The sequence below is a fragment of the Carcharodon carcharias genome (assembly GCF_017639515.1).
Source record: "Carcharodon carcharias isolate sCarCar2 chromosome 36 unlocalized genomic scaffold, sCarCar2.pri SUPER_36_unloc_14, whole genome shotgun sequence".
In the NCBI taxonomy this organism is placed as follows: Eukaryota; Metazoa; Chordata; class Chondrichthyes; order Lamniformes; family Lamnidae; genus Carcharodon; species Carcharodon carcharias.
The window spans coordinates 84,446-155,362 of record NW_024470731.1 but is presented as its reverse complement, the minus strand read 5'-3'; the positions used below and the strand labels follow the sequence as shown (position 1 = coordinate 155,362).

At 49.3% G+C, this 70,917-nt stretch overlaps 2 protein-coding genes across 3 annotated transcripts; one reads left to right on the top strand and one right to left on the bottom strand.

Annotated features, from left to right (window-relative positions):
• Positions 1-20,260: 20,260 nt before the first annotated feature.
• rbm8a (RNA binding motif protein 8A) lies at positions 20,261-57,178 on the top strand. 2 transcript variants are annotated; one of them, XM_041181703.1, is made up of 6 exons: positions 20,261-20,389; positions 44,927-44,986; positions 48,689-48,766; positions 55,473-55,609; positions 56,300-56,436; positions 56,938-57,178. In XM_041181703.1, the coding sequence occupies exons 1-6, from the start codon at positions 20,323-20,325 to the stop codon at positions 56,981-56,983; spliced, it is 525 nt and encodes a 174-aa protein (XP_041037637.1). In that variant the 5' UTR covers positions 20,261-20,322; the 3' UTR covers positions 56,984-57,178. The 2 variants fall into 2 exon arrangements, with proteins under 2 accessions (XP_041037637.1, XP_041037638.1); XM_041181704.1 differs by having other exon boundaries at positions 20,293-20,389; positions 48,692-48,766.
• A 9,830-nt stretch (positions 57,179-67,008) lies between these two features.
• Positions 67,009-68,172, bottom strand: LOC121274403 (actin-3-like). Its single transcript, XM_041181702.1, has one exon. It carries the CDS (start codon positions 68,170-68,172, stop codon positions 67,009-67,011), a length of 1,164 nt encoding a protein of 387 aa, XP_041037636.1.
• Positions 68,173-70,917: the final 2,745 nt, after the last annotated feature.

Here is a 70,917-nt window from a genome sequence, read left to right as displayed (position 1 = left end):
GTTTTATTCTGTCAGTTTGAGTTTTATTCTGTCAGTCTGAGTTTTATTCTCTGTCAGTTTGTATTTTATTCTGTCAGTTTGAGTTTTATTCTCTGTCAGTTTGAGTTTTATTCTGTCAGTTTGAGTTTTATTCTTTGTCAGTTTGAGTTTTATTCTGTCAGTTTGAGTTTTATTCTCTGTCAGTTTGAGTTTTATTCTCTGTCAGTTTGAGTTTTATTCTTGTCAGTTTGAGTTTTATTCTCTGTCAGTTTGAGTTTTATTCTGTCAGTCTGAGTTTTATTCTCTGTCAGTTTGAGTTTTATTCTCTGTCAGTTTGAGTTTTATTCTCTGTCAGTTTGAGTTTTATTCTGTCAGTTTGAGTTTTATTCTGTCAGTTTGAGTTTTATTCTCTGTCAGTTTGAGTTTTATTCTCTGTCAGTTTGAGTTTTATTCTCTGTCAGTTTGAGTTTTATTCTTGTCAGTTTGAGTTTTATTCTCTGTCAGTTTGAGTTTTATTCTGTCAGTTTGAGTTTTATTCTCTGTCAGTTTGAGTTTTATTCTCTGTCAGTTTGAGTTTTTCTCTTGTCAGTTTGAGTTTTATTCTCTGTCAGTTTGAGTTTTATTCTTGTCAGTTTGAGTTTTATTCTTCTGTCAGTTTGAGTTTTATTCTCTGTCAGTTGAGTTTTATTCTTTGTCAGTTTTGAGTTTTATCTCTGTCAGTTTGAGTTTTATTCTCTGTCAGTTTGAGTTTTATTCTATGACAGTTGAGTTTTATTCTCTGTCAGTTTGAGTTTTATTCTGTCAGTTTGAGTTTTATTCTGTCAGTTTGAGTTTTATTCTGTCAGTTTGGTTTTATTCTTTGTCAGTTTGAGTTTTATTCTGTCAGTTTGAGTATTATTCTCTGTCAGTTTGAGTTTTATTCTCCTGACAGTTGCGTTTATTTCTTTGTCAGTTTGAGTTTTATCTCTGTCAGTTTGAGTTTTATTCTGTCAGTTGAGTTTTATTCTCTGTCAGTTTGAGTTTTATTCTCTTGTCAGTTTGAGTTTTATTCTCTGTCAGTTTGAGTTTTATTCTGTCAGTTTGAGTTTTATTCTCTTGTCAGTTTGAGTTTTATTCTCTGTCAGTTTGAGTTTTATTCTCTGTCAGTTTGAGTTTTATTCTCTGACAGTTTGAGTTTTATTCTCTGTCAGTTTGAGTTTTATTCTCTGTCAGTTTGTAGTTTTATTCTGTCAGTTTGAGTTTTATTCTCTGTCAGTTTGAGTTTTATTCTCTGTCAGTTTGAGTTTTATTCTTGTCAGGTTGAGTTTTATTCTTTTGTCAGTTTGAGTTTATCTCTGTCAGTTTGGTTTTATTCTCTGACAGTCTTGAGTTTTATTCCTTTGTCAGTTTGAGTTTTATTCTGTCAGTTTGAGTTTTATTCTCTGTCAGTTTGAGTTTTATTCTCTGTCAGTTTGAGTTTTATTCTGTCAGTTTGAGTTTTATTCTTTGTCAGTTTGAGTTTTATTCTCTGACAGTTTGAGTTTTATTCTTTGTCAGTTTGAGTTTTATTCTCTGTCAGTTTGAGTTTTATTCTGTCAGTTTGAGTTTTATTCTCTGTCAGTTTGAGTTTTATTCTCTGTCAGATTGAGTTTTATTCTTTGTCAGTTTGAGTTTTATTCTCTGTCAGTTTGAGTTTTATTCTCTGTCAGTTTGAGTTTTATTCTTTGTCAGTTTGAGTTTTATTCTCTGTCAGTTTGAGTTTTATTCTGTCAGTTTGAGTTTTATTCTGTCAGTCTGAGTTTTATTCTCTGTCAGTTTGTATTTTATTCTGTCAGTTTGAGTTTTATTCTCTGTCAGTTTGAGTTTTATTCTGTCAGTTTGAGTTTTATTCTTTGTCAGTTTGAGTTTTATTCTGTCAGTTTGAGTTTTATTCTCTGTCAGTTTGAGTTTTATTCTCTGACAGTTTGAGTTTTATTCTTTGTCAGTTTGAGTTTTATTCTGTCAGTTTGAGTTTTATTCTGTCAGTTTGAGTTTTATTCTGTCAGTTTGCGTTTTATTCCTGTCAGTTTGAGTTTTATTCTCTGTCAGTTTGAGTTTTATTCTGTCAGTTTGAGTTTTATTCTCTGTCAGTTTGAGTTTTATTCTCTGACAGTTTGAGTTTTATTCTTTGTCAGTTTGAGTTTTATTCTTTGTCAGTTTGTATTTTATTCTGTCAGTTTTGAGTTTTATTCTCTGTCAGTTTGTATTTTATTCTGTCAGTTTGAGTTTTATCTCTGTCAGTTTGAGTTTTATTCTCTGTCAGTTTGAGTTTATTCTGTCAGTTTGAGTTTTATTCTTTGTCAGTTTGAGTTTTATTCTCTGACAGTTTGAGTTTTATTCTTTGTCAGTTGAGTTTTATTCTCTGTCAGTTTGAGTTTTATCTCTGTCAGTTTGAGTTTTATTCTGTCAGTTTGAGTTTATTCTCTGTCAGTTTGAGTTTTATTCTCTGTCAGTTTGAGTTTTATTCTGTCAGTTTGAGTTTTATTCTGTCAGTTTGAGTTTTATTCTCTGTCAGTTTGAGTTTTATTCTGTCAGTTTGAGTTTTATTCTCTGTCAGTTTGAGTTTTATTCTCTGTCAGTTTGAGTTTTATTCTTGTCAGTTTGAGTTTTATCTCTGTCAGTTTGAGTTTTATTCTCTGTCAGTTTGAGTTTTATTCTTGTCAGTTTGAGTTTTATTCTCTGTCAGTTTGAGTTTTATTCTCTGTCAGTTTGAGTTTTATTCTCTGTCAGTTTGAGTTTTATTCTCTGTCAGTTTGAGTTTTATTCTTGTCAGTTTGAGTTTTATTCTCTGTCAGTTTGAGTTTTATTCTGTCAGTTTGAGTTTTATTCTCTGTCAGTTTGAGTTTTATTCTCTGTCAGTTTGAGTTTTATTCTTGTCAGTTTGAGTTTTATTCTCTGTCAGTTTGAGTTTTATTCTCTGTCAGTTTGAGTTTTATTCTTGTCAGTTTGAGTTTTATTCTCTGTCAGTTTGAGTTTTATTCTGTCAGTTTGAGTTTTATTCTGTCAGTCTGAGTTTTATTCTCTGTCAGTTTGTATTTTATTCTGTCAGTTTGAGTTTTATTCTCTGTCAGTTTGAGTTTTATTCTGTCAGTCTGAGTTTTATTCTTTGTCAGTTTGAGTTTTATTCTGTCAGTTTGAGTTTTATTCTGTCAGTTTGAGTTTTATTCTCTGTCAGTTTGAGTTTTATTCTCTGACAGTTTGAGTTTTATTCTCTGTCAGTTTGAGTTTTATTCTTGTCAGTTTGAGTTTTATTCTCTGTCAGTTTGAGTTTTATTCTGTCAGTTGAGTTTTATTCTGTCAGTCTGAGTTTTTATTCTCTGTCAGTTTGAGTTTTATTCTGTCAGTTTGAGTTTTGTTCTCTGTCAGTTTGAGTTTTATCTCTGACAGTTTGAGTTTTATTCTTTGTCAGTTGAGTTTTATTCTGTCAGTTTGAGTTTATTCTCTGTCAGTTTGAGTTTTTTCTCTGTCAGTTTGAGTTTTATTCTCTGTCAGTTTGAGTTTTATTCTGTCAGTTTGAGTTTTATTCTGTCAGTTTGAGTTTTATTCTCTGTCAGTTTGAGTTTTATTCTGTCAGTTTGAGTTTTATTCTCTGTCAGTTTGAGTTTTATTCTGTCAGTTTGAGTTTTATTCTTTGTCAGTTTGAGTTTTATTCTGTCAGTTTGAGTTTTATTCTGTCAGTTTGAGTTTTATTCTCTGTCAGTTTGTAGTTTTATCTCTGTCAGTTTGAGTTTTATTCTGTCAGTTTGAGTTTTATTCTCTGTCAGTTTGAGTTTTATTCTCTGTCAGTTTGAGTTTTATTCTCTGTCAGTTTGAGTTTTATTCTCTGTCAGTTTGAGTTTTATCTCTGTCAGTTTGAGTTTTATTCTTTGTCAGTTTGAGTTTTATTCTCTGTCAGTTTGAGTTTTATCTCTGTCAGTTTGAGTTTTATTCTGTCAGTTTGAGTTTTATTCTCTGTCAGTTTGAGTTTTATTCTCTGTCAGTTTGAGTTTATTCCTGTCAGTTTGAGTTTTATTCTGTCAGTTTGAGTTTTATTCTCTGTCAGTTTGAGTTTTATTCTGTCAGTTTGAGTTTTATTCTCTGTCAGTTTGAGTTTTATTATCTGACAGTTTGAGTTTTATTCTTTGTCAGTTTGAGTTTTATTCTCTGTCAGTTTGAGTTTTATTCTGTCAGTTTGAGTATTATCTCTTTGTCAGTTTGAGTTTTTTCTCTGACAGTTTGAGTTTTATTCTTGTCAGTCTTGAGTTTTATTCTCTGTCAGTTTGAGTTTTATTCTGTCAGTTTGAGTTTTATTCTTTGTCAGTTTGAGTTTTATTTCTGTCAGTTTGAGTTTTATTCTCTGTCAGTTTGAGTTTTATTCTTGTCAGTTTGAGTTTTATTCTTTGTCAGTTTGAGTTTTATTCTCTGTCAGTTTGAGTTTTATTCTCTGTCCAGTTTGAGTTTTATTCTCTGTCAGTTTGAGTTTTATTCTCTGTCAGTTTGAGTTTTATTCTGTCAGTTTGAGTTTTATTCTGTCAGTCTTGAGTTTTATTCTCTGTCAGTTTGTAGTTTTATTCTGTCAGTTTGAGTTTTATTCTCTGTCAGTTTGAGTTTTATTCTGTCAGTTTGAGTTTTATTCTTTGTCAGTTTGAGTTTTATTCTGTCAGTTTGAGTTTTATTCTCTGTCAGTTTGAGTTTTATTCTCTGTCAGTTTGAGTTTTATTCTTCTGTCAGTTTGAGTTTTATTCTCTGTCAGTTTGAGTTTTATTCTCTGTCAGTTTGAGTTTTATCTCTGTCAGTTTGAGTTTTATTCTGTCAGTTTGAGTTTTATTCTGTCAGTCTGAGTTTTATTCTCTGTCAGTTTGTAGTTTTATTCTGTCAGTTTGAGTTTTATTCTCTGTCAGTTTGAGTTTTATTCTGTCAGTTTGAGTTTTATTCTTTGTCAGTTTGAGTTTTATTCTGTCAGTTTGAGTTTTATTCTGTCATGTGAGTTTTTTTCCTCTGCAGTTGTATTTTTTTCTGATCAGTTTGAGTTTTATCTCTGTCAGTTTTGAGTTTTATTCTGTCAGTCTGAGTTATATTCTCTGTCAGTTTGAGTTTTATTCTCTGACAGTTTGAGTTATATTCTCTGTCAGTTTGAGTTTTATTCTCTTGTCAGTTTGAGTTTTATTCTCTGTCAGTTTGAGTTTTATCTCTGTCAGTTTGAGTTTTATTCTCGTCAGTCTGAGTTTTATTCTCTGTCAGTTTGAGTTTTATTCTCTGTCAGTTTGAGTTTTATTCTGTCAGTTTGAGTTTTATTCTCTGTCATGTCTGTTTTAATCTCTGTCAGTTTGTATTTTTATTTCTGTCAGTTTGAGTTTTATTCCTGTCAGTTTGAGTTTTATTCTTCTGTCAGTTTGTATTATTATCTGTCAGTTTGAGTTTTATCTCTGTCAGTTTGAGTTTTATTGTCTGTCAGTTTGAGTTTTTATTCTGTCAGTTTGAGTTTTATTCTTTGTCAGTTTGAGTTATATTCTCTGACAGTTTGAGTTTTATTCTTTGTCAGTTTGAGTTTTATTCTCTGTCAGTTTGAGTTTTATTCTGTCAGTTTGAGTTTTATTCTCTGTCAGTTTGAGTTTTATTCTCTGTCAGTTTGAGTTTTATTCTCTGTCAGTTTGAGTTTTATTCTCTGTCAGTTTGAGTTTTATTCTGTCAGTTTGAGTTTTATTCTTTGTCAGTTTGAGTTTTATTCTCTGACAGTTTGAGTTTTATTCTTTGTCAGTTTGAATTTTATTCTCTGTCAGTTTGCGTTTTATTCTGTCAGTTTGAGTTTTATTCTCTGTCAGTTTGAGTTTTATTCTCTGTCAGTTTGAGTTTTATTCTTTGTCAGTTTGAGTTTTATTCTCTGTCAGTTTGAGTTTTATTCTCTGTCAGTTTGAGTTTTATTCTTTGTCAGTTTGAGTTTTATTCTCTGTCAGTTTGAGTTTTATTCTGTCAGTTTGAGTTTTATTCTGTCAGTCTGAGTTTTATTCTCTGTCAGTTTGTATTTTATTCTGTCAGTTTGAGTTTTTTTCTCTGTCAGTTTGAGTTTTATTCTGTCAGTTTGAGTTTTATTCTTTGTCAGTTTGAGTTTTATTCTGTCAGTTTGAGTTTTATTCTCTGTCAGTTTGAGTTTTATTCTCTGACAGTTTGAGTTTTATTCTTTGTCAGTTTGAGTTTTATTCTCTGTCAGTTTGAGTTTTATTCTGTCAGTTTGAGTTTTATTCTGTCAGTTTGCGTTTTATTCCCTGTCAGTTTGAGTTTTATTCTCTGTCAGTTTGAGTTTTATTCTGTCAGTTTGAGTTTTATTCTCTGTCAGTTTGAGTTTTATTCTCTGACAGTTTGAGTTTTATTCTTTGTCAGTTTGAGTTTTATTCTTTGTCAGTTTGTATTTTATTCTGTCAGTTTTGAGTTTTATTCTCTGTCAGTTTGTATTTTATTCTGTCAGTTTGAGTTTTATTCTCTGTCAGTTTGAGTTTTATTCTCTGTCAGTTTGAGTTTTATTCTGTCAGTTTGAGTTTTATTCTTTGTCAGTTTGAGTTTTATTCTCTGACAGTTTGAGTTTTATTCTTTGTCAGTTTGAGTTTTATTCTCTGTCAGTTTGAGTTTTATTCTGTCAGTTTGAGTTTTATTCTCTGTCAGTTTGAGTTTTATTCTCTGTCAGTTTGAGTTTTATTCTTTGTCAGTTTGAGTTTTATTCTCTGTCAGTTTGAGTTTTATTCTGTCAGTTTGAGTTTTATTCTCTGTCAGTTTGAGTTTTATTCTCTGACAGTTTGAGTTTTATTCTTTGTCAGTTTGAGTTTTATTCTGTCAGTTTGAGTTTTATTCTCTGACAGTTTGAGTTTTATTCTCTGTCAGTTTGAGTTTTATTCTCTGTCAGTTTGAGTTTTATTCTCTGTCAGTTTGAGTTTTATTCTCTGTCAGTTTGAGTTTTATTCTCGGTCAGTTTGAGTTTTATTCTCTGTCAGTTTGAGTTTTATTCTCTGTCAGTTTGAGTTTTATTCTTTGTCAGTTTGAGTTTTATTCTGTCAGTTTGAGTTTTATTCTCTGTCAGTTTGAGTTTTATTCTCTGTCAGTTTGAGTTTTATTCTCTGTCAGTTTGAGTTTTATTCTCTGTCAGTTTGAGTTTTATTCTTTGTCAGTTTGAGTTTTATTCTCTGTCAGTTTGAGTTTTATTCTGTCAGTTTGAGTTTTATTCTGTCAGTTTGAGTTTTATTCTCTGTCAGTCTGAGTTTTATTCTGTCTGTTTGAGTTTTATTCTCTGTCAGTTTGAGTTTTATTCTGTCAGTTTGAGTTTTATTCTGTCAGTTTGAGTTTTATTCTTTGTCAGTTTGAGTTTTATTCTGTCAGTTTGAGTTTTATTCTGTCAGTCTGAGTTTTATTCTCTGTCAGTTTGTATTTTATTCTGTCAGTTTGAGTTTTATTCTCTGTCAGTTTGAGTTTTATTCTGTCAGTCTGAGTTTTATTCTTTGTCAGTTTGAGTTTTATTCTGTCAGTTTGAGTTTTATTCTCTGTCAGTTTGAGTTTTATTCTCTGACAGTTTGAGTTTTATTCTGTCAGTTTGAGTTTTATTCTGTCAGTTTGAGTTTTATTCTCTGTCAGTTTGAGTTTTATTCTGTCAGTTTGAGTTTTATTCTTTGTCAGTTTGAGTTTTATTATTTGTCAGTTTGAGTTTTATTCTGTCAGTTTGAGTTTTGTTCTCTGTCAGTTTGAGTTTTATTCTCTGACAGTTTGAGTTTTATTCTTTGTCAGTTTGAGTTTTATTCTGTCAGTTTGAGTTTTATTCTGTCAGTTTGCGTTTTATTCTCTGTCAGTTTGAGTTTTATTCTCTGTCAGTTTGAGTTTTATTCTGTCAGTTTGAGTTTTATTCTCTGTCAGTTTGAGTTTTATTCTCTGACAGTTTGAGTTTTATTCTTTGTCAGTTTGAGTTTTATTCTTTGTCAGTTTGAGTTTTATTCTGTCAGTTTGAGTTTTATTCTCTGTCAGTTTGAGTTTTATGCTCTGACAGTTTGAGTTTTATTCTTTGTCAGTTTGAGTTTTATTCTTTGTCAGTTTGTATTTTATTCTGTCAGTTTTGAGTTTTATTCTCTGTCAGTTTGTATTTTATTCTGTCAGTTTGAGTTTTATTCTCTGTCAGTTTGAGTTTTATTCTCTGTCAGTTTGAGTTTTATTCTGTCAGTTTGAGTTTTATTCTTTGTCAGTTTGAGTTTTATTCTCTGACAGTTTGAGTTTTATTCTTTGTCAGTTTGAGTTTTATTCTCTGTCAGTTTGAGTTTTATTCTGTCAGTTTGAGTTTTATTCTTTGTCAGCTTGAGTTTTATTCTCTGACAGTTTGAGTTTTATTCTTTGTCAGTTTGAGTTTTATTCTCTGTCAGTTTGAGTTTTATTCTCTGTCAGTTTGAGTTTTATTCTTTGTCAGTTTGAGTTTTATTCTCTGTCAGTTTGAGTTTTATTCTCTGTCAGTTTGAGTTTTATTCTCTGTCAGTTTGAGTTTTATTCTCTGTCAGTTTGAGTTTTATTCTCTGTCAGTTTGAGTTTTATTCTTTGTCAGTTTGAGTTTTATTCTCTGTCAGTTTGAGTTTTATTCTGTCAGTTTGAGTTTTATTCTGTCAGTTTGAGCTTTATTCTGTCAGTCTGAGTTTTATTCTCTGTCAGTTTGTATTTTATTCTGTCAGTTTGAGTTTTATTCTCTGTCAGTTTGAGTTTTATTCTGTCAGTTTGAGTTTTATTCTTTGTCAGTTTGAGTTTTATTCTGTCAGTTTGAGTTTTATTCTCTGTCAGTTTGAGTTTTATTCTCTGTCAGTTTGAGTTTTATTCTGTCAGTTTGAGTTTTATTCTCTGTCAGTTTGAGTTTTATTCTCTGTCAGTTTGAGTTTTATTCTTTGTCAGTTTGAGTTTTATTCTCTGTCAGTTTGAGTTTTATTCTCTGTCAGTTTGAGTTTTATTCTTTGTCAGTTTGAGTTTTATTCTCTGTCAGTTTGAGTTTTATTCTGTCAGTTTGAGTTTTATTCTGTCAGTCTGAGTTTTATTCTCTGTCAGTTTGTATTTTATTCTGTCAGTTTGAGTTTTATTCTCTGTCAGTTTGAGTTTTATTCTGTCAGTTTGAGTTTTATTCTTTGTCAGTTTGAGTTTTATTCTGTCAGTTTGAGTATTATTCTCTGTCAGTTTGAGTTTTATTCTCTGACAGTTTGAGTTTTATTCTTTGTCAGTTTGAGTTTTATTCTGTCAGTTTGAGTTTTATTCTGTCAGTCTGAGTTTTATTCTCTGTCAGTTTGTATTTTATTCTGTCAGTTTGAGTTTTATTCTCTGTCAGTTTGAGTTTTATTCTGTCAGTTTGAGTTTTATTCTTTGTCAGTTTGAGTTTTATTCTGTCAGTTTGAGTTTTATTCTCTGTCAGTTTGAGTTTTATTCTCTGACAGTTTGAGTTTTATTCTTTGTCAGTTTGAGTTTTATTCTGTCAGTTTGAGTTTTATTCTGTCAGTTTGCGTTTTATTCTCTGTCAGTTTGAGTTTTATTCTGTCAGTTTGAGTTTTATTCTTTGTCAGTTTGAGTTTTATTCTCTGTCAGTTTGAGTTTTATTCTGTCAGTTTGAGTTTTATTCTCTGTCAGTTTGAGTTTTATTCTCTGTCAGTTTGAGTTTTATTCTTTGTCAGTTTGAGTTTTATTCTCTGTCAGTTTGAATTTTATTCTCTGTCAGTTTGAGTTTTATTCTTTGTCAGTTTGAGTTTTATTCTCTGTCAGTTTGAGTTTTATTCTGTCAGTTTGAGTTTTATTCTGTCAGTCTGAGTTTTATTCTCTGTCAGTTTGTATTTTATTCTGTCAGTTTGAGTTTTATTCTCTGTCAGTTTGAGTTTTATTCTGTCAGTTTGAGTTTTATTCTTTGTCAGTTTGAGTTTTATTCTGTCAGTTTGAGTTTTATTCTCTGTCAGTTTGAGTTTTATTCTCTGTCAGTTTGAGTTTTATTCTCTGACAGTTTGAGTTTTATTCTCTGTCAGTTTGAGTTTTATTCTTTGTCAGTTTGAGTTTTATTCTCTGTCAGTTTGAGTTTTATTCTGTCAGTTTGAGTTTTATTCTGTCAGTCTGAGTTTTATTCTCTGTCAGTTTGAGTTTTATTCTCTGTCAGTTTGAGTTTTATTCTGTCAGTTTGAGTTTTATTCTCTGTCAGTCTGAGTTTTATTCTCTGTCAGTTTGTATTTTATTCTGTCAGTTTGAGTTTTATTCTCTGTCAGTTTGAGTTTTATTCTCTGTCAGTTTGTATTTTATTCTGTCAGTTTGAGTTTTATTCTCTGTCAGTTTGAGTTTTATTGTCTGTCAGTTTGAGTTTTATTCTGTCAGTTTGAGTTTTATTCTTTGTCAGTTTGAGTTTTATTCTCTGACAGTTTGAGTTTTATTCTTTGTCAGTTTGAGTTTTATTCTCTGTCAGTTTGAGTTTTATTCTGTCAGTTTGAGTTTTATTCTCTGTCAGTTTGAGTTTATTCTCTGTCAGTTTGAGTTTATTCTCTGTCAGTTTGAGTTTTATTCTCTGTCAGTTTGAGTTTTATTCTGTCAGTTTGAGTTTTATTCTTTGTCAGTTTGAGTTTTATTCTCTGACAGTTTGAGTTTTATTCTTGTCAGTTTGAATTTTATTCTCTGTCAGTTTGCGTTTTATTCTGTCAGTTTGAGTTTTATTCTCTGTCAGTTTGAGTTTTATTCTCTGTCAGTTTGAGTTTTATTCTTTGTCAGTTTGAGTTTTATTCTCTGTCAGTTTTAGTTTTATTCTCTGTCAGTTTGAGTTTTATTCTTTGTCAGTTTGAGTTTTATTCTCTGTCAGTTTGAGTTTTATTCTGTCAGTTTGAGTTTTATTCTGTCAGTCTGAGTTTTATTCTCTGTCAGTTTGTATTTTATTCTGTCAGTTTGAGTTTTTTTCTCTGTCAGTTTGAGTTTTTATTCTGTCAGTTTGAGTTTTATTCTTTGTCAGTTGAGTTTTATTCTGTCAGTTTGAGTTTTATTCTCTGTCAGTTTGAGTTTTATTCTCTGACAGTTTGAGTTTTATTCTTTGTCAGTTTGAGTTTTATTCTCTGTCAGTTTGAGTTTTATTCTGTCAGTTTGAGTTTTATTCTGTCAGTTTGCGTTTTATTCCCTGTCAGTTTGAGTTTTATTCTCTGTCAGTTTGAGTTTTATTCTGTCAGTTTGAGTTTTATTCTCTGTCAGTTTGAGTTTTATTCTCTGACAGTTTGAGTTTTATTCTTTGTCAGTTTGAGTTTTATTCTTTGTCAGTTGTATTTTATTCTGTCAGTTTTGAGTTTTATTCTCTGTCAGTTTGTATTTTATTCTGTCAGTTTGAGTTTTATTCTCTGTCAGTTTGAGTTTTATTCTCTGTCAGTTTGAGTTTTATTCTGTCAGTTTGAGTTTTATTCTTTGTCAGTTTGAGTTTTATTCTCTGACAGTTTGAGTTTTATTCTTTGTCAGTTTGAGTTTTATTCTCTGTCAGTTTGAGTTTTATTCTGTCAGTTTGAGTTTTATTCTCTGTCAGTTTGAGTTTTATTCTCTGTCAGTTTGAGTTTTATTCTTTGTCAGTTTGAGTTTTATTCTCTGTCAGTTTGAGTTTTATTCTGTCAGTTTGAGTTTTATTCTCTGTCAGTTTGAGTTTTATTCTCTGACAGTTTGAGTTTTATTCTTTGTCAGTTTGAGTTTTATTCTGTCAGTTTGAGTTTTATTCTCTGACAGTTTGAGTTTTATTCTCTGTCAGTTTGAGTTTTATTCTCTGTCAGTTTGAGTTTTATTCTCTGTCAGTTTGAGTTTTATTCTCTGTCAGTTTGAGTTTTATTCTGTCAGTTTGAGTTTTATTCTCTGTCAGTTTGAGTTTTATTCTCTGTCAGTTTGAGTTTTATTCTTTGTCAGTTTGAGTTTTATTCTGTCAGTTTGAGTTTTATTCTCTGTCAGTTTGAGTTTTATTCTCTGTCAGTTTGAGTTTTATTCTCTGTCAGTTTGAGTTTTATTCTCTGTCAGTTTGAGTTTTATTCTTTGTCAGTTTGAGTTTTATTCTCTGTCAGTTTGAGTTTTATTCTGTCAGTTTGAGTTTTATTCTGTCAGTTTGAGTTTTATTCTCTGTCAGTCTGAGTTTTATTCTGTCTGTTTGAGTTTTATTCTCTGTCAGTTTGAGTTTTATTCTGTCAGTTTGAGTTTTATTCTGTCAGTTTGAGTTTTATTCTTTGTCAGTTTGAGTTTTATTCTGTCAGTTTGAGTTTTATTCTGTCAGTCTGAGTTTTATTCTCTGTCAGTTTGTATTTTATTCTGTCAGTTTGAGTTTTATTCTCTGTCAGTTTGAGTTTTATTCTGTCAGTCTGAGTTTTATTCTTTGTCAGTTTGAGTTTTATTCTGTCAGTTTGAGTTTAATTCTCTGTCAGTTTGAGTTTTATTCTCTGACAGTTTGAGTTTTATTCTGTCAGTTTGAGTTTTATTCTGTCAGTTTGAGTTTTATTCTCTGTCAGTTTGAGTTTTATTCTGTCAGTTTGAGTTTTATTCTTTGTCAGTTTGAGTTTTATTCTTTGTCAGTTTGAGTTTTATTCTGTCAGTTTGAGTTTTGTTCTCTGTCAGTTTGAGTTTTATTCTCTGACAGTTTGAGTTTTATTCTTTGTCAGTTTGAGTTTTATTCTGTCAGTTTGAGTTTTATTCTGTCAGTTTGCGTTTTATTCTCTGTCAGTTTGAGTTTTATTCTCTGTCAGTTTGAGTTTTATTCTGTCAGTTTGAGTTTTATTCTCTGTCAGTTTGAGTTTTATTCTCTGACAGTTTGAGTTTTATTCTTTGTCAGTTTGAGTTTTATTCTTTGTCAGTTTGAGTTTTATTCTGTCAGTTTGAGTTTTATTCTCTGTCAGTTTGAGTTTATGCTCTGACAGTTTGAGTTTTATTCTTTGTCAGTTTGAGTTTTATTCTTTGTCAGTTTGTATTTATTCTGTCAGTTTTGAGTTTTATTCTCTGTCAGTTTGTATTTTATTCTGTCAGTTTGAGTTTTATTCTCTGTCAGTTTGAGTTTTATTCTCTGTCAGTTTGAGTTTTATTCTGTCAGTTTGAGTTTTATTCTTTGTCAGTTTGAGTTTTATTCTCTGACAGTTTGAGTTTTATTCTTTGTCAGTTTGAGTTTTATTCTCTGTCAGTTTGAGTTTTATTCTGTCAGTTGAGTTTTATTCTTTGTCAGCTTGAGTTTTATTCTCTGACAGTTTGAGTTTTATTCTTTGTCAGTTTGAGTTTTATTCTCTGTCAGTTTGAGTTTTATTCTCTGTCAGTTTGAGTTTTATTCTTTGTCAGTTTGAGTTTTATTCTCTGTCAGTTTGAGTTTTATTCTCTGTCAGTTTGAGTTTTATTCTCTGTCAGTTTGAGTTTTATTCTCTGTCAGTTTGAGTTTTATTCTCTGTCAGTTTGAGTTTTATTCTTTGTCAGTTTGAGTTTTATTCTCTGTCAGTTTGAGTTTTATTCTGTCAGTTTGAGTTTTATTCTGTCAGTTTGAGTTTTATTCTGTCAGTCTGAGTTTTATTCTCTGTCAGTTTGTATTTTATTCTGTCAGTTTGAGTTTTATTCTCTGTCAGTTTGAGTTTTATTCTGTCAGTTTGAGTTTTATTCTTTGTCAGTTTGAGTTTTATTCTGTCAGTTTGAGTTTATTCTCTGTCAGTTTGAGTTTTATTCTCTGTCAGTTTGAGTTTTATTCTGTCAGTTGAGTTTTATTCTCTGTCAGTTTGAGTTTTATTCTCTGTCAGTTTGAGTTTTATTCTTTGTCAGTTTGAGTTTTATTCTCTGTCAGTTTGAGTTTTATTCTCTGTCAGTTTGAGTTTTATTCTTTGTCAGTTTGAGTTTTATTCTCTGTCAGTTTGAGTTTTATTCTGTCAGTTTGAGTTTTATTCTGTCAGTCTGAGTTTTATTCTCTGTCAGTTTGTATTTTATTCTGTCAGTTTGAGTTTTATTCTCTGTCAGTTTGAGTTTTATTCTGTCAGTTTGAGTTTTATTCTTTGTCAGTTTGAGTTTTATTCTGTCAGTTTGAGTATTATTCTCTGTCAGTTTGAGTTTTATTCTCTGACAGTTTGAGTTTTATTCTTTGTCAGTTTGAGTTTTATTCTGTCAGTTTGAGTTTTATTCTGTCAGTCTGAGTTTTATTCTCTGTCAGTTTGTATTTTATTCTGTCAGTTTGAGTTTTATTCTCTGTCAGTTTGAGTTTTATTCTGTCAGTTTGAGTTTTATTCTTTGTCAGTTTGAGTTTTATTCTGTCAGTTTGAGTTTTATTCTCTGTCAGTTTGAGTTTTATTCTCTGACAGTTTGAGTTTTATTCTTTGTCAGTTTGAGTTTTATTCTGTCAGTTTGAGTTTTATTCTGTCAGTTTGCGTTTTATTCTCTGTCAGTTTGAGTTTTATTCTGTCAGTTTGAGTTTTATTCTTTGTCAGTTTGAGTTTTATTCTCTGTCAGTTTGAGTTTTATTCTGTCAGTTTGAGTTTTATTCTCTGTCAGTTTGAGTTTTATTCTCTGTCAGTTTGAGTTTTATTCTTTGTCAGTTTGAGTTTTATTCTCTGTCAGTTTGAGTTTTATTCTCTGTCAGTTTGAGTTTTATTCTTTGTCAGTTTGAGTTTTATTCTCTGTCAGTTTGAGTTTTATTCTGTCAGTTTGAGTTTATTCTGTCAGTCTGAGTTTTATTCTCTGTCAGTTTGTATTTTATTCTGTCAGTTTGAGTTTTATTCTCTGTCAGTTTGAGTTTTATTCTGTCAGTTTGAGTTTTATTCTTTGTCAGTTTGAGTTTTATTCTGTCAGTTTGAGTTTTATTCTCTGTCAGTTTGAGTTTTATTGTCTGTCAGTTTGAGTTTTATTCTCTGACAGTTTGAGTTTTATTCTCTGTCAGTTTGAGTTTTATTCTTTGTCAGTTTGAGTTTTATTCTCTGTCAGTTTGAGTTTTATTCTGTCAGTTTGAGTTTTATTCTGTCAGTCTGAGTTTTATTCTCTGTCAGTTTGTATTTTATTCTGTCAGTTTGAGTTTTATTCTCTGTCAGTTTGAGTTTTATTCTGTCAGTTTGAGTTTTATTCTTTGTCAGTTTGAGTTTTATTCTGTCAGTTTGCGTTTTATTCTCTGTCAGTTTGAGTTTTATTCTCTGTCAGTTTGAGTTTTATTCTGTCAGTTTGAGTTTTATTCTCTGTCAGTTTGAGTTTTATTCTGTCAGTCTGAGTTTTATTCTCTGTCAGTTTGAGTTTTATTCTCTGTCAGTTTGAGTTTTATTCTCTGTCAGTTTGAGTTTTATTCTGTCAGTTTGAGTTTTATTCTTTGTCAGTTTGAGTTTTATTCTCTGACAGTTTGAGTTTTATTCTTTGTCAGTTTGAGTTTTATTCTCTGTCAGTTTGAGTTTTATTCTCTGTCAGTTTGAGTTTTATTCTCTGTCAGTTTGAGTTTTATTCTCTGTCAGTTTGAGTTTTATTCTTTGTCAGTTTGAGTTTTATTCTCTGTCAGTTTGAGTTTTATTCTCTGTCAGTTTGAGTTTTATTCTTTGTCAGTTTGAGTTTTATTCTCTGTCAGTTTGAGTTTTATTCTGTCAGTTTGAGTTTTATTCTGTCAGTCTGAGTTTTATTCTCTGTCAGTTTGTATTTTATTCTGTCAGTTTGAGTTTTATTCTCTGTCAGTTTGAGTTTTATTCTGTCAGTTTGAGTTTTATTCTTTGTCAGTTTGAGTTTTATTCTGTCAGTTTGAGTTTTATTCTCTGTCAGTTTGAGTTTTATTCTCTGACAGTTTGAGTTTTATTCTTTGTAAGTTTGAGTTTTATTCTGTCAGTTTGAGTTTTATTCTGTCAGTCTGAGTTTTATTCTCTGTCAGTTTGTATTTTATTCTGTCAGTTTGAGTTTTGTACTCTGTCAGTTTGAGTTTTATTCTTTGTCAGTTTGAGTTTTATTCTGTCAGTTTGAGTTTTATTCTCTGTCAGTTTGAGTTTTATTCTCTGACAGTTTGAGTTTTATTCTTTGTCAGTTTGAGTTTTATTCTGTCAGTTTGAGTTTTATTCTGTCAGTTTGCGTTTTATTCTCTGTCAGTTTGAGTTTTATTCTGTCAGTTTGAGTTTTATTCTTTGTCAGTTTGAGTTTTATTCTCTGACAGTTTGAGTTTTATTCTTTGTCAGTTTGAGTTTTATTCTCTGTCAGTTTGAGTTTTATTCTGTCAGTTTGAGTTTTATTCTCTGTCAGTTTGAGTTTTATTCTCTGTCAGTTTGAGTTTTATTCTTTGTCAGTTTGAGTTTTATTCTCTGTCAGTTTGAGTTTTATTCTCTGTCAGTTTGAGTTTTATTCTTTGTCAGTTTGAGTTTTATTCTCTGTCACTTTGAGTTTTATTCTGTCAGTTTGAGTTTTATTCTGTCAGTCTGAGTTTTATTCTCTGTCAGTTTGTATTTTATTCTGTCAGTTTGAGTTTTATTCTCTGTCAGTTTGAGTTTTATTCTGTCAGTTTGAGTTTTATTCTTTGTCAGTTTGAGTTTTATTCTGTCAGTTTGAGTTTTATTCTCTGTCAGATTGAGTTTTATTCTCTGACAGTTTGAGTTTTATTCTTTGTCAGTTTGAGTTTTATTCTGTCAGTTTGAGTTTTATTCTGTCAGTCTGAGTTTTATTCTCTGTCAGTTTGTATTTTATTCTGTCAGTTTGAGTTTTATTCTCTGTCAGTTTGAGTTTTATTCTGTCAGTTTGAGTTTTATTCTTTGTCAGTTTGAGTTTTATTCTGTCAGTTTGAGTTTTATTCTCTGTCAGTTTGAGTTTTATTCTCTGACAGTTTGAGTTTTATTCTTTGTCAGTTTGAGTTTTATTCTGTCAGTTTGAGTTTTATTCTGTCAGTTTGCGTTTTATTCTCTGTCAGTTTGAGTTTTATTCTCTGTCAGTTTGAGTTTTATTCTGTCAGTTTGAGTTTTATTCTCTGTCAGTTTGAGTTTTATTCTTTGTCAGTTTGAGTTTTATTCTTTGTCAGTTTGAGTTTTATTCTGTCAGTTTGAGTTTTATTCTGTCAGTTTGAGTTTTATTCTCTGTCAGTTTGAGTTTTATGCTCTGACAGTTTGAGTTTTATTCTTTGTCAGTTTGAGTTTTATTCTTTGTCAGTTTGTATTTTATTCTGTCAGTTTTGAGTTTTATTCTCTGTCAGTTTGTATTTTATTCTGTCAGTTTGAGTTTTATTCTCTGTCAGTTTGAGTTTTATTGTCTGTCAGTTTGAGTTTTATTCTGTCAGTTTGAGTTTTATTCTTTGTCAGTTTGAGTTTTATTCTCTGACAGTTTGAGTTTTATTCTTTGTCAGTTTGAGTTTTATTCTCTGTCAGTTTGAGTTTTATTCTGTCAGTTTGAGTTTTATTCTCTGTCAGTTTGAGTTTTATTCTCTGTCAGTTTGAGTTTTATTCTCTGTCAGTTTGAGTTTTATTCTCTGTCAGTTTGAGTTTTATTCTGTCAGTTTGAGTTTTATTCTTTGTCAGTTTGAGTTTTATTCTCTGACAGTTTGAGTTTTATTCTTTGTCAGTTTGAATTTTATTCTCTGTCAGTTTGCGTTTTATTCTGTCAGTTTGAGTTTTATTCTCTGTCAGTTTGAGTTTTATTCTCTGTCAGTTTGAGTTTTATTCTTTGTCAGTTTGAGTTTTATTCTCTGTCAGTTTGAGTTTTATTCTCTGTCAGTTTGAGTTTTATTCTTTGTCAGTTTGAGTTTTATTCTCTGTCAGTTTGAGTTTTATTCTGTCAGTTTGAGTTTTATTCTGTCAGTCTGAGTTTTATTCTCTGTCAGTTTGTATTTTATTCTGTCAGTTTGAGTTTTATTCTCTGTCAGTTTGAGTTTTATTCTGTCAGTTTGAGTTTTATTCTTTGTCAGTTTGAGTTTTATTCTTTGTCAGTTTGAGTTTTATTCTGTCAGTTTGAGTTTTATTCTCTGTCAGTTTGAGTTTTATTCTCTGACAGTTTGAGTTTTATTCTTTGTCAGTTTGAGTTTTATTCTGTCAGTTTGAGTTTTATTCTGTCAGTTTGAGTTTTATTCTGTCAGTTTGCGTTTTATTCCCTGTCAGTTTGAGTTTTATTCTCTGTCAGTTTGAGTTTTATTCTGTCAGTTTGAGTTTTATTCTCTGTCAGTTTGAGTTTTATTCTCTGTCAGTTTGAGTTTTATTCTCTGTCAGTTTGAGTTTTATTCTCTGACAGTTTGAGTTTTATTCTTTGTCTGTTTGAGTTTTATTCTGTCAGTTTGAGTTTTATTCTGTCAGTTTGAGTTTTATTCTGTCAGTTTGCGTTTTATTCCCTGTCAGTTTGAGTTTTATTCTCTGTCAGTTTGAGTTTTATTCTGTCAGTTTGAGTTTTATTCTCTGTCAGTTTGAGTTTTATTCTCTGACAGTTTGAGTTTTATTCTTTGTCAGTTTGAGTTTTATTCTTTGTCAGTTTGTATTTTATTCTGTCAGTTTGAGTTTTATTCTCTGTCAGTTTGTATTTTATTCTGTCAGTTTGAGTTTTATTCTCTGTCAGTTTGAGTTTTATTCTCTGTCAGTTTGAGTTTTATTCTGTCAGTTTGAGTTTTATTCTTTGTCAGTTTGAGTTTTATTCTCTGACAGTTTGAGTTTTATTCTTTGTCAGTTTGAGTTTTATTCTCTGTCAGTTTGAGTTTTATTCTGTCAGTTTGAGTTTTATTCTCTGTCAGTTTGAGTTTTATTCTCTGTCAGTTTGAGTTTTATTCTTTGTCAGTTTGAGTTTTATTCTCTGTCAGTTTGAGTTTTATTCTGTCAGTTTGAGTTTTATTCTCTGTCAGTTTGAGTTTTATTCTCTGACAGTTTGAGTTTTATTCTTTGTCAGTTTGAGTTTTATTCTGTCAGTTTGAGTTTTATTCTCTGACAGTTTGAGTTTTATTCTCTGTCAGTTTGAGTTTTATTCTCTGTCAGTTTGAGTTTTATTCTCTGTCAGTTTGAGTTTTATTCTCTGTCAGTTTGAGTTTTATTCTCGGTCAGTTTGAGTTTTATTCTCTGTCAGTTTGAGTTTTATTCTTTGTCAGTTTGAGTTTTATTCTGTCAGTTTGAGTTTTATTCTCTGTCAGTTTGAGTTTTATTCTCTGTCAGTTTGAGTTTTATTCTTTGTCAGTTTGAGTTTTATTCTCTGTCAGTTTGAGTTTTATTCTCTGTCAGTTTGAGTTTTATTCTTTGTCAGTTTGAGTTTTATTCTCTGTCAGTTTGAGTTTTATTCTGTCAGTTTGAGTTTTATTCTGTCAGTTTGAGTTTTATTCTCTGTCAGTCTGAGTTTTATTCTGTCTGTTTGAGTTTTATTCTCTGTCAGTTTGAGTTTTATTCTGTCAGTTTGAGTTTTATTCTTTGTCAGTTTGAGTTTTATTCTGTCAGTTTGAGTTTTATTCTGTCAGTCTGAGTTTTATTCTCTGTCAGTTTGTATTTTATTCTGTCAGTTTGAGTTTTATTCTCTGTCAGTTTGAGTTTTATTCTGTCAGTCTGAGTTTTATTCTTTGTCAGTTTGAGTTTTATTCTGTCAGTTTGAGTTTTATTCTCTGTCAGTTTGAGTTTTATTCTCTGACAGTTTGAGTTTTATTCTGTCAGTTTGAGTTTTATTCTGTCAGTTTGAGTTTTATTCTCTGTCAGTTTGAGTTTTATTCTCTGTCAGTTTGAGTTTTATTCTTTGTCAGTTTGAGTTTTATTCTTTGTCAGTTTGAGTTTTATTCTGTCAGTTTGAGTTTTATTCTTTGTCAGTTTGAGTTTTATTCTTTGTCAGTTTGAGTTTTATTCTTTGTCAGTTTGAGTTTTATTCTGTCAGTTTGAGTTTTATTCTGTCAGTCTGAGTTTTATTCTCTGTCCGTTTGTATTTTATTCTGTCAGTTTGAGTTTTATTCTCTGTCAGTTTGAGTTTTATTCTGTCAGTCTGAGTTTTATTCTTTGTCAGTTTGAGTTTTATTCTGTCAGTTTGAGTTTTATTCTCTGTCAGTTTGAGTTTTATTCTTTGTCAGTTTGAGTTTTATTCTGTCAGTCTGAGTTTTATTCTTTGTCAGTTTGAGTTTTATTCTGTCAGTTTGAGTTTTATTCTCTGTCAGTTTGAGTTTTATTCTGTCAGTTTGAGTTTTATTCTCTGACAGTTTGAGTTTTATTCTGTCAGTTTGAGTTTTATTCTCTGTCAGTTTGAGTTTTATTCTCTGTCAGTTTGAGTTTTATTCTCTGTCAGTTTGAGTTTTATTCTCTGACAGTTTGAGTTGTTGATGATGTTTCCACTGCGCAGACTCTCTGTGCCGGCCGCCGACCGTCGCCGCTACGCCTGCGTCAAATTGGGGTGTGGGGGGGGGGGGCGGTGACGTAATCAGCTGTGTCGTCACTTCCGGCCCTTCCCAGAGTTCTTCGCGGCAGCAAGATGGCAGACGTTTTGGATCTTCATGAGGCGGGAGGCGAGGATTTCGCCATGGACGATGAGGGCGACGGTAAAGTGGCGCCTGTCCCCAGTCTGCCCCCTGACGCCGGCCTCTCTGCCCCCTGACTCCAGCAACTCTCCACACCCCTCCCATGTTCAGCCTGTACATCACCGCCCCACGATCAGCCTATAGATCCCACCCCCAAGATCCAACTGTACACCCCCCCCCCGCCCCCCGGCACGATCAGCCTGTACATCCCCCACCCACAAACAGCCTGTGCACCCACCCCAGGATCAGCCTGTAAATTCCTACCCCCCCCCCCACGATCAGCCTGCACATCCCCCCCATGATCAGCCTGTACATCCTACCCCCCACGATCAGACTGTGCATCCTCCCGCCCCACACGATCAGCCTGTAAATTCCCCTCCCGGTGATCAGCCGGTATAAGACCCGGCAATCCGTCTGTACATCTCCCCTACTATCAGTCTGTACTTGCCACCCCACCACGATCAGCCTGTACATCCAACCCCAAGATTAGTCCATACATTCCCCCCCGGCATGGTCGGCCTGTACAACCCCCCTCCACCCCACAATCAGCGTGTAAATCCCACACACCGGTGATCAGAGTGTACATTCCGCGCCGCCCCCCACGATCGGTCTGGACATATCCCCCATGATCGGCCTGTAAATCCCACCCACCCGCGATCAGCTTGTACATCCCCCCCCACGATCAGTCTGTACATCCCCCCCCATGATCAGTCCGTTCATCCCCCCCCACGATCAGTCTGTACATCCGCCCCCACGATCAGTCTGTACATCCGCCCCCACGATCCGTCTGTACATCCGCCCCACACGATCAGTCTGTACATCACCCCACAATGATCAGTTTGTACATCCGCTCCACACGATCAGCCTGTAAATTCCCCTCCCGACGATCAGCCTGTATAAGACCCTGCGATCAGTCTGTACATCCCCCCTACGATCAGTGTGTACTTTCCTCCCACCACGATCAGCCTGTACATCTAACCCCAAGATTAGCCTGAACATCCCCACCCCACGATCAACCTGTACATTCCCTCCCCTCCATGATCAGTCTGTACATCCCCCCTGCCACGATCAGTCTGTATATCCTCCCCCACGATCAGTCTGTACATCTCCCCCGCACAATCAGCCTGTAAATCCCACCCACCCACAATCAGCCTGTACATCCCCCCATCATGACCTGTCTGTACATCTCCTCCACCACGATCAACCTGTACATTTCGCCCCCCAACCACGATCAGCCTGTACATGCGCAGCGCACAATCAGCCTGTACATGCACCTTTCCGACGATCAGCGTGTACATCCCTCCCCACGATCAGCTTGTACATCCCCTCCTCACGATCAGTCTGTACACACCCCCCCACGATCAGCCAGTACATCCCTCCGCCCCCACAATCAGTCTGTAAGTGTCCCCCTCACGATCAGTCTGTACATCACCCCCACGATTAGTCTGTACACCCCCCCTCCGATCAGCCTGTACATCACGCCCCCCCACAATCAGCCTGTACACACACCCCCACGATCAGTCTGTAAGTGTCCCCCTCATGATCAGTCTGTACATCCCCCCCACCACGATCAGTCTGTACATTGACCACCCCCTCCCCCATGAACAGTCTGTACACCACCCCCAATGATCAACCTGTACATAGTGCCACCCCCCACCATGATCAGCCTGAATATCCCCCCCACGATCAGACTGTACATTCCCCGCCCCCACGATCAGCCTGTACATCCCCCCTCAACCCCCATGATTTGTCTGTACATTCCACCCACCACGATCTGTCTGTACATCCCCGCCGCCCCCCCCCCCCCCCCCCCCCCCCCCACCGCCCAACCCCACAGTCAGCCTGTACATCCCCTGCCACGATCAGCCTTTACATCCCCACCCCACGATCAGTCTGTACATCCCCCCTCACCCCCCACGATCAGCCTGCACATCCCCCCCATGATCAGCCTGTAAATCCTACCCCCCATGATAAGCCCGTGCATCCTCCCGCCCCATAATCAGTCTGTACATCCCTCCCCCCCACAATCAGTCTGCACATCCCCCTACGATCAGTCTGTTCATCCCCCCCCCAATGATCAGTCTGTACAGCCGCCCCACGCGATCAGCCTGTAAATTCCCCTCCCAACGATCAGCCTGTATAAGACCCTGCGATCAGTCTGTACATCCCCCCTACGATCAGTCTGTACTTTCCCCCCCACCACTATCAGCCTGTACATCCAACCCCAAGATTAGCCTGTACATCCCTCCCGCACAATCAGACTGTACACCCCCCTCCCAGCACAATCAGCCTGTAAATCCCACCCACCCGCAATCAGCCTGTACATCTCCCCTACGATCAGCCTGCACATCCCCCCCATGATCAGCCTGTACATCCCCCACCACGATCAGTCTGTACATCACCCCCACGATCAGTCTGTACATCACCCCCACGATCAGTCTGTACACCCCCCCCCCGCCCCCCCCACCCCACGATCAGTCTGTACATCACCCCCACGATCAGTCTGCACACCGCCCCCCACGATCAGTCTGTACATCACCCCCAATGATCAACCTGTACATCATGCCATCCCCCACCAGTCTGTACATCCCTGCCGCCACGATCAGCCTGTACATGCGCCCCCCACGATCAGCCTGTACATCCCCGCCCCCCCCCACGTTCAGTCTGTACACCCCCCCCACCATGATCAGCCTCTACATCCCCCCCACGATCAGCCTGTACATCCCCCCCCCACGATCAACCTGTACACACCCCACCCGCCCACAATCAGCCTATACATCCCCCCAACCTCCACGATCAGCCTGCAAATTTGTAAATCCCAGCCCCCACGTTCAGCCTATATATCCCGCCCCCACAATCAGCCTGTAAATCCCACCCACCTGCGATCAGCCTGTACACCCACCCCACGATCAGGCTGTACTTCCCCCCTCCTGACGCTCAGCTGTATAACCCCCCACAATCAGCCTGTAATCCGCCCGCATAATCAGCCTGTACATCCCGCTCCACACGATCAGCCTACACACCCCGCCCCCCATGATCAGCCTGTACATCACCCCCCACAATCAGCCTGTGCACCCCCCCCCCACGATCAGTCAGTACACTCCCCCCCACGATCAGTCTGTACATCACCCCCACGGTCTGTCTGTACACCCCACCCCTCACGATAAGTCTGTACACCCCCCCCCCCACGATCAGTCTGTACACCCCCCCACGATCAGTCTGTACAGCAACCCCACGATCAGTCTGTACATCAACCCCACGATCAGTCTGTACACCACCCCCCCACGATCAGTCTGTACACCCCCCCACGATCAGTCTGTACATCAACCCCACGATCAGTCTGTAAACTCCCCACCCCACGATCAGTCTGTACATCCCCCCCCCACAATCAGCCTATACATGCTCCCAGCCCCCACGATCAGTCTGTACATCCCCCACCACAATCAACCTGTACATCGCCCCTCCACGATCAGCCTGTAAATCTGTAAATCCCACCCCCCGCGTTCAGCCTATACCTCCCGTCCCCATGATCAGCCTGTATATCCCCCCCCACGATCAGCCTGTAAATCCCACCCACCCGCAATCAGCCTGTACATCTCCCCCACGAACGGCCTGCACAACCCCCCCATGATCAGCCTGTGCATCATCCCGCCCCACGATCAGCCTGTACATCACCCCCCCCCACAATCAGCCTGTACACACCCTCCTACGATCAGCCTGTACATCCCCCCGCCCCCACAATCAGTCTGTAAGTGTCCCCCCCACGATCAGCCTGTACATTCCCCGCCCCCACGATCAGCCTGTACATCCCCCCTCAACCCCCATGATTTGTCAGTACATTCCACCTACCACGATCTGTCTGTACATCCCTGCCGGCACCCCCCCACCACAATCAGCCTGTATATGCGCCCCCCATGATCAGCCTGTAAATTCCCCTCCCAATGATCAGCCTGTATAAGACCCTGCGATCAGTCTGTACATCCCCCCTACGATCAGTCTGTACTTTCACCCCACCATGATCAGCCTGTACATCCAACACCAAGATTAGCCTGTACATTTCCCCCTGCACGATCAGCCTGTACACACAATCAGTGTGTAAATCCCACCCCCCCCCCCAAGATCAGCCTGTACACCCACCCCACGATCAGCCTGCACATCCCCCCACAATCAGCCCCTATACCCCCCCACGATCAGACTGTACATCCCACCCCCATGATCAGCCTGTACATCCCCCCTCCTGATGATCAGCTCTATAACCCCCCACGATCAGCCTGTAATCCGCCCGCATAATCAGCCTGTACATCCCGCTCCACACGATCAGCCTGTACTCCGCCCCCACCCACGATCAGCCTGTACACCGCCCCCCTGCCACAATCAGCCTACACACCCCGCCCCTCACGATCAGCCTGTACATCACCCCCCACGATCAGCCTGTACATCCCCCCGGCACGATCAGCCTGTAAATCCCCCCCCCACACGATCAGCCTGTAAATTCCCCTCCCGACGATCAGCCTGTATAAGACCCTGCGATCAGTCTGTACATCCCCACTACGATCAGTCTGTACTTCCCCCCCCACCACGATCAGCCTGTACATCCAACCCCAAGATTAGCCTGTGCATCCCCACACCAAGATTAGCCTGTGCATCCCCACCCCACGATCAACCTGTACACCCACCCCCGCACCACGATCAGTCTGTAAATCACCCCCCAAGATCAGCCTATACACCACCCCCGCAACGATCAGCCTGTAAATCCACCCCCCCCACCCATGATCAGCCTGTACATCCCCCCACCATGACCTGTCTGTACATTTCCCCCCCAACCATGATCAGCCTGTATATGCGCACCGCACAATCAGCCTGTACGTCCACCCATCCGATGATCTGCGTGTACATCCCTCCCCACGATCAGCTTGTACATCCCCTCCCCACGATCAACCTGTACATCCCCCCCACGATCAGTCTGTACACCCCCCCCCCACGATCAGTCTATACATCACCCCCACGGTCTGACTGTACACCTCCCCCCCCACGATAAGTCTGTACACCCCCCCCCATGATCAGTCTGTACATCCCCCCCACGATCAGTCTGTACACCCCCCCACGATCAGTCTGTACATCAACCCCAAGATCAGTCTGTACACCGCCCCCCACGATCAGTCTGTACACCCCCCCCACGATCAATCTGTGCATCCCCCGCCACGATCAGTCTGTCCATCAACCCCATGATCAGCCTGTACATCCCCTCCACGATCAGTCTGTACACCACCCCCCACGATCAGTCTGTACACCCCCCCACGATCAGTCTGTACATCAACCCCAAGATCAGTCTGTACACCGCCCCCCACGATTAGTCTGTACAACCCCCCCACGATCAATCTGTACACCCCCCCACGATCAGTCTGTACACTGCCCCCCACAATCAGTCTGTACACCCCCCCGCCACGATCAGTCTGTACATCACCCACATGATCAGCCTGTACATCTCCTCCACGATCAGTCTGTACACCACCCCCCACGATCAGTCTGTACACCCCCACCACGATCAGTCTGTACACTGCCCCCCACGATCAGTCTGTACATCACCCCCACGATCAGTCAATACACCACCCCCCCACAGTCTGTCTGTACACCCCACCCCCAACGATAAGTCCGTACACCCCCCCACGATCACTCTGTACATCAACCCCACGATCAGTCTGTACACCCCCCCTTCCACGATCAGTCTGTACACCCCCCCCACGATCAGTCTGTACAACCCCCCCCCCCCAACCACGATTAGCCTGTATATTCCCCCCCCACGATCAGCCTGTACACCGACCCCAAGATCAGCCTGTACATCCCCACCCACAATCAGTCTGTATATCCCCCCCCCCACAATCAACCTTTACATCCCCCAACACGATCAATCTGTAATTCCCCCCCATGATCAACCTGTACATTCCCCCCAACCACGATCAGCCTGTACATGCGCACCGCGCAATCAGCCTGTACATCCACCCCCCCACGATCAACCTGTACATACCCCCCCCGCCCACAGTCAGCCTATACATGCCCCCAGCCCCCACAATCAGTCTGTACATCCACAACCACGATCAAACTGTACAATCCCCCTCCAAGATCAGCCTGTAAATCCCACGGCCCATGTTCAGCCTATACCTCCCGCCCCCACGATCAGCCTGTACATCCGCCCCCCACGATCAGCCTGTAAATCCCACCCACTTGCGATCAGCATGGACAACCCGCTCCCCACGATCAGCCTGTACACCCCCCCACGATCAGCCTGTACACCCCCCCCACGATCAGCCTGAACACCCTGCCACAGTCAGCCTCTATACCCCCCACGAACAGCCTGTGCAGCACCCCCGCCACGATCAGCCTGTACATCCCCCCCGCCACGATCAGCCTGTACATCCCACCCCCACGATCAGCCTGTACATGCACCCCCAACGATCAGTTAGTACACCCCCACCCACGATCAGTCTGTAAATCCCCCCCCACGATCAGTCTGTACACCTCCCCCCCCACGATCAGTCTGTATATCCCCCCCACGATCAGTCTGTACACCCCCCCCCACGATCAGTCTGTACAACCCCACCCACGAACAGCCTGTATATTCCCCCCCCCCCACGATCAGTCTGTACATCCCCCCCTTGATCAGTCTGTACACCGCCCCCCAAGATCAGCCTGTGCATCCGCACCCACGATCAGCTTGTACATGCGCCCCCCACAATCAGTCTGTATATCCCCCCCCCCCACAATCGGTCTGTACATCCCCCCCAGCCATGATAAACCTGTACATTTCCCCCCCACAACCACGATCAGCCTATACATCCGCCCCACCCACGATCAGTCTGTACATCCCCCCACGATCAGTCTGTACACCCCCCCCAACAATCAGCCTGTATATTCCCCCCGACGATCAGCCTGTACACCGCCCCCCAAGATCAGCCTGTGCATCCCCACCCACAATCAGTCTGTAAATCCCCCCCCCACGATCAGTCTGTACATCACCCCCACGATCAGCCTGTACATCCCCCCCACGATCAGTCTGTACAACGCCCCCACGATCAGTCTGTACATCACCCCCACGGTCAGTCTGTACATCACCCCCACGGTCAGTCTGTACATCACCCCCCACGATCAGTCTGTACATCACCCCCACGATCAGTCTGCACACCACCCCCCCCACGATCAGTCTGTACATCACCCCCACGATCAGTCTGTACACCGCCCCCCTCGATCAGCCTGTACATCACCCCACCCCCACAATCAGCCTGTACACACCCTCCTACGATCAGCCTGTACATCCCCCCGCCCCCACAATCAGTCTGTAAGTGTCCCCCCCACGATCAGTCTGTACATTCCCCGCCCCCACGATCAGCCTGTACATCCCCCCTCAACCCCCATGATTTGTCTGTACATTCCACCCACCACGATCTGTCTGTACATCCCTGCCGGCACCCCCCTCCACGGTCAGCCTGTACATCCCCCCCCACCACAATCAGCCTGTACATGCGCCCCCCACGATCAGCCTGTAAATTCCCCTCCCAACGATCAGCCTGTATAAGACCCTGCGATCAGTCTGTACATCCCCCCTACGATCAGTCTGTACTTTCCCCCCCACCATGATCAGCCTGTACATCCAACCCCAAGATTAGCCTGTACATTTCCCCCTGCACGATCAGCCTGTACACCCTCCCCCCGCACAATCAGCGTGTAAATCCCACCCCCCCCAAGATCAGCCTGTACACCCACCCCACAATCAGCCTGTACACCCCCCCACGATCAGTCTGTACATCAACCCCACGATCAATCTGTACACCCCCCCGCCATGATCTGTCTGTACACCCCCCCCCACGATCAGTCTGTACATGCGCCCCCAACAATCAGTCTGTATGTCCCCCCCCACGATCAGTCTGTACACACCCCCCCCCCACGATCAGCCTGTATATTCCCCCCCCCACGATCAGCCTGTACACCGACCCCAAGATCAGCCTGTACATCCCCACCCACAATCAGTCTGTATATTCCCCCCCACAATCAACCTTTACATCCCCCAACACGATCATTCTGTAATTCCCCCCCATGATCAACCTGTACATTCCCCCCAACCACGATCAGCCTGTACATGCGCACCACGCAATCAGCCTGTACATCACCCCCCCACGATCAACCTGTACATACCCCCCCTCCCACAATCAGCCTATACATGCCCCCAGCTCCCACGATCAATCTGTACATCCCCCACCACGATCAACCTGTACGTCCCCCCTCCAAGATCAGCCTGTAAATCTGTAAATCCCACGCCCCACGTTCAGCCTATACCTCCCGCCCCCACGATCAGTCTGTACGTTCCCCCTCCACGATCAGCCTGTAAATCCCAGCCACCTGCGATCAGCATGGACAACCCGCTCTCCACGATCAGCCTGTACACCTCCCCACGATCAGCCTGAACACCCTGCCACAGTCAGCCTCTATACCCACCACGAACAGCCTGTACATCCCACCCCCACGATCAGCCTGTACGTGCGCCCCCAACGATCAGTCAGTAGACCCCCACCCACGATCAGTCTGTACATGCCCCCCCACGATCAGTCTGTATACCCCCACCCACGAACAGCCTGTATATTCCCCCCCCCACGATCAGTCTGTACACCGCCCCCCAAGATCAGCCTGTGCATCCCCACCCACGATCAGCTTGTACATGCGCCCCCGCCATGATCAACCTGTACATTTCCCCCCCCAACCACGATCAGCCTATACATCCTCCCATCCACGATCAGTCTGTACATCCCCCCCACAATCAGTCTGTACATCCCCCCCACGATCAGTCTGTACACCCCCCCCAACGATCAGCCTGTATATTCCCCCCCACGATCAGCCTGTACACCGCCCCCCAAGATCAGCCTGTGCATCCCCACCTACGATCAGCCTGTACATGCGCCCCCCCCACAATCAGTCTGTACATCCCTCCCCACGATCAGTCTGTACATCCACCCTCCCGACGATCAGCCTGTAAATTCCCCTCCCGACGATCAGCCTTTAAATTCCCCTCCCGACGATCAGCCTGTAAATTCCCCTCCCGACGATCAGCCTGTATAAGACCCTGCGATCAGTCTTTACATCCCCCCACCACAATCAGCCTGTACATCCAACTCCAAGATTAGCCTGTACATCCCCACCCCACGATCAGCCTGTACATCCCCCCCACCGCACGATCAGCGTGTAAATCCCACATATCCACGATCAGCCTGTACATCCCCCCCCAACGTTCAGTATGTACATCTCCCCACCACAATCAGTCTGTACGTCGCCCCCCCCACCCACCACGATCAGTCTGTACACCACCCCTCACGATCAACCTGTACATCGTGTAATCCCCCCCCCACGATCAGCCTGAACATCCTCCCCCCCACCGATGATCACCCTGCACATCCCCCCCCCAAGAATCAGTCTGTACGTCCCCCTCATGATCAGTCTGTTCATCCGCCCCCACGATCAGTCTGTACTTTCCCCCCAACCACGATCAGCCTGTACATCCAACCCCACGATCAGCCTGTACATTCCCCCCCACCATGATCAGCCTGTACATCCCCCCACCCCGCACGACCAGCCTGTAAATCTCACCCACCCGCGATCAGCCTGCATATCCCCCCCACGATCAGTCTGTACGTCCGCCCCCACAATCAGTCTGTACACCCCCACCCACGAACAGCCTGTATATTCCCCACCCCCGATCAGCCTGTACATGTGCCCCCCACAATCACTCTGTATATGCCCCCCCACGATCAGTCTGTACATCCCCCCCCCATGATCAACCTGTACATTTCCGCTCCAACCACGATCAGCCTGTACATGCGCACCGCACAATCAGCCTGTACATCCACCCTCCCGACGATCAGCATGTACATCCCTCCCCCCGATCAGTCTCTACATCCCCCCCCACGATCAGTCTGTACACCCCCCCACCATCAGTCTGTACACCCCCCCGACGATCAGTCTGTACACCCCCCCCCACGATCAGCCTATACGTCCCCCCCTCGATCAGTCTGTACATCCCCCCCATGATCAGCCTGTACATCCTACCCCCCACGATCAGCCTGTGCATCCTCCTGCCCCACGATCAGTCTGTACATCCCTCCCCTCACAATCAGTCTGTACCTCCCCCCCCACAATCAGTCTGTACGTCCCTCCCACAATCAGTTTGTACGTCCCCCCCACGATCAGTCTGTTTATCCCCCCCCCAACAATCAGTCTGTATAAGACCCTGCGATCAGTCTGTACATCCCCCCTACGATCAGTCTGTACTTTCCCCCCAACCACAATCAGCCTGTACATCCAACCCCACGATCAGCCTGTACATTCCCCCCCGCCATGATCAGCCTGTACATCCCCCCATCCCGCACGATCAGCCTGTAAATCTCACCCACCCGCGATCAGCCTGCATATCCCCCCCAACGATCAGCCTGTACATCCACCCCCATGATCAGCCTGTACATCCCCCCCTCGATCAGTCTGTACATTCCCCCTCACCCCCCCACGATCAGCCTGCACATCCCCCCCATGATCAGCCTGTACATCCTACCCACCACGATCAGCCTGTGCATCCTCCTGCCCCACGATCAGTCTGTACATCCCTCCCCTCACAATCAGTCTGTACGTCCGCCCCCACAATCAGTCTGTACGTCCCTCCCACAATCAGTCTGTACGTCCCCCCTACGATCAGTCTGTACTTTCCCCCCCACCACGACCAGCCTGTACGTCCAACCCCAAGATTAGCCTGTACATTCCCCCCCGCACGTTCAGCCTGAACAGCACCCCCCCGCACAATCAGCGTGTAAATCCCACCCACCCGTGATCAGCCTGTACATCTGCCCCACGATCAGCTTGCACATCCCCCGCATGATCAGCCTGTACATCCTACCCCCCATGATCAGCCTGTGCATCATCCCGCCCCACGGTCATTCTGTACATCCCTCCCCCCCACAATCAGTCTGTTCATCCCCCCAACGATCAGTCTGTACATCCGCCCCCACGATCAGTCTGTACATCCGCCCCACACAATCAGCCTGTAAATTCCCTTCCCGACGATCAGCCTGTATAAGACCCTGCGATCATCCTGTACATCCCCCCTATGATCAGTCTGTACTTCCCCCCACCACGATCAGCCTGTACATCCAACCCCAAGATTAGCCTGTACATCCTACCCCAAGATTAGCTTGTACATCCCCACCCCACGATCAAGCTGTACACCCCCCCACCACGATCAGTCTGTAAATCTCCCCCCCAAGATCAGCCTATACACCCCCCCGCAACGATTAACCTGTACATTCCCACTCCCCATGATCAGTCTGTACATCCCCCCTGCCACAATCAGTCTGTATATCCTCCCCCACGATCAGTCTGTACATCCCCCCCGCACGATCAGCCTGTAAATCCCCCCCCACCCATGATCAGCCTGTACATCCCTCCACCATGACCTGTCTGTACATCTCCCCCATCACGATCAACCTGTACATTTACCCCCCAACCACGATCAGCCTGAATATCACCCCCACGATCAGCCTGTATATCCCCCCCACGATCAGCTTGTACATCTCCCCGACCCACGACCAGTCTGTACACACCCACCCACGAACAGCCTGTATATTCCCCACCCCCGATCAGCCTGTACATGCGCCCCCCACAATCACTCTGTATATGCCCCCCCCACGATCAGTCTGTACACCCCCCCCAACGATCAGCCTGTATATTCCCCCCCACAATCAGCCTGTACACCGCTCCCCCCAAGATCAGCCTGTGCACCCACCCCCACGATGAACCTGTACATCCTCCCCACGATCAGCCTGTAAATTCCCCTCCCGACGATCAGCCTGTAAATTCCCCTCCCGACGATCAGCCTGTATAAGACCCTGCGATCAGTCTGTACATCCCCCCTACAATCAGTCTGTACTTTCCCCCCCACCACTATCAGCCTGTACATCCAACCCCAAGATTAGCTTGTACATCCCCACCCCACCGCACGATCAGCGTGTAAATCCCACACACCCGCGATCAGCCTGTACATCCCCCCCAACCCATGATCAGCCGGTACATCGCTCCGCCATGACCTGTCTGTACATCTCCCCCACCACGATCAACCTGTACATTTACCCCCCAACCACGATCAGCCTGTATATCACCCCCAAGATCAGCCTGTACATCCCCCCCACGATCAGCTTGTACATCCCCCCGACCCACGATCAGTCTGTACACCCCCACCCACGAACAGCCTGTATATTCCCCACCCCCGATCAGCCTGTACATGTGCCCCCCACAATCACTCTGTATATGCCCCCCCACGATCAGTCTGTACATCCCCCCCCCATGATCAACCTGTACATTTCCGCTCCAACCACGATCAGCCTGTACATGCGCACCGCACAATCAGCCTGTACATCCACCCTCCCGACGATCAGCATGTACATCCCTCCCCCCGATCAGTCTCTACATCCCCCCCCACGATCAGTCTGTACACCCCCCCACCATCAGTCTGTACACCCCCCCGACGATCAGTCTGTACACCCCCCCCCCACGATCAGTCTGTACATCACCTCCACGATCAGTCTGTACACCTCCCCCACGATTAGTCTGTACTCCCCCCCCCCCACAATCAGTCTGTACATCACCGCACGATCAGTCTGTACACCGCCCCCCCCCCTCCGCCCCACAATCAGTCTGTACATCATCCCCACGATCAGTCTGTACACCTCCCCCACGATCAGTCTGTACACCCCCCCCAACGATCAGCCTGTATATTCCCCCCCACAATCAGCCTGTACACCGCTCCCCCCAAGATCAGCCCAAGATCAGCCTGTGCACGCCCCCCACGATCAACCTGTACATCCCCCCCGCCACGATCAGTCTATATATCCTCCCCACGATCAGCCTGTAAATTCCCCTCCCGACAATCAGCCTGTAAATTCCCCTCCCAACGATCAGCCTGTATAAGACCCTGCGATCAGTCTGTACATCCCCCAACGATCAGTCTGTACTCCCCCCCCCACAATCAGTCTGTATATTCCCCCCCACAATCAGCCTGTACACCGCTCCCCCCAAGATCAGCCTGTGCACCCCCCCCACGATCAACCTGTACATCCCCCCCCCCAACGATCAGTCTATACATCCTCCCCACGATCAGCCTGTAAATTCCCCTCCCGACAATCAGCCTGTAAATTCCCCTCCCGACGATCAGCCTGTATAAGACCCTGCGATCAGTCTGTACATCCCCCAACGATCAGTCTGTACACCTCCCCCACGATTAGTCTGTACTCCCCCCCCCACAATCAGTCTGTATATTCCCCCCCACAATCAGCCTGTACACCGCTCCCCCCAAGATCAGCCCAAGATCAGCCTGTGCACCCCCCCCACGATCAACCTGTACATCCCCCCCCCACGATCAGTCTATACATCCTCCCCACGATCAGCCTGTAAATTCCCCTCCCGACAATCAGCCTGTAAATTCCCCTCCCGACGATCAGCCTGTATAAGACCCTGCGATCAGTCTGTACATCCCCCAACGATCAGTCTGTACTTTCCCCCCCACCACTATCAGCCTGTACATCCAACCCCAAGATTAGCTTGTACATCACCACCCCACCGCACGATCAGCGTGTAAATCCCACACACCCGCGATCAGCCTGTACATCCCCCCCAACCCATGATCAGCCTGTACATCCCTCCGCCATGACCTGTCCATACATCTCCCCCACCACGATCAACCTGTACATTTACCCCCCAACCACGATCAGCCTGTATATCACCCCCATGATCAGCCTGTACATTCCCCCAACGATCAGCTTGTACATCCCCCTGACCCACGATCAGTCTGTACACCCCCACCCACGAACAGCCTGTATATTCCCCACCCCCGATTAGCCTGTACATGTGCCCCCCACAATCACTCTGTATATGCCCCCCCCACGATCAGTCTGTACATCCCCCCCCACGATCAGTCTGTACAACCCCCCACCATCAGTCTGTACACCCCCCCCCAACGATCAGTCTGTACACCCCCCCCACGATCAGTCTGTACATCACCTCCACGATCAGTCTGTACACCTCCCCCACGAACAGTCTGTACACCCCCCACCATGATCAGTCTGTACATCACCCGTACGCTCAATCTGTACACCCCCCACCACGATCAGTCTGTACACCCCCCCCACCATCAGTCTGTACACCCCCCTGACGATCACTCTGTACACCCCCCCGACGATCAGTCTGTACACCCCCCCCAACGATCAGTCTGTACATCACCCCCACGATTAGTCTGTACACCCCCCCCACGATCAGTCTGTACATCCCTCCCACGATCAGTCTGTACACCCCCCCACAATCAGTCTGTACATCACCCGCACGATCAGTCTGTACACCACCCCCCCCCCCCCTCCCCCCCCCCCCCCCCACAATCAGTCTGTACATCACCCGCACGATCAGTCTGTACACACCCCCCACGATCAGTCTGTACATCATCCCTACGATCAGTCTGTACACCTCCCCAACGATCAGTCTGTACACCCACCCCAACGATCAGCCTGTATATTCCCCCCACAATCAGCCTGTACACCGCTCCCCCCAAGATCAGCCTGTGCACCCCCCCCACGATGAACCTGTACATCCCCCCCCACGATCAGTCTGTACATCCTCCCCACGATCAGCCTGTAAATTCCCCTCCCGACGATCAGCCTGTAAATTCCCCTCCCGACGATCAGCCTGTATAAGACCCTGCGATCAGTCTGTACATCCCCCCTACAATCAGTCTGTACTTTCCCCCCCACCACTATCAGCCTGTACATCCAACCCCAAGATTAGCTTGTACATCCCCACCCCACCGCACGAACAGCGTGTAAATCCCACACACCCGCGATCAGCCTGTACATCCCCCCCACCGCACGATCAGCGTGTAAATCCCGCACGCCCGCGATCAGCCTGTACATCCCCCAACAACGTTCAATCTGTACATCCCCCCACCACAATCAGTCTGTACGTCGCCCCCCCCACCACGATCAGTCTGTACACCACCCTTCACGTTCAACCTGTACATCGTTAAACCCCCCACCACCCCGCCACCCCCCCCCACCACTGACGATCAGCCTGAACATCGCCCCCCACGATCAGCCGGTACATTCCCCTCAACCCCCACGATCAACCTGAACATCTCTCCCCCCAACAATCAGTCTGTACGTCCCCCTCACGATCTGTCTGTTCATCCCCCGCCATGATCAGTCTGTACATCCCACCCCACAATCAGTCTGTACACCCCCCCCCACGATCAGTCTGTTATTCACCTGCACGATCAGTCTGTACACCCCTACCCACGAACAGCCTGTATATTCCCCCCGCCACGATCAGCCTGTACACCGCCCCCCAAGATCAGCCTGTGCATCCCCAACCACGATCAGCCTGTACATGCGCCCCCCACAATCAGTCTGTATATCCCCCCGCCACGATCAGTCTGTACATCCCCACTCCACGATCAGCCTGTACATCCCCCCCTCGATCAGTCTGTACATCCCCCCTCACCCCCCACGATCAGCCTGCACATCCCCCCCATGATCAGCCTGTACATCCTACCCCCCACGATCAGCCTGTGCTTCCTCCCGCCCCACGATCAGTCTGTACATCCCTCCCCTCACAGTCAGTCTGTACGTCCCCCCCACAATCAGTCTGTACGTCCCCCCCACAATCAGTCTGTCCGTCCACCCTACAATCAGTCTGTACGTCCCCCCCACGATCAGTCTGTTCATCCCCCCGCCAGCGATCAGTTTGTACATTCCCCCCCACAATCAGTCTGTACGTCCCCCCCACAATCAGTCTGTACGTCCCGCCCACAATCAGTCTGTACGTCCCCCCAACGATCAATCTGTTCATCCCCCCACTACGATCATTCTGTACTTTCCCCCCCCACCACGACCAGCCTGTACATCCAACCCCAAGATTAGCCTGTACATTCCCCCCCACACGATCAGCCTGTACAGCACCCCCCCCCACACAATCAGCGTGTAAATCCCACCCACCCGTGATCAGCCTGTACATCCCCCCCCACGATCAGCCTGCACATCCCATGCATGATCAGCCTGTACATCCTACCCCCCATGATCAGCCTGTGCATCATCCCGCCCCACGGTCATTCTGTACATCCCTCCTCCCCCCCCCACGATCAGTCTGTTCATCCCCCCCAACGATCAGTCTGTACATCCCTCCCCTCACAGTCAGTCTGTACGTCCCCCCCACGATCAGTCTGTACACCCCCCCCCCCCAACCATCGGTCTGTACACCCCGCCCACGATCAGTGTGTACATCACCCGCACGATCAGTCTGTACACCCCCCCAACGATCAGCCTGTATATTCCCCACCCACGATCAGCCTGTACATGCGCCCCCCCACAATCAGTCTGTACATCCCCCCTCCCACGATCAACCTGTACATCCCCCACCACGATCAGTCTGTACATCCCTCCCCACGATCAGCCTGTAAATTCCCCTCCCGACGATCAGCCTGTAAATTCCCCTCCCGACGATCAGCCTGTATAAGACCCTGTGATCAGTCTGTACATCCCCCTCTACGATCAGTCTGTACTTTCCCCCTCACCACTATCAGCCTGTACATCCAACCCCAAAATTAGCTTGTACATCCCCCCCACCGCACGATCAGCGTGTAAATCCCACACACCGGCAATCTGCCTATACATCCCCCCCACCGCACGATCAGCGTGTAAATCCCACACACCTGCGATCAACCTGTACATCCCCAACAACGTTCAGTCTGCACATACCCCCACCACAATCAGTCTGTACATTGCCCCCCCACCCCTCCACGATCAGTCTGTACACCACCCTTCACGTTCAACCTGTACATCGTGTAACCCCCCCGCCACGATCAGCCTGAACATCGCCCCCCACAATCAGCCGGTACATTCCCCCTCAACCCCCACGATCAGTCTGAACATCCCCCCCCCCCACGATCAGCCTGTACATCCCCGCCCCCCCACCCCCAACAATCAGTCTGTACATCCCCCCCACGATCAGCCTGCACATGCCCCCCATGATCAGCCTGTACATCCTACCCCCCACGATCAGCCTGTGCATCATCCCACCCCACGATCAGTCTGTACTTTCCCCCCCACCACTATGAGCCTGTACATCCAACCCCAAGATTAGCTTGTACATTCCCCCCACCCCACAATCAGCATGTAAATCCCACACACCCGCAATCAGCCTGTACATCCCCCCCACCACACGATCAGCGTGTAAATCCCACTCACCCGCGATCAGCCTGTACATCCCCAACAACGTTCGGTCTGCGCATCCCCCCACCACAATCAGTCTGTACGTCACCCACCGCCCCCCCCCCCCCCACTACGATCAGTCTGTACAACACCCTTCACGTTCAACCTCTACATCGTGTAACCCCCCCCTACGATCAGCCTGAACATCGCCCCCCACGATCAGCCGGTACATTCCCCCTCAACCCCCACGATCAGTCTGAACGTCCCCCCCTCCAACAATCAGTCTGTACATCACCCCCACGATCAGTCTGTACATCACCCGCACGATCAGTCTGTATACCCCCCCAATGATCAGTCTGTACATCACCCCCACGATCAGTCTGTACACCCCCCCACGATCAGTCTGTACACCGCCCCCCACGACCAGTCTGTACATCACCCGCACGATCAGTCTGTACACCCCCCCCAGCGATCAGTCTGTACATCCCCCCCACGATCAGTCTCTACACCCCCCCCCCCACGATCAGTCTCTACATCACCCGCACGATCAGTCTGTATACCCCCCCACGATCAGTCTGTACACCCCCCCACGATCAGTCTGTACACCCCCCCCATGATCAGTCTGTACATCACCCGCACGATCAGTCTGTACACCCCCACCCACGAACAGACTGTATATCACCCCCCCCACGATCAGCCTGTACACCGCCCCCCAAGATCAGCCTGTGCATCCCCAACCACAATCAGCCTGTACATGCGCCCCCCACAATCAGTCTGTATATCCCCCCGCCACTATCAGTCTGTACATCCCCACCCCACGATCAACCTGTACATCCCCCAACACGATCAGTCTGTAATTCCCCCTCCATGATCAACCTGTACATTTCCCCCCCCAACCACGATCAGCCTGTACATGCGCACCGCACAATCAGCCTGTACATCCCCCCCCACGATCAACCTGTACATACCCCCCCGCCCACAATCAGCCTATACATGCCCCCAGCCCCCACGATCAGTCTGTACATCCACCACCACAATCAAGCTGTACATCCCCTCTCCACGATCAGCCTGTAAATCTGTAAATCCCACGCCCCACGTTCAGCCTATACCTCCCGCCCCCACGATCAGTCTGTACATTCCCCCCCCACGATCAGCCTGTAAATCCCAGCCACCTGCGATCAGCATGGACAACCCACTCCCCACAATCAGCCTGTACACCCCGCCCCCCCCACGATCAGCCTGTACACTCCCCATAATCAGCCTCTATACCCCCCCACGAACAGCCTGTACAGCCCCCCCGCCATGATCAGCCTGTAAATCCCACCCCCACGATCAGCCTGTACATCCCTGCTCCGCACGATCAGCCTGTAAATCCCACCCACCTGCGATCAGCCTGTACATCCCCCCTCACGATCAGCCTATACATCCCCTCTTCTGACGATCAGCTGTATAACCCCCCACGATCAGCCTGTACATCCCGCTCCCCACGATCAGCCTGTCCACCGCCCCCCCCACCCCCATGATCAGCCTATACTCCCCGCCCCACACAATCAGCCTGTACATCCCCCCCCCCACGATCAGCCTGTGCATCACCCCCACGATCAGCCTGCACATCCCCGCCCGCACGATCAGCCTGTAAATCCCACGCACCCGCGATCAGCCTGTATATCCCCCCCACGATCAGCCTGTACATCCCCCACCCACCAACAGCTTGTACACCCATCCCACGATCAGCCTGTACATCCCCCGCCCCCAAGATCAGCCTGTATATCCCCCCTCCGCGATCAGTCTGTACATCCCCCCCTCCGATCAGTCTGTACATCACCCCTCACCCCCCACGATCAGCCTGCACAGCCCCCCCTATGATCAGCCTGTACATCCTACCCCCCACGATCAGCCTGTGCATCCTCCCGCCCCACAATCAGTCTGTACATCCCTCTTCTCACAGTCAGTCTGTACGTCCCCCCCACAATCAGTCTGTACGTCCCCCCCACGATCAGTCTGTTCATCCCCCCCGCCAACGATCAGTCTGTACATCCGCCCCACACGATCAGCCTGTAAATTCCCCTCCCAACGGTCAGCCTATATAAGACCCTGCAATCAGTCTGTACATCCCCCCTACGATCATCTGTACTTTCCCCCCCACCACGGTCAGCCTGTACATCCAACCCCAAGATTAGCCATACATTCCCCCCTGCACAATCAGCTTGTACACCACTCCCCCCGCACAATCAGCGTGTAAATCCCACCCACCCGTGATCAGCCTGTACATCCCCCTCCCGACGATCAGCCTGTAAGTTCCCCTCCCGACGATCAGCCTGTATAAGACCCTGTGATCAGCCTGTATAAGACCCTGTGATCAGCCTGTACATCCCCACCCACGATCAGCCTGTACATGCGCCCCCCACAATCAGTCTGTACATCCCCTCCCCCACGATCAGTCTGTACGTCCCCCACACACCCCCACAATCAGCCTGTGCATCCCCACCCACGATCAGCCTGTACATGCGCCCCCCACAATCAGTCTGTACATCCCCTCCCCCACGATCAGTCTGTATGTCCCCCACCCCCCCATGATCAGTCTGTACATCCACCCTCCCGACGATCAGCCTGTAAATTCCCCTCCCGACGATCAGCTTGTACATCCACCCTCCCGACGATCAGTCTGTACATACCTCCCCACGATCAGTCTGTACATCCCCCCCATGCTCAGCCTGTATATTCCCCCCCACGATCAGCCTGTATATGCGCCCCAAACGATCATTCTGTACGTCCTCCACCCCCCCCACAATCAACCTGTACATCCCCTCCCAGGTCAGTCTGTACACCGCACCCCCCCACCCCCCACGATCAGCCTGTATATTCCCCCACCCACGATCAGCCTGTACACTGCTCCCCAAGATCAGCCTGTACATCCCCCCCACGATCAAACTGTACATCCTCCCCACCATGATCAGCCTGTGCATCCCCATCCACGATCAGCTTCTACATCCCCCCCAAGATTAGCCAGTACATCCCCCCTTGCATGATCAGCCTGTAAATTCCCCTGCACGATCAGCCTGTAAATCCCCCCTAATGATCAACTTGTACATCCCCCCTCCACGATCAGCCTGTAAATCTGTAAATCCCACCCCCCTCGTTCAGACTGTACATCCCGCACCCACGATCATTCTGTACATCTCCTACACCCCCACAATCAGCCTGTACACCCCCCAGCCCTCACGATCAGTATGTACATCCGCACACCCACCCCCCATCATCACCCTGTACATCCCCCCCATGATCAGCCTGTACATCACCCCCCAAGAACCCCATGTATATCCCCCCACACGATCAGCCTGTAAATCCCACCCACCCACGATCAGCCTTTACACCGTCCCCCCGGCGAACAGCCTGTACATCCCCCCCACCACGATCAGTCTGTACATTTCCCCTCCCCAACCACGATCAGCTTGTACATTCACCCTCCCGACGATCAGCCTGTACCATCCCTCCCCACGATCAGTCTGTACATCACCCCCACGATCAGTCTGTACGTCCCCCACCCCCCGCACAATCAGCTTGTATATCCCCCACCGCGATCAGTCTGTACATCCCCCCCCCCTCACAACTCAAAATCAGTCTGTACGTCCCACCCACGATCAGTCTGTTCATCCCCCCCCCTCAACGATCAGTCTATACATCCGCCCCACACGATCGACCTGTAAATTCCCCTCCCGACGATCAGCCTGTAACTTCCCCTCCCGACGATCAGCCTCTATAAGACCCTGCGATCAGTCTGTATATCCCCCCTACGATCAGTCTGTGCTTTCCCCCCCACCACGATCAGCCTGTACATCCAACCCCAAGATTATCCTGTACATCCCCACCCCACCATCAACCTGTACACCCCCCCCACCCACGATCAGCCTGTACATGCGCCCCCCCACAATCAGTTTCTACATCCCCCCCCCACCACGATCAGTCCGTACATTCCCACCCCCATGATCAACCTGTAAATCTCTCCCAAGATCAGCCTATACACGCCCCCCGCAGCGATTAACCTGTACATCCCGCCCCCCCATGATCAGTCTGTACATCCCCCCTGCCATGATCAGTCTGTAGATCCTCCCCCATGATCAGTTTGTACGTCCGCCCTGCAAGATCAGCCTGTACACACCCACTCCCCACGATCAGCCTGTACATCCCCACAATCAGCCTGTACATCCCCCACCCACGAACAGCCTGTACACCGCCCCCCCACGATCAGCCTGTACATCTCCCCCCGCAATCAGCCTGTACATCACCCCCCAACACACACAATCAATCTGTATGTCCCACCCACGATCAGTCTGTTCATCCCCCCCCAATGATCAGTCTGTACATCCGCCCCACACGATCAGCCTATAAATTCCCTTCCCGACGATCAGCCTGTATAAGATCCTGCGATCAGTCTGTACATCCCCCCTACAACGATCAGCCTGTACATCCAACCGCAAGATTAGCCTGTACATTCCCTCCCGCACGATCAGCCTGTACAACCCCACCCCATGATCAACCTGTACACCCACCCCACTCACGGTCAGGCTGTACATGCGCCCCCCACGATCAGTCTGTACACCCCTGCCACGATCAGCCTGTATATTCCCCCCCCATGATCAGCCTGTACATGCGGCCCAACGATCAGTCTGTACGTCCCCACCGCCCCCACAATCAGCCTGTACATCCCCCCCACAATCAGTCTGTACATCCCCCCCCACAATCAGTCTGTACATCCCCCACCACGATCAGTCTGTACACCGCCCCCCCAATGATCAGCCTGTATATTCCCCCCCATGATCAGCCTGTACACTGCCCCCCAAGATCAGCCTGTACATTCCCCCGCCCCATGATCAGCCTGTGCATCCCCCCCAACAATCAGCCTGTACATCCCCCCCATGTTTAGCCAGTACATCCCCCCCCCACGATCAGCCTGTAAATTCCCCCCCGCACGATCAGCCTGTAAATCCCCCCACCCACGATCAGCCTGTACACCGCCCCCCCCACGATCAACCTGTACATTTCCCCCCCAACCACGCTCAGCCTGTACATCCTCCCCACACAATCAGCCTGTACATCCCACACCCATGATCAGCCTGTAAATCCCCCCCACCCACGGTCAGCCTGTACACCGCACCCCCCCCCCCCCCCCCCCCCCACCATGATATGTCTGTACACCCCCCCCAACCACGATCAGCCTGTACATGCCCCCCACGATCAGCCTGTACATGCGACCCCACAATCAGTCGGTACATCCCCCCCCCCAAGATCAGTCTGTACATTCCCCCCCAACGATCAGTCTGTACACCCACCCCCCCATGATAATCCTGTACACCCCCCCCCCCACGATCAGCCTGTAAATCCCCCCTCACCCCCCACGATCAGCCTGCAAATCCCCCCATGATCAGCTTGTTCATCCTACCCCATGATCAGCCTGTACGTCCTACCCCCCACGATCAGTCTGTTCATCCCCCCCCCGCAACGATCAGTCTGTACATCCCCCACCACGATCAGTCTGTACACCGCCCCCCCCACGATCAGCCTGTATATTCCCCCCCACGATCAGCCTGTACATCCCCCCCCCCCACGATCAGCCTGTACATCCCCCCACCATGATCAGCCTGTGCATCCCCACCCACGATCAGCCTGTACATCCCCCCCAAGATTAGCCAGTACATCCCCCCTGCATGATCAGCCTGTAAATCCCACCCACCCACGATCAGCCTGTACACCACCCCCCCACGATCAGCCTGTGCATCCTCCACCTCATGATCAGTCTGTACATCCCTTCCCCCCAACAATCAGTCTGTTCATCCGCCCCCACGGTCAGCTTGTACATCCCCCCCACCACGATCAGTCTGTACATCCCCCTACGATCAGTCTGTACTTCCCCCCCACCATGATCAGCCTGTACATCCAACCCCAAGATTAGCCTGTAAATTCCCCTCCCAACGATCAGCCTGTACATCCCCCCACCGCCCCGCACGATCAGCGTGTAAATCTCACACACCCGCGATCAACCTGTACTCCCCCCCCCCACGATCAGTTTGTATACCCGCCCACCCCCCACGATCAACCTGTACATCGTGCAACGCCCCCCCCACAAGGATCAGCCTGAACATCCCCCTCAACCCCCATGATTAGTCTGTACATCCTACCCACCACATCAGCCTCTACAACCTCCCCCCACAATCAGCCTGTAAATTCCCCTGCACGATCAGCCTGTACATCCCCCCCAACGATCAACCTGTACATCCCTCCTCCACAATCAGCCTGTAAATCTGTAAATCCCACCCCCCTCGTTCAGACTGTACATCCCGCCCCCACGATCATTCTGTACATCTGCCCCCCATCCCCCCCCACAATCAGCCTGTACATCCCCCAAGCCCTCACGATCATTCTGTACATCTCCCCCCCACCCCCATCATCACCCTGTACATCCCCCCCACGATCAGCCTGTACATCCCCCCCCCCCGCAATCAGTCTGTACATCCCCACAACGATCAGCCTGTACATCCCCGCCATGATCAGTCTGTACATCCCCCATCACCACCCACCATCAGCCTGCACATCCCCACCATGATCAGCCTGTACATCCCACCCCCCACGATCTGCCTGTGCATCCTCCCCCAACCACGATCAGTCTATATCCCCCCCCACCACAATCAGTCTGTACATCCCCCACCATGATCAGTCTGTAAATTCCCCTTCCCACAACCAGCCTGTACATGCCCCCTCCCGACGATCAGTCTGTACATCCCCCCACCATGATATGTCTGTACATCCCCCACCCAAGATCAACCTGTACATTTCCCCCCCCAACCACGATCAGCCTGTACATGCGCCCCCCCCCCCACAATCAGTCTGTACATCCCCTCCCCACGATTAGTCTGTACGTCCCCCACCCCCGCCATGATCAGCCTGTACATCCACACCCCCCCCCCCCAACGATCAGCCTGTGCACCAAAACCCACGGTTAGTGTGTACATTCCTCCCACCTCCTCATTGATCCCAGCCAGCCTGTATACTTCCCGTACCCTATACCCCGTCAACCTGTATTCTCCTCCCACCTCCCAGTCTGTCTGTATACCCCCCGCCCCAAACCCAGTACCTGAACACCCCCCACCCGCCCCCTGCAGCCTGTTTACAACCACCACCACCACACCCAGCCAGCCTGTGTACCCCGTGCCAACCGTGTCTCTTGATCCTCCTCTCCTGCCCCCACCCTCCCCCACCCCCATTCTCACTCTGTTTATCTTTTCTACAGAGAGTATCCACAAACTGAAGGAGAAGGCCAAGAAACGGAAGGGGCGAGGCTTTGGCTCTGGTGAGTAGTGTTGGATCTTCCTGTGCAGTAGCTTGAGGCTCTGGCCACCAGCGCTGCAGACTGACAGGACAGGAGGTGATGAGGGGGCTGAGAGGGGCCAGTGTTTGAGGCCAGGGAATCTTGCAGCTGTGCCCATCAGGTGAAGAAACTGCAGTGCTTTCTTTGGAGAGGGGACGTGGGTCTAATATGCACACAGCAAGCAGCCAGAAGCAGCAGTGTAAAAATGACCAGATAATCCGCTTTCACTGACATTGTTTGAGGGATGAATGGTGACCCAGGACTCTGAGCCGCTTGTCCCCCTCCTCTTCTAATAGTGACCACAGAGTCTTTTACTTGAGAGGGCAGGTGTGACCTTTTTCCCTAATTCAGTCTTAAATCATGAATGTCGCTGGCCGGGCCAGCATTTGTTGCCCATCCCTAATTGCCCCCTTGAGAAGGTGGTGGGTGAGCCGCCTTCTTGAGCCGCTGCAGTCCCTGATGTGTCGGTACACCCACCGTGCTGTTAGGGAGGGAGTTCCAGGATTTGGACCCAGCGACAGTGAAGGAACGGCCGATATATTTCCAAGTCAGGATGGTGAGTGGCTCGGAGGGGGACTTCCAGGTGGTGGTGTTCCCCATGTGTCTGCTGCCCTTGTCCTTCTAGATGGTAGTGGTCGTGGGTTTGGAAGGTGCTGTCTAAGGAGCCTTGGTGAGTTGCTGCAGTGCATCTTGTAGATGGTACACACACTGCTGCTACTGTGCGTCAGTGGTGGAGGGAGTAAATGTTTGTGGATGGGGTGCCAATCAAGCGGGGCTGCTTTGTCCTGGATGGTGTCGAGCTTCTTGAGTGTTGTGGGGGCTGCACTCATCCAGGCAGGTGGGGAGTATTCCATCCCACTCCTGACTTGTGCCTTGTCGATGGTGGACAGGCTTTGGGGAGTCAGGAGGTGAGTTACTCACCACAGGATTCCCAGCCTTTGACCTGCTCTTGTAGCCGCAGTATTTATATGGCTGGTCCAGTTCACTTTTTGACCAATGAAAAGTCCCAGGATGTTGTTGGTGGGGAATTCAGTGCTGTTAATGCTGTGGAATGTCAAGAGGACTCATAGAGATGATTAAATTCTGTCTCGTTAGGGATAGTCATTGCCTGGCCCTTGTGTAATATAAGCAATGCTTGCCATTTATTAGCCCTATTGGGGGAATTGGGGGGTAACTGGCTGAGCTGGATTTGCCCAGCTTTTTGTGGACAGGACATACCTGGGCAATTTTCCACGTAGCCGGGTAGATGTCAGTGTTATAGCTGTACTGGAACAGCTTGGCTAGGGGCACGGCAAGTTCGGGAGCACTAGTCTTCAGTACTATTACCGGAACATTGTCAGGGCCCATAGCCTTTGCAGTATCCAGTGCCTTCAGCCGTTTCTTGACATCGAATTGGCTGAAGACTGGCACCTGTGATGTTGGGGCCATCCGGAAGAGGCCGAGATGGATTACCACTCGACACTTTGGGCTGAAGGTAGTTGTGTAAATGCTTCAGCCTTTTCTTTTACACTAATGCGCTGGGCTCCTCCATCATTGAGGGTGGGGGCATTTGTGGAGCCTCCTCCTCCAGTGAGTTGTTTAATTGTCCACCACCATTCACAACTGGATGTGGCAGGACTGCAGAGCTTAGATCTGATATGTTGGTTATGGGAACCCTTAGCCCTGCCTATCACTTGCTGCTTCTGCTGTTTGACATGCAAACCTGTGTTATAGCTTCACCAGCTTGACATGCTCCTGGATGCTCTTGTGCATTCCTCATTGAACTATTGTTGGTTGCCCGGCTTGATGGTTAGGTCACAGCAAGGGCCTCGGTTTTACATCTCATCCAGAACATGGCTCTTGTGACTGTGCGGTGCTCCCTCAGTACTGACCCTCCGACAGTGTGGCACTCCCTCAGTAACTGACCCTCCGACAGTGCGGCGCTCCCTCAGTACTGACCCTCCGACTGTGCGGCACTCCCTCGGTGCTTGCCATGGGAGTCACCGCATGCGTGCGTGTCTCTCTGCCATTTGTGTGTTTCTCCTGGGGAAGGATCAGAGAGCTGAGGCCTCAGGCATTTAAATTCTCTGTTAGTGACTTCGTAGAGGAGATCGAGAGTAAAGTGTCCGAATTTGCTGACGGCACAGAGTTAGCTGGGAACGTAAGCTGCGAGGAGGACACAAAGAGACTGGAAATGTAGCATCATCTTTAGTGTGTGGGGTCAGGCAGCGACACTGAGGGAATGGGGGGAGGGAACAGCGGTGAAGTTGATGCAGTAGATCAGCCTTATTGAACGGTAGGACAGGCTCGACGGGCCAGATGGTCTCCCCTTCCTGTTTTTGTCAGCCATGCTGTTTGTGGGAGCTTGCGCTGTGCAGATTGGCTGCTGCACTCCCCGCATTACAGCAGTGACCGCCCGCCCGAAGTAGCTCATTGGCTGTGAAACGCTTTGAGACCCCCCCACCCAACCCCCGGTGATCTGGAGGAGCTCTCCAGAATTGCCAGGCTCTGCGACCTTTCTGTGTATCCACAGGGTTTCTGAACCAACCTCATCAGAGACTGTGGTTTTGACGGTGGTAAGTTGTTTTCCCCCTATCCCCTGCTACCCCCCACACCCCCACCACCCACCCTCCTCCGGCCTTTGGCCCGGTTGACCACACCATCCTCCTCTGACTCCTCTCCGCTATGTCGTGATGCTGAGCAGGACTGCTCTCACCGGGTTCTGTTCTGATCTATCAGATCGTATTCCGAGAATCACTTGCAGTAATTTCTCCTCCTGCTCCCACACCGTTACCTCTGATGCTCATCCACTGCTGAAACCCTCATCCATGCCTTTGTTACCTCGAGACTCGGCTATCCCTGCGCACTCCTGGCTGCTCTCCCGTCTTCCACTCTCGATGAACTGTAGATGGTCCAAACCTCTGCTGCCCCATGTCCTAACTCACTGCAATTCCCATCACCCCCTGTGCTCGCTGATCCACACCAGCTCCCAGTCCGGCAACACTTCAATTTTAAAATTCACATCCTAGTATTCAAATGCCTCCTTGGCCCTGGCACCCTCTCCCTATCTCTGTAACCTCCTCCAGCCCCTACACCCCTCCCTATCTCTGTAACCTCCTCCAGCCCCTACACCCCTCCCTATCTCTGTAACCTCCTCCAGCCCCTACACCCCTCCCTATCTCTGTAACCTCCTCCAGCCCCTACACCCCTCCCTATCTGTCACCCCCTCCAGCCCCTACACCCCTCCCTAGCTCTGTAACTCCCTCCAGCCCCTACACCCCTCCCTATCTCTGTAACCTCCTCCGGCCCCTACACGCCTCCCTATCTCTGTAACCTCCTCCAGCCCCTACACCCCTCCCTATCTCTGTCACCCCCTCCAGCCCCTACAACCCTCCGAGATCTCTGCGCTCCTCCAATCCCGGCCTCTTGAGCATCCTCCGATTCCCATCACTCCACCATTGGCGGCCGGGCCTTCTCTCTCTCTCTCTCTCTCTCCCCTCCTTGAAGGCATTTAAAACCTTCCCTGTCCTAATATATATCATTGTAGCTCGATGTCAAGTTTTGTCTTGATTTCTGCTCTGGTGGTGCTAGGTTCAAGGAGCTATATAAATGTGAGGTGCTGATGTGTCTCGTGTGTGTGTGCCTGCTTATATGGACTGGGACCTTCTTGTACTGCCATTTGCTGACTGGCTGTCTTTTGTACAGAAGAAGGTGCTCGGTCCAGACTGCGTGAAGACTATGACTCTGTGGAGCAGGATGGTGATGAGCCAGGACCACAGCGCTGTAAGTACACGGCCTGAGGGTTCAGGATACCATGGGACTCGCCACCCGGTGGGCAGGAATAAGCCTGAGTCAGGCTGTTCCCAGCTTGGGAGAGGGACCCTTGGGTTATTTCAAGTTTGATTTCTCTTTGCTCCTTGCAATAGTCTGGGCTGGGGGTGGTATGGGGGGGTTCAGGTGGCTGTGAGGTACAGGTTGTCTCAGACTCGGGCTGGAATGGGGTAGAGGTTGTGGAGGTGGTGATTGACTCGGATGAGAGGTACATTCTCTCTGAAACCCTGGGCTGGGATAGAGGGGACAGTGCGGTGTCTGTGAGGTACAGTCTCTCTGGGCTGGGATACAGGGGGACAGTGTGATGTCTGTGAGGTACAGTCTCTCTCTGGGCTGGGATAGAGGGGACAGTGCGATGTCTGTGAGGTACAGCCTCTCTGGGCTGGGATAGAGGGGGACAGTGTGATGTCTGTGAGGTACAGTCTCTCTGGGCTGGGATAGAGGGGACAGTGCGATGACTGTGAGGTACAGCCTCTCTGGGCTGGGATAGAGGGGACAGTGCGATGTCTGTGAGGTACAGCCTCTCTCGGCTGGGATAGAGGGGGACAGTGTGATGTCTGTGAGGTACAGCCTGTCCCTGGGCTGGGATAGAGGGGGACAGCGTGATGTCTGTGAGGTACAGCCTCTCTGGGCTAGGATAGAGGGGACAGTGCGATGACTGTGAGGTACAGCCTCTCTGGGCTAGGATAGAGGGACAGTGCGATGTCTGTGAGGTACAGCCTCTCTGGGCTGGGATAGAGGGGACAGTGCGGTGTCTGTGAGATACAGTCTCTCTGGGCTGGGATAGAGGGGGACAGTGTGATGTCTGTGAGGTACAGCCTCTCTGGGCTGCGATAGAGGGGACAGTGTGATGTCTGTGAGGTACAGCCTCTCTGGGCTGGGATAGAGGGGGACAGTGCGGTGTCTGTGAGATACAGTCTCTCTGGGCTGGGATAGAGGGGGACAGTATGATGTCTGTGAGGTACAGTCTCTCTGGGCTGGGATAGAGGGGACAGTGCGGTGTCTGTGAGATACAGTCTCTCTGGGCTGGGATAGAGGGGGACAGTGTGATGTCTGTGAGGTACAGCCTCTCTGGGCTGGGATAGAGGGGGACAGTGCGATGTCTGTGAGATACTTCTCTCCCTAGCCTGGGATAGAGGGGGACAGTGTGATGTCTGTGAGGGAAAGTGTGATGTCTGTGAGGTACAGCCTCTCTGGGCTGGGATAGAGGGGACAGTGTGATGTCTGTGAGGTACAGCCTCTCTGGGCTGGGATAGAGGGGACAGTGCGATGACTGTGAGATACAGTCTCTTTGGGCTGGGATAGAGGGGGACAGTGTGATGTCTGTGAGGTACAGTCTCTCTGGGCTGGGATAGAGGGGGACAGTGCGGTGTCTGTGAGATACAGTCTCTGGGCTGGGATAGAGGGGGACAGTGTGATGTCTGTGAGGTACAGTCTCTCTCTGGGCTGGGATAGAGGGGACAGTGCGATTTCTGTGAGGTACAGCCTCTCTGGGCTACGATAGAGGGGGACAGTGCGATGTCTGTGAGATACTTCTCTCCCTAGCCTGGGATAGAGGGGGACAGTGTGATGTCTGTGAGGTACAGCCTCTCTGGGCTGGGATAGAGAGGACAGTGCGATGTCTGTGAGGTACAGCCTCTCTGGGCTGGGATAGAGGGGACAGTGTGATGAGTGTGAGGTACAGTCTCTCTGGGCTGGAATAGAGGGGACAGTGTGATGTCTTTGAGTTACAGCCTCTCTCTGGGCTGGGATAGACGGGGACAGTGTGACGTCTGTGAGGTACAGTCTCTCTGGGCTGGGATAGAGGGGGACAGTGTGATGTCTGTGAGATACAGTCTCTCTGGGCTGGGATAGAGGGGGACAGTGTGATGTCTGTGAGATACAGTCTCTCTGGGTTGGGATAGAGGGGGACAGCGTGATGTCTGTGAGGTACAGTCTCTCTCTGGGCTGGGATAGAGGGGACAGCGCGATGTCTGTGAGGTACAGCCTCTCTGGGCTGGGATAGAGGGGGACAGTGTGATGTCTGTGAGGTACAGTCTCTCTGGGCTGGGATAGAGGGGACAGTGCGATGTCTGTGAGGTACAGTTTCTCTGGGCTGGGATAGAGGGGACAGTGCGATGTCTGTGAGGTACAGTCTCTCTCTGGGCTGGGGTAGAGGGGGACAGTGTGATGTCTGTGAGGTACAGTCTCTCTGGGCTGGGATAGAGAGGGACAGTGTGATGTCTGTGAGGTACAGCCTCTCCGGGCTGGGATAGAGGGGGACAGTGTGATGTCTGTGAGGTACAGCCTCTCTCTGGGCTGGGATAGAGGGGGACAGTGTGATGTCTGTGAGGTACTGTCTCTCTCTGGGCTGGGATAGAGGGGGACAGTGTGATGTCTGTGAGGTACAGCCTCTCTGGGCTGGGATAGAGGGGACAGTGCGATGTCTGTGAGGTACAGCCTGTCCCTGGGCTGGGATAGAGGGGGCAGTGTGATGTCTGTGAGGTACAGCCTCTCTGGGCTGGGATAGAGGGGGACAGTGTGATGTCTGTGAGGTACAGCCTGTCCCTGGGCTGGGATAGAGGGGGACAGCGTGATGTCTGTGAGGTACAGTCTCTCTGGGCTGGGACAGAGGGGACAGTGCGATGACTGTGAGGTACAGCCTCTCTGGGCTAGGATAGAGGGGACAGTGCGATGACTGTGAGGTACAGCCTCTCTGGGCTGGGATAGAGGGACAGTGCGATGTCTGTGAGGTACAGCCTCTCTGGGCTGGGATAGAGGGGACAGTGCGGTGTCTGTGAGATACAGTCTCTCTGGGCTGGGATAGAGGGGGACAGTGTGATGTCTGTGAGGTACAGCCTCTCTGGGCTGGGATAGAGGGGGACAGTGCGGTGTCTGTGAGATACAGTCTCTCTGGGCTGGGATAGAGGGGGACAGTGTGATGTCTGTGAGGTACAGTCTCTCTGGGCTGGGACAGAGGGGACAGTGCGATGACTGTGAGGTACAGCCTCTCTGGGCTAGGATAGAGGGGACAGTGCGATGACTGTGAGGTACAGCCTCTCTGGGCTGGGATAGAGGGACAGTGCGATGTCTGTGAGGTACAGCCTCTCTGGGCTGGGATAGAGGGGACAGTGCGGTGTCTGTGAGATACAGTCTCTCTGGGCTGGGATAGAGGGGGACAGTGTGATGTCTGTGAGGTACAGCCTCTCTGGGCTGGGATAGAGGGGGACAGTGCGGTGTCTGTGAGATACAGTCTCTCTGGGCTGGGATAGAGGGGGACAGTGCGGTGTCTGTGAGATACAGTCTCTGGGCTGGGATAGAGGGGGACAGTGTGATGTCTGTGAGGTACAGTCTCTCTCTGGGCTGGGATAGAGGGGACAGTGCGATGTCTGTGAGGTACAGCCTCTCTGGGCTACGATAGAGGGGGACAGTGCGATGTCTGTGAGATACTTCTCTCCCTAGCCTGGGATAGAGGGGGACAGTGTGATGTCTGTGAGGTACAGCCTCTCTGGGCTGGGATAGAGGGGACAGTGCGATGTCTGTGAGGTACAGCCTCTCTGGGCTGGGATAGAGGGGACAGTGTGATGAGTGTGAGGTACAGTCTCTCTGGGCTGGGATAGAGAGGGACAGTGCGATGTCTGTGAGGTACAGTCTCTCTGGGCTGGAATAGAGGGGGCAGTGTGATGTCTTTGAGTTACAGCCTCTCTGGGTTGGGATAGAGGGGGACAGCGTGATGTCTGTGAGGTACAGTCTCTCTCTGGGCTGGGATAGAGGGGACAGTGCGATGTCTGTGAGGTACAGCCTCTCTGGGCTGGGATAGAGGGGGACAGTGTGATGTCTGTGAGGTACAGTCTCTCTGGGCTGGGATAGAGGGGACAGTGCGATGTCTGTGAGGTACAGTTTCTCTGGGCTGGGATAGAGGGGACAGTGCGATGTCTGTGAGGTACAGTCTCTCTCTGGGCTGGGGTAGAGGGGGACAGTGTGATGTCTGTGAGGTTCAGTCTCTCTGGGCTCGGATAGAGAGGGACAGTGTGATGTCTGTGAGGTACAGCCTCTCCGGGCTGGGATAGAGGGGGACAGTGTGATGTCTGTGAGGTACAGCCTCTCTCTGGGCTGGGATAGAGGGGGACAGTGTGATGTCTGTGAGGTACAGTCTCTCTCTGGGCTGGGATAGAGGGGGACAGTGTGATGTCTGTGAGGTACAGTCTCTCTCTGGGCTGGGATAGAGGGGGACAGTGTGATGTCTGTGAGGTACAGTCTCTCTGGGCTGGGATAGAAGGGAACAGTGTGATGTCTGTGAGGTACAGCCTCTCTGGGCTGGGATAGAGGGGGACAGTGTGATGTCTGTGAGGTACAGCCTCTCTGGGCTGGGATAGAGGGACAGTGCGATGACTGTGAGGTACAGCCTGTCCCTGGGCTGGAATAGAGGGGGACAGTGTGATGTCTGTGAGGTACAGTCTCTCCCTGGGCTGGGATAGAGGGGACAGTGCGATGACTGTGAGGTACAGTCTCTCTGGGCTGGGATAGAGGGACAGTGCGATGACTGTGAGGTACAGCCTCTCTGGGCTGGGATAGAGGGACAGTGCGATGACTGTGAGGTACAGCCTGTCCCTGGGCTGGGATAGAGGGGGACAGTGTGATGTCTGTGAGGTACAGTCTCTCTGTGGGCTGGGATAGAGGGGGACAGTGTGATGTCTGTGAGGTACAGTCTCTCTCTGGGCTGGGATAGAGGGGGACAGTGTGATGTCTGTGAGGTACAGTCTCTCTGGGCTGGGATAGAGGGGAACAGTGTGATGTCTGTGAGGTACAGCCTCTCTGGGCTGGGATAGAGGGGGACAGTGTGATGTCTGTGAGGTACAGCCTCTCTGGGCTGGGATAGAGGGGGACAGTGTGATGTCTGTGAGGTACAGCCTCTCTGGGCTGGGATAGAGGGGGACAGTGCGGTGTCTGTGAGATACAGTCTTTCTGGGCTGGGATAGAGGGGGACAGTGTGATGTCTGTGAGGTACAGCCTCTCTGGGCTGGGATAGAGGGGGACAGTGCGATGTCTGTGAGATACTTCTCTCCCTTGCCTGGGATAGAGGGGGACAGTGTGATGTCTGTGAGGGACAGTGTGATGTCTGTGAGGTACAGCCTCTCTGGGCTGGGATAGAGGGGACAGTGCGATGTCTGTGAGGTACAGCCTCTCTGGGCTGGGATAGAGGGGACAGTGTGATGAGTGTGAGGTACAGTCTCTCTGGGCTGGGATAGAGAGGGACAGTGCGATGTCTGTGAGATACAGTCTCTCTGGGCTGGGATAGAGGGGGCAGTGTGATGTCTTTGAGTTACAGCCTCTCTCTGGGCTGGGATAGACGGGGACATTGTGACGTCTGTGAGGTACAGTCTCTCTGGGCTGGGATAGAGGGGGACAGTGTGATGTCTGTGAGATACAGTCTCTCTGGGCTGGGATAGAGGGGGACAGTGTGATGTCTGTGAGATACAGTCTCTCTGGGTTGGGATAGAGGGGGACAGCGTGATGTCTGTGAGGTACAGTCTCTCTCTGGGCTGGGATAGAGGGGACAGTGCGATGTCTGTGAGGTACAGCCTCTCTGGGCTGGGATAGAGGGGGACAGTGCGATGTCTGTGAGGTACAGTCTCTCTGGGCTGGGATAGAGGGGACAGTGCAATGTCTGTGAGGTACAGTTTCTCTGGGCTGGGATGGAGGGGACAGTGCGATGTCTGTGAGGTACAGTCTCTCTCTGGGCTGGGGTAGAGGGGGACAGTGTGATGTCTGTGAGGTACAGTCTCTCTGGGCTCGGATAGAGAGGGACAGTGTGATGTCTGTGAGGTACAGTCTCTCTCTGGGCTGGGATAGAGGGGGCAGTGTGATGTCTGTGAGGTACAGCCTCTCTGGGCTGGGATAGAGGGGGACAGTGTGATGTCTGTGAGGTACAGCCTCTCTGGGCTGGGATAGAGGGGGACATTGTGATGTCTGTGAGGTACAGTCTCTCTCTGGGCTGGGATAGAGGGGGACAGTGTGATGTCTGTGAGGTACAGTCTCTCTTTGGGCTGGTATAGAGCGGGACAGTGTAATGTCTGTGAGGTACAGTGTCTCTCTGGGCTCAGATAGAGAGGGACAGTGTGATGTCTGTGAGGTACAGTCTCTCTGGGCTGGGATAGAGGGGGACAGTGTGATGTCTGTGAGGTACAGCCTCTCTCTGGGCTGGGATAGAGGGGACAGTGCGATGTCTGTGATGTACAGTCTCCCTGGGCTGGGATAGAGGGGACAGTGTGATGTCTGTGAGGTACAGTCTCTCCCCGGGCTGGGATACAGGGGGACAGTGTGATGTCTGTGAGGTACAGTCTCTCCCTGGGCTGGGATAGAGGGGGACAGTGCGATGTCTGTGAGGTACAGTCTCTCCCTGGGCTGGGATAGAGGGGGACAGTGCGATGTCTGTGGGATACAGACTATGATGTGGGGGTGAGGCTCCATTTTCCCCCTGGAGAGTCTGGGACAGGCGAATGTGAAGAGGGCTGCCTCTCTCGGGTGCCGGCTGGAGTGGGCAAGAGCTGGGGTTGGCCGTTCTTGGCCAGGATTGGGGCCGTGTGGGCAAAGCGGGGGGGTGGGGGTGGTCCGGGGGGTGTTGGTGAGCCTGGCAGGGAGCTTGCCCTCTCTGACCCTCTGCTCGCTGTCCCTGCAGCCGTCGAGGGTTGGATTCTGTTTGTAACTGGAGTCCACGAGGAAGCTACCGAGGAAGACATCCACGACAAATTTGCCGAATATGGCGAAATAAAGAACCTGCACCTGAACCTGGACCGGCGCACCGGCTACCTGAAGGTGAGAGGAGGGTCGCCGGGGGCCGAGGGGGGTGTCACTCTGCGGCGTGGGGGCGGGGGTGGGCGAGGTGGGGATGGGGTGGGCGAGGAGAGGGCGGAGGTGGGTGAGGGGCGGGTGAGGAGCGGGTGGGGGTGGGTGAGGAGCGGGCGGGGTGGGCGAGGGGTGGGTGAGGGGCGGGGTGGGAGTGGGCGGGGGTTGGGGGAGGGGCGGGCGGGGTTGGGCGAGGAGCGGGTGGGGGTGGGCGAGGAACAGGTGGGGTGGGCGAGGAGCGGGTGGGGGTGGGTGGGGGTGGGTGAGGTGGGGGTGGGTGAGGAGTGGGCGGGGGTGGGCGAGGGGCGGGCGGGGGTGGGTGAGGAGCGGCCGGGGGTGGGCGAGGGGCGGGCGGGGGTTGGGGGTGGGGCGGGCGGGGGTTGGGGGTGGGGCGGGCGGGGGTTGGGGGTGAGGCGGGCGGGGGTTGGGGGAGGGGCGGGCGGGGGTTGGGGGTGGGGCGGGCGGGGGTTGGGGGAGGGGCGGGCGGGGGTTGGGGGAGGGGCGGGCGGGGGTTGGGGGTGAGGCGGGCGGGGGTTGGGGGTGAGGCGGGCGGGGGTTGGGGGTGAGGCGGGCGGGGGTTGGGGGTGAGGCGGGCGGTGAGGCGTGGGGGAGCTCTTGAGGCTTGGGACGGTGAAGCTGAAGCCAGTGTTTGTGTTGTAGGGTTATGCCCTGGTGGAATATGAGACCTACAAGGAGGCCCAGGCCGCGATGGAGGGGCTGAATGGCTCCGAGCTGGCCGGACAGCCCATCAGTGTGGACTGGGGCTTCGTCAGAGGACCTCCCAAAAGCAAGAGGCGGTGAGTTAACTGGAGCCAAGACCTGAATTGGGTTGGAGGGTGGAATCGAGGAGGCGGGTTGAGGGGGTGGTGGGCTGCGGAGGTGGGTTAGTACTTGCAGGGAAGAGGACTGGGGCCTTCCAAAGGGTGGGAGGTGGATCAAGCCTCGGAAAGGACCCAGGATGAGGCCCAGGAGGAGGGTGATCAGCCCTCGGAGGGGAGAGAGTGGTGGTGGATCGGGCTCCGTGGATGAGGGGAGTGAGGCCGATTAGCCCTCCCCCTCCCTTCCCCTGGGCCTGGGTTCACTACAGCAGATTGGGTTGGGGTGGTGGGTGCTGGTGTGGTGGGTGAGGGGACAGAGACAGACCGGACCCCCCCCCCCCCCACCCTGGGGTGGAGTGGGGGAAGGTGGGTGTGGGGATGGCGACAGATTGGGCCCTCGGGATGGGGATGGGGGTGGTGGTTAGGAAGATGGGGGTGAGGCGTGTTTGCTTACCTCTTTTCTCTGCTCTCCCTGTGCAGGAGTGGACGCAGGAGAAGCCGGAGTCCGGACCGGAAGCGACATTGATTGGAGGGGACCAATGGAAAGGGGCGATTGTAGCGGGGTTTGGGGTGGGGGCGGGGGTTATTGGCCGATGTTTCCAAGTGTTGTTTTGTCTCTGGGATGTGTTGCCTTTCATACCAGCCTATCCTTTTCTTGCAGTGGGGCTTGGGATCCGAATTCTGGTGCGTGTCAGCAATAAAACTCTTCAGTTAAACCCAACCCTCCCTCAAGCCTCAACTTGGCTCAATGTCTGCAGGGGAGTGGGGGGCGATGCAGAACCCACCAGAGGCTCAGTGGGGGCGTGTAGACGTTTCAGGGGATTGTGGGGCTGGAGGGAGGGAGCGAGGGCTGTGGGATCTGAAAATAAGGATGAGGATTTTAAAGTGGAGGCTCTGCTGCAGGTGAGTGAACTCGGGGTGACAGGTGACTGGAACCCGACGTGAGTTAGGGTGCAGACAGCAGGATTGTCAATGAGCTCGATGTCCGGGCAGTCTTTGGGGAGGCCATAGTGCATGAAAGCTCAGCTTGGGGTCATGTGGAACACTGAGGCTGTGGACGGTCAGGGTGAGGGATGCAGTTGTTAGCTAGGGTGGGGAGGAAATCGAAGACAGTGGCTTTAGTCTTTGCAATATTTAATTGGAGGAGATTTCTGCTGAGCCTTTACTTAAGTTAAGGGAGAGCCATGTTCAATGCAAAGTCTTCACGCTGATTGGCTTACACAAAACGTACAGCACAGAAGCTAGCCCATTTGACTCCTCTGGCCTGCCAGTGTTTGCCCTCCCTAGAAACCCCTTCAGAGAACTGTTCCCCCGGCGTCAGTCTAGGTTCACTTGTCTTGATAACATGAAGTCTGGGCTTGGGTACGTAGAAGATTAACAGACGACAGCTGAATGAGGAGCCTGGATAATGTGACGAGGGCAGCAAGTGTCTTGTGGGGAAATTGCAGGTCTGTTGGTGGTAATCTTCAAAACTCCTTTCATTAGGAATTGGAGAATTGGAACCTTCTCTCCATTGTTTAAGGGTGGGAGAGAGGAAGCCAGTGGCTGTAGAACCTGCCATTTAACATCATTTGTGCCAAATTGGGGCCATAATACCCAAGCGCTTTCGCAAGTACAAGGCAGTATGCCATCGTGACAGATAAGACTTGTTTGACGAATCGAGTTGAAACTTTTGAGCTGGCCGTTTTGTGGAATCGAAAAACCTGTTAGTAAGGCTATAAGATAGTCTTAATAAATCGAGTCAGGAATGCAGGAGAAACCTCTTTAGCTAGAGAGTGGGGAGAATGTGGAACTCTCTAAAGAGGGCACAGAGGAGATTCACCAGGATGCTGCCTGGGCTGCAGGGTCTGAGCTAGGAGGTGCGATCGGCTAGGCTGGGGTTGGTTTCCTTGGAGCAGCGAAGGTTGAGAGGGGACCTGATCAAAGTGCATAAGATTAGGAGGGGTTTAGATAGGGTGGGTAGGAAGACACTTTTTCCATTACTAGAGGGGTCAATAATCGGGCATAGATTTAAGGTAAGAGTCTGAGAGGGGAGTTGAGAAATTCTTTGACCCAGAGGGTGGTGAGAGCTGGAACTCACTACCTGAAAGGGTAGTTGAGTCAGAAACTCTCCTAACGTTTAAGAAGTATTCAGAGATTCACTTGCGTTGCCATAGCCTCCAGGGCTATGGGCCAAGTGCTGGAAAATGGGATTAGTGTAATCAGACCTTTGTTGACCGGCGTGGACACGATGGGCTGAATGGCCTCCTTCTGTGCTGTAAACGTCTGAGAGTCTAAGCTGTGTGAGCTACCCCAGGGAGTGGTCGAGGTGAATAGCAGAGATCCATTTATGAGGGGAGCGGGATAAACACGAAGGAGAAATGAATAGAAGGATATGTTGCTGGGGTGAGACGAAGGGAGTGGACATGGAGCTGTTGGATCAAATGTCACGTCATGTAGCCAAGGTGATTTCTTCCACAGTTCCAACTGCAGGAAGGTTAACTGCCGTTTATTGAGGATTACTGTAGATTTCTTCCTCCAGATTCCAGCTAAACAAATCTTCCATTAAAAGCAAAATACTGCCGATGCTGGAAATCTGAAATAAAAACAGAAAACGATGGGAAAACTCGACAAGCCTGGCAGCATCAACAATTTCCAGCTCCCTGGCCCTAACCACCCCCTCTTCACCATGGACGCCCAATCCCTCTGCACCTCCATCCCCCCCACCGGGATGGGCTGAGGGCTCTCCGCTTCTTCCTCGAACAGAGGCCCGAACAATCCCCATCCATCACCACACTTCTCGCCCTGGCTGAACTTGTTCTCTCGCTGAACAATTTCTCCTTAAATTCGCCTCACTTCCTCCAAATAAAAGGTGTGGCTATGGGTACCTGCATGGGCCCCAGTTATGTCTGTCTCTTTATAGGGTATGTGGCACATTCCTTGTTCCAGTCCTACTCAGGCCCCCTCCCACAAGTCTTTCTCCAGTACATCAGTGACTGTTGTGGTGCAGCTGCATCTCACGTGGACCTGGAAAAATGTATCAATTTTGCTTCCAATTTCCACCCCTCTCTCACCTTCACATGGTCCATCTCTGACACTCCCCATCCCTTCCCTTCCTTGACCTCTCTGTCTCCATTTCTGGTGATGGACTGTCCACCAATATTCATTACAAGCCCACCGACTCCCACAGCTACCTCGACTACAGCTGCTCACACCCCGCTTCCTGTAAGGACTCCATCCCATTTTCTCAGTTCCTTCACCTCCATCGCATCTGTTCCAATGATGCCACTTTCCAGAACAGCGCTTCTAATATGCCTCCCTTCTTCCTTAACTGAGGTTTCCCAACCACTGTGATTGACAGGGCCTTCAACTGTGTCTGACCATCTCCTGCACTTCTGCCCTTCCTCTCTCTCCCAGAACCATAATAAGGTCCCGCTTGTCCTCACTTATCACCCCACCAGCCTCCGCATTGAAAGGATCATCCTCCACCATTTCCGCCAACTCCAGCATGATGCCACCAAACATAATCCCTCAAACCCCTGTCAACATTCCATCGGGACCATTCCCTCCTAGACACCCTGGCCCACTCCTCCATCACCCCCAACACCTCATCCCCTTCCCACGGCACCTTCCCCTGCAATCGCGCAAGGTACAGCACCTGCCCCTTTGCCTCCTCCTTCGTCACTGTCCAAGGACCCGAGCACTCCTTTGAGGTGAAGCAGTGCTCCACCTGCACGCCCTTCAATTTAGTCTACTGCATTCGCTGCTCCCAATGCGGTTTCCTCTACATTGGAGAGACCAAACGCAGACTGGGTGACTGCTTTGCAGAACACCTTCAGTCTGTCTGCAAGCATGACCCAGACCTCCCTGTCGCTTGCCATTTCAACACTCCACCCTGCTCTCTTGCCCACATGTCCGTCCTGGGCCTGCTGCATTGTTCCAGTGAAGCTCAACGCAGACTGGAAGAACAACACCTCATCTTCCGACCAGGCACTTTACAGCCTTCTGGACTGAATATTGAGTTCAACAACTTCAGACCATGGACTCTCTCCTCTATCTTCACCCCTTTGTTAATCCCCTTTTTAAAAATGTTATTTTTTATCTACTCACTTTTATTCCTATTTATTTTTATTGACTCATTCATTGTCTTATCCCCCTTTTTAAATCCCCTTTTCCATCCTTTTTCCCCAACCCTAAGAGAACCATCTGTTCCGTGTTGTCCTTTCACTGAGCACTGACCCATTTTGTGCTATTAACACATTCTGCTTTCTTACCTTTATGCCGATATCGGCACCTTCTTTAGTCTTCACCATCGCCATTAACACTCCCTTTGCCTTTCTGTCCATGACATCTCAGGTAATCTCTCCTTAGCCCCCAACTATCGCTGGCCTTCTATCCAGCTTCACCTGCTCCACCTCCCCTTCAACAGTATAAATTTCATCACATTTCTACTTCCCTTTAGCTCTGAAGAAGGGTCATACAGACTCGAAACGTTAACTCTGTTTCTCTCCACAGATGCTGCCAGACCTAAGTTTTTCCAAATCTTCCAGTTTTTTTTTTTAACCGCTTTCCAACTTTGTCTTATCCTGAATCCCTGCTCCCACTGGCAGGCTGCATCATGGGCGATAATTCAAGCATTTGCTCCACTTTAAGTGTAGGTTTGGCTTCATCTCTCAACTTCCAAAGAGGTTATAGCTGTATCAGACCCAAAGCTGACACAGTCTCTTAGTTTCTTTTCAAAATCAATCAGCCTTGCCTACCAGCAATGGCCCACACTGAATTCAGAGATAACTTAAAACAAAGAATCACACTCAGCTCCACCCATCTCCATGACAACATGACACGCACAGCCTGTCCCCAGGTAGAAATGCAAATGAAGTACCTTATAATTCCAAAGCTTTCCTTAATTCTGGGAAATCGCATTAATAACTTATCCTCCTCCTGGAATAACTGCAGACGTCATGTCTCCAGTTCTTTAGCTAGGGTAAGCCCACTTGCTCCTAATGACCTTTCTAGCTATTAACCTCTTAAGTCAATGTAGCCCCAACCTTTGCTAAGGCTAATGAACTCCAAGCTTGTTTGAATTACATTTACTTCAGGGTTGCTTTAACCTCAACCAAATACTCCTATTTTTAACAGTTAAGATTTTAACCCCTAAACCTAAAAGTTATGTTGTAAAGTACAGGAACTATATCACTAAGCATATGTAACAACTAAGATTGATAGGTTTTTGCTGAGTAAGGTGTTAAGGGTTAAAGGACTCCGGTATTGGAGTTGAGAGGCAGATCTGATTGAATGGTGAACCGATTCGATGGGCTGAATGGCCGGTACAAGTCTTGGAGGAAGTGGCTGGGCTGTGTGAGGACCTTCTGACCAATAGTAAGGGAATTAATCCCGCATGACCCCAACATTAGGGTTCTGCCCCCAGCCCACAGCCGGGTGGGGCGGGGTCCGCAGGGACTGCCTCCCTTGGCCACTTCCCCCTTGGCAGCACTCGCTTTGTAGATGGGAGATGAGCGAATGTTATGCAGGTTGGGAGTAGGTAGCCCTAATACTGAGGAGAGATCATTGCGGACGATTCCCTGGCTGGATAAGAATGGAGCAGACGCTGTGATGTGACTTTTCAAATCTTCTCCTGTGGGAGCAAAGTAAAATTGTGTTAGCGTTAACCTCAACCATCTGAATCCCCAAAGCCCACCCCAGTTCCACCATTCTACAAAGATCAAAAGGTAGCCAGCACGGATTTGTCAAGGGATGGTTGTGTCTGATGAACATTGAATTTTTGGCAGAGGTAAGCGCGAGGGTTAATGAGGGTAGCGTGTTCGATGTCATCGGTATGGATTTTAGCGAGACTCTCGATAAGGTCTCACATGGCAGACTGGTCAGGAGAGTCAAAGCTTAGTGGGATCCAAAATTGCCTCGGAGGGGGGGTAATTGTTGACGGGTGTTTTTGTGATGGGGAAGCGGTTTCCGATGGGGTTCTGCAGGGCTCAGAACGGAGTCCCTTGGTTTTTGTGGCATAGATCAATGATTGGGCTTGAACTTAGGGAGGATGGTTAAGGAGTTCGCAGACAATACAAGAATTGGCCATCTGATTGATGATGAAAGCTGGAGACTGCAGCAAGGTATCAGTGGCAAATAACGTTCAATGTGGAGAATTGTGAGGTACTGTGTTTGGGGAGGGCTAACAAGGTAAGGGAGTAGACAATAAGTTGAGACAATACTGAGAGGTGTAGAAGGAACAGAGGGACCTTGGACTGTACATCCACAGACCCCTGAAGGCAGCAGGGCTTCTTGATAACTTGAAACTAGGAGCAGGAGGAGGCCATTCGGACCTTCGAGCCTGCTACACCATTCATTACGATCATGGCTGATCATCCAACTCAATAGCCTCTCCCTCGCGTTCTCCCCATACCCTTTGACCCCTTTCGCCCCAAGAGCTATAGCTAACTCCTTGAAAACGTACTTTGTTTTGGTCTCAACTACTTTCTGTGGTAGCGATTGCACGGATTGAGATTTACAAAGATGTGGGCTGGAATGGAGAATTTTAGCAACGAGCAAAGATTGCACAGGCTGGGGTTGCCTCTGGAGCAGAGAAGGCCGAGGGGAGACTGAATTGAAGTGTATACGGCTGAGGGGTCGAGGTAGATTGGCTAGGAAAGATCTATTCCCCCGGATTGAGTCTTTCATAACCAGGAGGCAAAAATTTAGAGAAGGGGGTAGAGGAGATTTGAAGGAACACTTTTTCACCCAGAGTTTGGTGAGGGGGGGGAGGTGGTCTGGAACATTCTGCCTGAAAGAGTGGTAGAGGCAAAAAGCCTCATAACATTTATCAAGTACTTGGATGTGCACTTGAAGTGCCGTAACCTAGAAGGTTCTGGATTAAGAGCTTGAAGGTGAGATTCAGGAGGATGGCTACTTGTCGGCCAGCACAGGTATGATGGACAGAATGGCCTCCTTCTGTGCCTTAAATTTGTGATTTCCAAATGGCAGCCCAACTTCATCCCACCTTTACCCACAACCCAACTCATTTGCCTTAACCCAGAGCCTGTGTAAGGCATCGGGAAAGGCCCTGCTCCTTAGGTATCTGCACAAGTGCAAGGGAATCTCCCACTATCAACATCCTGGGCGGCGGGGTTACCATTGACCAGACAATGAACTGGACCAGCCATATAAATACTGTGGCTACAAGGTCAGAGGCTGGGAATCCTGCGGTGAATAACTCACCTCCTGACTCCCCGAAGCCAGTCCACCATCTACAAGGCAAAAGTCAGGAGTGGGATGGAATACTCCCCACTTGCCTGGATGAGCGCAGCTCCATCAACACTCAAGAAGCTCGACACCATCCAGGACAAAGCAGCCCCGCTTGATCGGCACCCCATCCACAAACATTCACTCCCTCCACCACCGACGCACAGTAGCAGCAGTGTGTGTACCATCTACAAGATGCACTGCAGCAACTCACCAAGGCTCCTTAGACAGCACCTTCCAAACACACGACCACTACCATCTAGAAGGACAAGGGCAGCAGACACATGGGGAACACCCACCACCTGGAAGTTCCCCTCCGAGCCACTCACCATCCTGACTTGGAAACATATCGGCCGTTCCTTCACTGTCACTGGGTCAAAATCCTGGAACTCCCTCCCTAACAGCACGGTGGGTGTACCTACACCACAGGGACTGCAGCGGCTCAAGAAGGCAGCTCACCACCACCTTCTCAAGGGGGCAATTAGGGATGGGCAACAAATACTGGCTCGGCCAGCGAAGCCCACATCCTGTAATAAAGAAAGCAAAGACCTGCATTGTATACGTGACCACCCCCCCCCCCCCCCCCCCGCCCCAGCTATGGAGCTTGTTCATTGAGCTCAGGACCAGGCAGTGTTTGTATATCGTTGCCCAGGCAGGTAGGATATGCGCTGAGGCTCTCCACTTCATGGTCGATGAGCCTGGCAGCAACTAGCATTTATATAGCACCATTAGTGTTGCAAATTATCCCAAGGTGCTTCACGTGAGAGCATTATCAAACGTGCCACCAACCCACATTAGAATAAGAGATCAAAGCTCCGCCAGGGATATGTTCCAAGCGGGGGGGCGGTGGGTAGTGGGAGAGAGGTTTCCGAGAGGGTTTAACAGGGTGGCAGGGCTAGGCGAGGCTGATCAGGAATGCGCTGGGTCAGGCTTTGAGGTAAGATAGGCACCGGGCCTCTCATTGGGAGATGCTGGGGAGCAGAGGTAGCGGCAGAGCCCTTGTTAGAGAGGTGGGAATAGGTGGTCTTCGAGTTGACAGACATGCGCTCGGATGCTCGTTTTAAATAAGGCACCAAGTTTGTCAACAGCGTAGTTGGCTCAGCACCAACCAGTTGTGGGCGGGGGGGGAGAGATGGAGCCGGTGTCTAGGGAATGGAATTTTTGGTTGGGCGGTGGGGGGGGTGTGTGTGCCAAAAGCATTGAGCTTGTGTTCCCCAGTATCTAACTGGAAGTAACTGCTGCCCACCCGGTGCTGGTGAAACGTTCCGGTAATGCGAGAGGACTGGGTGGCGAGGTCGAGCTGGGTGTCGGTGTACAGACGCAAGCCGACACTCAGCGCTCTCAGCTGACGGTCCCTAGGGGCAGCATGGAGATGAGAAATGGGGTGGGGGGGGGTGGTTGTGTGTGTGTATGAGGGGGGGCGGTGGAGCAAGTATCGATCCTTGGGTGGGACCCCAGGCATTAAAGCGGCAGCAACAGGAAGAGAAGCCATTGCATGCAGACCGAATCTCCGGCTACGATGGGATGGATAAGAGTGGAGCCAGGAGGTGGCAGCACTCCCCCTCCCCTAGCACAGAGCAAAACCACGTCCCACCCCTTGGGAGCGTTTCCAAATCCACCCACCTATCTCCACCACCCCCGCCCACCTGAACCCGAGCCCCTGGCCCCAACCCCAAACGCGGAGTGACCCTGTAAGTGGGCTGGTCACTGCAGTGCCGGGGGTTGAAGTGCCAACAGGCCAGGGAGTGATTTTGTGAAGCTGGTTATTTATAACCAGTAACTCAAAGTGTCCACGTAGCTGCTGGGTTCCTGTAAGACCCCCTACTGGTGTCGTTCAGGGGCAGGAAGTTTCAGCCCCCTCCCCTGCCCCCTCGTGACTTCAGCCCTGCGCCCATTATTATTTCAGTCTTGCCAGCCTCCTAGTGTGGCCTGGGTACATTTGACTCTGGCCCAGGTGCTGAGTCTTGACATCCTTAGTGTGCAGCACTTAGTCCAGCCCCTGGCTGACACCCAGGGGTCACTGGCTTAAAAGAGACGCACTTTGTCTCTCTCTCTCACTCTCTCTCTCTCTCTCCCCCCCCCCACCCACCCGGACGGCTTCTCGATCAGCCCTCCACACAGCTTCTGGGCGGTGGGCGAGGCATGTCAGGAGCAGCCGCCGGGCTGACAGGGTGGGAGACGCGGGCAGCGAGAATGGGCAGAGGCTGCAAAGAGCTGAGGAGGTTGGGGGTGGGGGGGGGGTGGGGGAGAAGGCGCAGGAGCTGGACTGCCCCCCTCCGCACCGCCCAAACACAAAAACGCCTGCCGCAATGCAGGGCACGTTGCGCACAGCACGATCCCACAGCCCGCCAGCCTCGGGAGCTGCTTTCACACCGGTTCCCCCATGGAGCAACCCTTGCCCCCTCCCACCGCACCCCCCCCCCCGCCCCCCCAGTAGCCCTGAGAGTCCATTCCCCTCATGTTGTCAACCAATTTCCTTTCGAAATAATTCACCGTCTCCGCTTCCACCACCCTCGGGCAGAGGGTTCCAGGTCATCACTACTCTCTGGGTCCAAGGACTAGGGGAGACAGATTTAAGATTTTGAGCAAGAGATGGGGTGACGTAAGGAAGAACATTTTTTACAATCAGCCAATGAGTATAGCTTTTGTCCCCCTTATCCAACCCTGTCACCATCTTGTCACACCTCGATCAAATCTCCCCTCGATCTCCTTCGCCCCAAGGGGAACAATCCCAGCTTCTCCAGCCGGACCCTGTCACTAAAACCCCCTCATCCCTGGACCCGTTCTGCTAAATCCCCCTCCGCACCCTCTCATGGACCCTCACGCCCTCCCTAAAGCGTGGCGACCAGAACTGGACACAATACTCTACGTCGGGGCCTACCCAGAGATTTATAAAGGCTGGGCATAGCCTCCCTGCTTTTGTTTGTGAGGCCCCAAGATCCCAAATGCATTGCAAACCATCCTCTCCTTGTGTCCTGTCACCTTCAGACATCGATGCGTATGAACCCCCAGGTCCCTCTGTCCCTATACATTGAATTGTGCCATTACATCTCTGTTGCCCCTCCCCTAGCCAACCTAGAGAAGCTGTTTGGGTGGGGGGTGGTCATGGTTTGGGGAGGGGTTGGGCTATGACACCAGACGGACACGCTACACATCATGGAAATGGGGTCTTTAGCACCTCACTGGTTTTGGAGGAGCTCGTACTACATTCACTGACGCCAGGGGCAAGGAGAGGTGAAGGAGACACAGGTTGAGGTTACTTATTTTGTTCATTTATTAGAATGTCCTCACGCGCTCCCCTTCCCACTGAACAATCCCTCTTCAGAAGCACTTGCGATGGACAATCACCGGACCCTTCTCGTCGTAGTCTCTCCTGCTGACCCACATGGACTGGAAGGTGTTGAGGCAGGCGGTGATGGAGCCCCCGATCCACACCGAGAACTTGCGCTGGGGGGAGGCGTAGACGTTGAGCTTGGCCCTGTTGGGCGCCAGCTCACCCATCTCCCTCTGGATCCGCTCCGCAAAGCCGGGGAACATGGAGGAGCCGCCCGACAGGACGATGTTGTTGAGGAGCTCGGGCTGGTGCTCAGCCTTGCACTTCTCCAGGCTCTTCATGGCCAGGTTGTGGAGGCCCGGGTCAGTGAGGCCTACCACCTCAGGCTTGAAGAGCGACTCCGGGCACCGGAAGCGCTCGTTGCCAATGGTGATGATGTGGCCGTCGGGCAGCTCGTAGTCCGTGAGGTAGTCATTCTCGTTGGCCACCATCTCCTCGTTGAAGTCCTGGGCCACGTAGCAGCAAGTCTCCTTGATGTTCTTCACGATGTGCATCTCCTCGGGGCTGAAGGGGTTGCCGCACTCCTCCAGCAGCTTGGCCATGTAATCGGTCAGGCCCCCGCCAGCTAGATCCAGCCGGAAGGTGGCGTGGGGCATGGTGTAGCCGTTGTGGATGGGGGCTGTGTAGGAGACCCCCAGGCCGGACTCTATGATCAGCCCGGTGGTCCTCCCCGTGGAATAGAGGGAGAGCAAGGACTGGTGGGCCACGTACATGGCCGGTACACAGAAGCCCTCAAACAGGAGCTCGGCACTTTTCTCCCTGTTGGTGGTGGGGGACAAGGGAGCATCGGACAGGAGCACGGCGTGTTCCTCAGGGGCCACACGCAGCTCCTGGTAGAAGACGTGGTGCCAGAGCATCTCCAGGGCGTCCCAGTCCGTCACGATGCCGTTCGTCACCACGGCGGTCTTGGTGATCCAGGGGTCGTTGGGGATGGCGCTGCCGATGTAGTAGTCCGGCCCCTTGTGAAACTCGTCGCTGGCGTGGGTTGGGATACCCACCAGGGAGCACACCACCACTCGGGGCTTGTCATCACCGGCAAAGCCAGCCTTGGTGTAGCCGGTGCCGTTGTCCATCACGACGGCAGCCGTCTCGGTGAAAGCCTCCTGGCCCACGGGGGGCCCCAGAGAGGCGACCGGGGAGGCTTTACTCATTCTGGCAGAGAGCAGGCGGCTTGTCGAGCGTCCTCTCGAGCGGTCACTTCCTCCTTCTCGCAGCCAAACAGCGGGTCTCCTCCCTCTCGAGTGTCACCGCTTTCGTGACTGGACCCCCACCAGACTCCAGAACCCCCCACCTTAACCCCTGGGCCCATCGCCAGGGGCAACCGCCCGCGCCTCACAAAGGCCCAGGTAACCTCTGACCTCAGGGCCTCAGGAAACGAGGTCACAGTTGCACCCTGAGCTGAGGTCACTGACAGGAACAATGGACTGGGAGCCCCTCCCACAACTTCAACATCCTGGGGGTTACCATTGACCAGAAACTGAACCAGACCAGCCATATAAATACTGTGGCTACAAGAGCAGGTCAGAGGCTGGGAATCCTGCGGTGAGTAACTCACCTCCTGACTCCCCAAAGCCTGTCCACCATCTACAAGGCACAAGTCAGGAGTGGGATGGAATACTCCCCACTTGCCTGGATGAGTGCAGCTCCCACACACTCAAGAAGCTCGACACCATCCAGGACAAAGCAGCCCCGCTTGATCGGCACCCCATCCACAAACATTCACTCCCTCCACCACCGACGCACAGTAGCAGCAGTGTGTGTACCATCTACAAGATGCACTGCAGCAACTCACCAAGGCTCCTTAGACAGCACCTTCCAAACCCACGACCTCTACCATCTAGAAGGACAAGGGCAGCAGACACATGGGGAACACCACCACCTGGAAGTTCCCCTCCGAGCCACTCACCACCCTGACTTGGAAATATATCGGCCATTCCTTCACTGTCGCTGGGTCCAAATCCTGGAACTCCCTCCCTAACAGCACGGTGGGTGCACCTACACCACAGGGGCTGCAGCAGCTCAAGAAGGCAGCTCACCCTCACCTTCTCAAGGGGCAATTAGGGATGGGCAATAAATACTAGACTAGCCAGTGACACCCATATCCCATGAATGAATTTTTAAAATCCTCACCCCCAACCCCCTCCCAAACCCCCAACCCCCCCCTCCACTCCATCGCCTTTCCCATAGCCAATAGCCTCCCCAACCCCCAATCACACCCCAAACCCTCTCCCACCCAACAACCTCCCCCAACCAACCTCACCAACCCCCAACATCACACCAGCTCCCCCCACCCCAACACCCTCACCATCGCCCAATCTCACCTCAACCCCTAATCTCACCCCAACCTCACCCTAACCCCCTCCCCTTACCCCCAACATCAACCCGTTTCCCCTCCACCAACCCCAACCTCACCCCATCCCCCTCTCCCACCCCAACCCCCTCCCCTACTCTCAATCTCACCCCAACCCCCTCCCCCACCCCTACCTCACCCCATAACCCCCTCACCCTCAACCTCACCCCAATTCCTCCAAACCCAAACTCACCCCAACTCGATCCCCCACTCCCAACCTCACCCCAAACCCCTCTCCCACCCAATCTCACCCCATCCTCCTCTCCCACCCCAAACCCCTCCCCCACTCTCAATCTCACCCCAACCCCCTCCCTCACCCCAACCCCCTCCCCAACCCTACCTCATCCCATAGCTCCCCTCACCCTCAACCTCACCCCAATTCCTCCAAACCCAAACTCACCCCAACTCGATCCCCCACTCCCACCTCACCCCAAACCCCTCTCCATCCCCAACTTCACAACAACCTACTCCGCCTCCCCTAAGCTCACCCCAAACCCCTCTGCCCTCCCCTAACCCCCTCACCTCAACCTCAGCCCCCACCCCCAAACTGACCACCCCCTCTCTCCCCAAACCCTTCCCCAATCACAACCCATCACCGACACCTCCCCACCCTCAAACTCACCCCAACCCCCTCCCTCAACCTCCCTCCTTGCCCACCCCAACCCCTCCCTCCAACCTCACCCCTCTCCCACGCCAACCCCCTCCTGACCCCAACCCCCTCAGCCTCACCCCACTCAAACCCCCTCCACCACCCGAACCCCCATCTCACTCTCTTACATCTTCCCCAATCCAATCCCACCCCCCCTCCCCCAACCCACCCCTACCTAACCATCAACAACCATCCACAACCTCACCCCGATCTTGGACCCGGTCGGTGTCAGTGACACCAGTCAGTATCCCAGATGCTGGGTACCTGCCCGTGACTCAATCCAGGCATTCCATATATAATTTCTCCTGGGAAAAAGACTTTTGTTGTTGAGAATCAGTCAGTCACTATCAGACTGAGAGCCGCTGCCCCCAGCTCTCCCAGTCTTGTTTCTACCAGATGCCTGATATGAGTCAAGGTCTCTTCTCCACGATTTGACTGCTCGCTGGGCCTGAGTGCATCAGACAATGATAGAAGCTTCTAGAATCTATGGTGATAGTGTCACTGGGCACTCAGCCAGCAATTCAGCAACGTCACCATTCGGCAATATCAGGTTATGTGGACCCTCAGGACTTTCAGTGGGGAGAGGCCTGTAATATCGGCTATGGTCATCTATGGGGCCTGTGGTTTGGACAGTAGTCGCCCGCCGGGCCTGCAATTCAGGCTCTCGCCTGCCAGGCCTGCGATTCAGGCTCTCACCCGCCGGGCCTGCGATTCAGGCTCTCGGCCACGGGGCCTGCGATTCAGGCTCTCGGCCACGGGGTCTGTGATTCAGGCTCTCACCCGCCGGGCCTGCGATTCAGGCTCTCGGCCACGGGGCCTGCGATTCAGGCTCTCGGCCACGGGGTCTGTGATTCAGGCTCTCGCCCGCCGGGCCTGCGATTCAGCCTCTTGGCCATG

Bases quoted from the DNA above. Each gene is read 5' to 3' on its own strand.
- rbm8a (XM_041181703.1), top strand. From the start codon at position 20,323: ATGGCAGACGTTTTGGATCTTCATGAGGCGGGAGGCGAGGATTTCGCC. The intron at 20,390-44,926 runs GTAAAGTGGCGC...TCTTTTCTACAG, and splicing joins CATGGACGATGAGGGCGACG to AGAGTATCCACAAACTGAAG. The intron at 48,767-55,472 runs GTAAGTACACGG...CTGTCCCTGCAG, and splicing joins TGAGCCAGGACCACAGCGCT to CCGTCGAGGGTTGGATTCTG.
- LOC121274403 (XM_041181702.1), bottom strand. From the start codon at position 68,172: ATGAGTAAAGCCTCCCCGGTCGCCTCTCTGGGGCCCCCCGTGGGCCAG.